The sequence below is a fragment of the Coffea arabica genome, chromosome 8e (assembly GCF_036785885.1).
Source record: "Coffea arabica cultivar ET-39 chromosome 8e, Coffea Arabica ET-39 HiFi, whole genome shotgun sequence".
Lineage (NCBI taxonomy): Eukaryota > Viridiplantae > Streptophyta > Magnoliopsida > Gentianales > Rubiaceae > Coffea > Coffea arabica.
Window position 1 is genome coordinate 25,199,455 of NC_092324.1, and position 72,089 is coordinate 25,271,543.

Below are 72,089 nucleotides of genomic sequence, written 5' to 3' on the forward strand. Positions count from 1 at the left end.
CGTATCCTTTTCATGAATGTTACTATCGCTTTCCATTGTACATGTTTCTTGAATTATTGATACTCCATATTTAATGTTTTGTAAATGTTGTAATTGTTTCTAGACTTATCATTTGATTTATGACATCATTGAAATGAACTATTGTTAAACCGATTTGATTACTGAATTTACCGGTTACTCGTTGAGCTTCTAGCTCACCCCAAAAATATTTTATTCCCCTCCACAGGGCTCAAAGCGAAGGAAGGACTTGTTGTGCTTATTCACATGTCTGGATGGCCTATATCTTGTACAGTTTGGATTTGGAATCATTTTATGTATAGTTGGGAATTGTTTCCGCTTCGCTTATGACATGTAATTTTTGGAGAATTTGATGTATATTGGAGATTTATATTGTAATTTATTTGAGGAATGTAGTGAACGACTGAGTCCCGGCGAGAGCTGGGCAGGCGGCCCGCCGAACCCTCTGGTTCGCCTCAGGGGGAGGTGGGGTCGTCACAGTTGGTATCAGAGTTTAGGTTTCAGATCTCTGTAGTGTATCCTAAGCTTGGAGTTTAGGATGCCGGACTGTGGGTTTGGTTAGCAATATTAGTGATTCTTGCGGGATATCTCGACTTGATTGGTACAAGATGGAATGTCGAGGACAACATTCTTTTAAGGAGGGGAGATTGTGACGCCCCGAAAAGTATGAGTGTGAGAACCCGGAAATTTTCTAATTTTCTAGGGTTTATTTTATTTAATCGCCCGCCTTTTCTACCTTTTCTTTATTAGAAAAATTTCCCAGATAAAGTTTATGAGCAAAGATAGTTTTAAAATGATTTTTCTAGTATCGGTTGGTTTTTGAGAAATTAAAAGCGTATTTTGGACGTGGGACCCGCTAGTGCGGTAAATGCATTATATTTTTGACAACTTGTTGGAATTTTGTATTAAGTGATATTATTTTACAAGGTGTTAAGATATTTGTATTGGAGAGACAAAAAGATAAGTTTTAAACCAAAAGGTGACATGTGTCACCTTCTTATTCAAAGTTGGACTTTGACTAATTTGCATCACCTTTACTAAATCTCAAAAATTGACCAATTTCTCCCCATTTTAAGCTTGTCTTGGCCGAACCTCTTGGAGCAAAAATACAAGAGAAGCCTTTCTTGTCTATTTCTATTTCTTGCTCAATCTTCAAATCCAACCAATAAAACTCCAAATCATTCCATAAAATCTCTTTGCTAAGTGGTCTTGAGGTGTTTTGTGGAGTTGTTTGGAAAGCTAAGGTGGCTAGTTGCTCTATCTCTTGTATTGCTAAGGTGAGTTGTGAAGGACCCCTCTCCTTCCTCTAATGATGTTCAATTCATGATTGGTGGTGGTATAAGATGCACTTTTATGGATTATTTCTTGATTTGTGGTTGAAGTGATGAAGTTTTATTATTTTTGGGGATTTTTCTGTTTTAATATAAGCATGATTGTGTGGCTATCTATGATATTTGGAAATGGTATATAATGACTCTAGGAGGTGGAAAAAGTGATTAATTGCAACCAATTTCTGGTTTGGAAGAAATTTCAGAAAATTAGGGTTCTTGTGGGAGCATTCTGCCCGAATTTTTAGCTCCTAGTTAGAGGCCGAATTGGCCTTGGCTTAAAACATGAAATTTGTAGGGAATGACATTTTTGAGGTGCCTACAAAATTTCAGGTCAATCGGAGTAGTGTAGAATGAGAAAAGTCAAAATTACTATTGCTGTTCTGGTTTTACCCGAATGTAAGAATTGCGCCTGTAATTGGTTGTTTTGGCTGGAATTGCTTCCGAATTGGTTGTTGAGGTCTTCTGATGAAATGTATCCCTGTTTTTTAGCTTTCAGCTGGTTTTGGAATTTCTGGATTTGGACTTGGATAGCCTGATTTATGATGTTACCGCTAGAATGCGTTCTGTGAATCTATTTTTGTGATTCTGGTATAGTATCTTGCATTTTTGACCTGGTTACACTCGAAACTGGGTTGAGTGACCTTCTGTAATATTGTAGCCCTATCTCTTAGATTCGAAACGGTGGGTCTTACATCTTCATCCGACAATCGTAGCGCCTTTGGTACCATTACCGCAAAATGACGTCCAAAACTGTTTTTCTGGTTTTGAGCTTAACTTTCATTTCCGGACTTTTCCCTAGCTTGACTTGTACTAGTACTACTTGGAGCTTGCTGAATGGCTATTGGATGAACTTGTTGTTGTGTGTGTACCTTTGGGTTGGAATGCGAAAAATAATGAAGCCATGATGGCTGGAAAAGTTAACAAATTCAGGGGAAGTGCTGTCCGAACTTTGAAGGGATTTGTTTGCATTGAGTTTGTGAACTAAGACTTGGATTTGAGCAAGACAATGATATATGATGGATGGTTTCTGAGCCGTGGAGGTGAGTGACCCTAAACTATTTCCAAAGTACTTGTGAAATGTTTCTTGCATTATGTACTCGATTGCATATCATGCGTGCTTGCATGTGAGTTCATGACATGATTTGGCTTCAATGAGTTCTGGGAAAGTCTTGTGCTGGACACCAACGTCTCCACTCTGTTTATGGTTCATGTTCATGTTTATCTGGAGCTCAAAAGGGGCTCCCTCTTAATGTTAATGTTAATGTTAAATGATCTATTTGAGCGTTGGGTGTTCAAGTGCTATGATTTCCCTGGCTCACGAGAGCACTAAACGAACATTTGATCTCTGAATCATGACATCATCGAAATGATCGAAATACAACATTGTGAAATATATTTGTTTATTGATTTTACTGGTTACTCGCTGAGCTTCTAGCTCACCCCAAAAATATTTTATTCCCCTCCACAGGGCTCAAGGCGAAGGAAGGACTTGTTGTGCTTATTCACATGTCTGGATGGCCTATATCTTGTACATTTTATGTATAGTTGGGAATTGTTTCCGCTTCGCTTATGACATGTAATTTTTGGAGAATTTGATGTATATTGGAGATTTATATTGTAATATTTGAGGTTTATTCTTGTAATTCATTTGAGGATTGTAGTGAACGACTGAGTCCCGGCGAGAGCTGGGCAGGCGGCCCGCCGAACCCTCTGGTTCGCCTTAGGGGGAGGTGGGGTCGTCACAAGGTAGCTACAGCTATCAATCTTATGACTGACTTATTAGCCTGATTAGTTGACCAGCAAAGTCAAGTGCCTGGTAATCGGCAAAGAGACCTTGAAGTAGGTGAGAATAGGGCTCTAGAACGGTTTCAAAAGTTTTCTCCTCCTAAATTTCTTGGAGGACCAGATCCCGAAATTGTCGAGAATTGGTTTGAAAGAATGGTGGACATATTTGTTGCATGACACTATACTGAGGAAAGACAAGTGACTTTTGTCATTTTCTAGTTGGAAAGCGTGACCTGTTCCTGGTGAAATGTACTAAGGGCAAAATGGGACAGAGAGCAAACTCTATGTGCTTGGGTTAACTTCACTAAGAAATTTAATGAGAAATTTCTTCCACCTTTAAATCAAGAAAAAAGAGAGGATAAATTTATTAGATTGCGCCAAGACATTTCAGGTGTGCCAGAATATGAAACCCAGTTCACCAAACTCTCTAAATTTGCTTCGGAGATAGTGTGTTACTGTGTAGAAACGCATAAGGCGATTTGTATAGGGTTTGAATGTGAAAATTCAAAAAGACTTAGTTGCAACTCAAATTGATACGTTTAAAGATGCTCTTGAGAAAGATCAACGAGTGGAGCAGGCTCGATTTCAAGTTCGGACCTTTCAAAAAAAGAGATGAGATGCATCTAGTAGTACTATGGGGCGAAGTGATCAGAATGTACTGCTTCCTAAGTTTGAAAGAGAAATGGGTAGAGTTCGAATTCCAGGGGCACCGAGAGGAGTTCCATCAAGAGGGGGTCAAAGCGGGAGAGGACAACAGAGGACTGCCTGCACCAGCTCCTCGGGTGAGTTGTGGGTATTGTGGTAAGGCAAACCACACCGAGGATATTTGCTGATGAAAGATGAAGAAATGTCTCTGTTGCGGCATTTCCGAACATCAGATCGCAGCCTGTCCTGTTAAACTCCGTGAAGAAAATGAGAGTTCACAGCCAGAGAAGTCAAACCCTAAGTAACCTACTACTAGTGGGAGTAGACCTAGAGTCTCTGCTAGGGTTTATGTTTTGGACCATCAGCAAGTTCTTGAGTCATTTGAAGTTGTGGAAAGTACGATCCCTGTATTCCACCGCTTAGTTAAGTTTTTAATTGACCCTAGAGCAACCCATTCTTTTATAAATCCTGCCTTCATGTGTGGTATTGATATAAATTTTATTAAATTACCCTATGACTTGAAAGTTAGAGCACCTTCTGGGGATCAAAACCTAATTACCAACATGATTTATAAAAATTGTGAGGTTTGGATAGGAGAACGGAAGTTGGTGGTAAATTTGATAAGTTCAGACTTTAACGAGTATGATGTGATTATAGGAATGGATTAGTTGGTTTGTTATAATGCTCATTTGATTTGCAAGATTAAGGTGGTGGAGTTCTGTATACTAGAAAAGGCAACTCTAAAATTGAATGTGAGAGGTAGACTAGCCTCGTCTGCATTTATTTCGAGAATTCGAGTCAGGAAATTATTGAATAAAGGGGTACAAGGTTATTTAGCTTTTCTAATTAATACTCCTGGAGATAAGGTGAAACTGAAGGATGTGTTAGTGGTAAATAAATTTTTTGATATTTTTCTTGACGAGTAGTCGATACTGGTAGAGAGGAAAATAGAATTTAAGATTGATTTGGTGCCTGGAACCACTCCTATTGCGAAAACACCATACCAAATGGCACCTGTCGAGTTTAAGGAACTAAAACTGCAGTTACAGGATTTGTTAGAGTTTGGGTTTATTCAACAAAGTGAATTATCTTTGGGAGCACCTATTTTATTTGTTAAAAAGAAGGATGGCAGTTTGAGACTTTGTATAGACTATCGCGGTTTAAATGATGTCACTGTGAAAAATAAATATCATTTGCCACATTGATGAATTGTTTGATCAGTTGCAAGGAGCAGTGGTTTTTTCTAAATTGAATTTGAGACAGGGTTATTATTAGTTAAGAATTAAGCAGGAGGATATACCGAAAACTACTTTTAATTCCAGTTATGGACATTTCGAATTTTCAATGATATCTTTTGGTTTAACAAATGTTCCGACTGCATTTATGGATTAGATGCATCGACTCTTTAAATTTTATTTGGACCAATTTATCGTGGTACTGATAGATGATATCTTGGTATATTCTAAGACTCGGGAGGATCAAGAACGGCATTTGAGGATTGTTTTGCAAACTTTGAGAGAACATCAGTTATATGCCAAGTTTAGTAAGTGTGAATTTTGGTTGGAGCAAATTTCTTTTCTAAGGCATGTGATATCTAAAAATGGCATTTCTGTGGATCCAGTGAAAATAGAAGTCGTAATTGAGTGGAAACAGTTAGAAACCCCAATTGAGGTTTGTAGTTTCCTAGTTTAACAGGGTACTACCGTCGGTTCATCAAAGATTTTTTCAAATTAGCATGACCTTTAACCGATCTGACGAAAAAGTATGGTCAATTTGTTTGGAATTCTAAATATGAAAATAGTTTTCAAGAATTAAAGAAACGGTTAATTTCGGCGCCAGCTTTAGCCTTACCAAATGGGAAAGACAATTTCGCTATATATACCGACACCTCAAAAGAAGGATTAGGGCGTGTTTTAATGAAAAATGGAAGTGTAATTACCTATGCCTCTAGGAAATTAAAACCCCATGAGTGGAATTATCCGACTCATGATTTGGAATTGACCGCTGTAGTTTGTACTGTGACGCCCCAAAAGAAATTTCTAGGGTTTATTTTATTTAATCGCCCGCCTTTTCTACATTTTCTTTATTAGAAAAATTCCCCAGATAAAGTTTATGAGCAAAGATAGTTTTAAAATGATTTTTCTAGTATCAGTTAGTTTTTGAGAAATTATAAGCGTATTTTGGACGTGGGACCCGCTAGTGCGGTAAATGCATTATATTTTTGACAACTTGTTGAAATTTTGTATTAAGTGATATTATTTTACAAGGTGTTAAGATATTTGTATTGGAGAGACAAAAAGATAAGTTTTAAACCTAAAGGTGACAAGTGTCACCATAAGATTTAGTCTTGAGTTTGACTACTATTCATAACTTTACCATTTAATTAAAATTGGCCAAAAATCTCTTCATTTTACAAGCTTCTTGGCCGAATTTTCTTGCTCAAAGAAAGAAAGAAATGCTCTCAATTTTCTAGTCTCCAATCTTGCCCAATCTTTCAATTAAACCGTTTAATCTTCCAATTACTCCATAAAACCTCTTAGTTTGGTGGAGTTGAACTTGGTTGTGAAGTTGTTTGGAAAGCTAAGGTGACTAGTTGCTCTCTTTCTTGTGTTGCTAAGGTGAGTTGTGAAGGACCCCTCTCCTTCCTCTAATGATGTTCAATTCATGATTAGTGGTGGTATGAGATGCAATATTATGGATTATTTCTTGATTTGTGGTTGAGGTGATGAAGTTTTATTATTTTTGGGGATTTTTCTGTTTTAATATGAACATGATTGTGTGACTATCTATGATGATTGGAAATGGTATATAATGACTCTAGAAGGTGGAAAAAGTGGTTAATTGCAAACAATTTCTGTTTTGGAAGAAATTTTGGAAAGTTAGGGTTTATGAAGGAACATTCTGCCTGAATTTATAGCTCCTATTTAGAGGCCAAATTGGCCTTGTCTTAAAACATAAAAGTTGTAGGGAATGACATTTTAGAGGTGCCTACAAAATTTCAGGTCAATCGGAGGAGCGTAGCTTGTGAAAAGTCGAAATTACCCTTGCTGTTCTGGTTTTACCCGAATGTAAGAATTGCTTCTGTAATTAGTTGTTTTAGTTGGGATTGCTTCCGAATGGGTTGTTGAGGTCTTCTGATGAAATGTATCCCTGTTTATTAGCTTTCAGCTGGTTTTGGAATTTCTGGATTTGGACTTGGATAACCTGATTTATGATGTTTCCGCTAGAATGCGTTCTGTGAATCTATTTTTGTGATTCTGGTGTAGTATCTTGCATTTTTGACCTGGTTACACTCGAAACTGGGTTGAGTGACCTTCTGTAATATTGTAGCCCTATCTCTTAGCTTCGAAACGGTGGGTCTTGTACCTTCATCCGACAATCCTAGTGCCTTTGGTACCATTACCGCAAAATGACTTCAAAACTGTTTTTCTGGTTTTGAGCTTAACTTTCATTTCCGGACTTTTCCCTAGCTTGACTTGTACTAGTACTACTTGGAGCTTGCTGAATGGCTATTGGATAAACTTGTTGTTGTGTGTGTACCTTTCGGACTGGCTGAGAAAATATAATGAAGCCATGATGGCTGGAAAAGTTAACAAATTTAGTGGAAGTGCTGTCCGAGCTTTGAAAGGACTTGATTACATTGAGTTTGTGATCTAAGATTTGGATTTGAGCAAGGCAATGTTATATGATGGATGATTCCTGAGCCGTGGAGGTAAGTGACCTCAAACTATTTCTAAAGTTATTTATGAACCGTTTCCTGCATTATTTACTTTTGAACTGTTTGCAAAGTTACTTTTGAACCGTTTTCTTGCATTATTTACCTTTAAACTGTTTCCAAAGTTACTTTTGAACTGTTTTCTTGCATATCATGCGTGCTTGCATATGAGTGTTCCTTGTTTGTTGTATTCTTTGACTTATTGGCTTGTTATTATTGATTGATAATGTGTTAAGTGCTTTCAATGATTGTTAAAACGAGTTTTCCAGGCGAGTGTGTACTTTATCGCACTCGACCTAAATACATGTGAAATTTTCATGATTAATGATTAAATACTACTTGCGCATGAATGTAAGTCTTTTGGGCTGAACTGGCCATTGCCCCTTGTTACCGGTCGTCTCGAGCCAGAAGCGGATTCGGTCGGGCGATTAGGGACCTGGGTGAACGTTTGGTATACTCGAATATTACCTTGAAGTCTGGTGGAGCCCGGCCAATGGCTGGGAAGGGGGTGAATGAAATGCATGATCAAATGTGCGGGGATTTCATTTTTAAAAAAATAAATAAATGCTTTTCAAAAGATTGAAGGAAGGAGGAAATGTCAGGAGAACGAGCACGCGCGCGAACATTTGGCTCCTTGTGAGCCCGTATCCTTTTAATGTATGTGTTATTATTGCTTTCCATTGTACATGTTTCTTGAATTATTGATACTCCATATTTAATGTTTTGTAAATGTTGTAATTGTTTCTGGACTTATCATTTGATTTATGACATCATTGAAATGAACTATTGTTAAACCGATTTGATTACTGATTTTACTGGTTACTCGCTGAGCTTCTAACTCACCCCAAAACTATTTTATTCCCCTCCACAGGGCTCAAGGCGGAGGAAGGCTTGTTGTGCTTATTCACGTGATTGGATGGCTTATATCTTGTACAGTTTGGATTTGGAATCATTTTATGTATAGTTGGGAATTGTTTCCGCTTCGCTTATGACATGTAATTTTTGGAGAATTTGATGTATATTAGAGATTTATATTGTAATATTTGTGGTTTATTCTTGTAATTCATTTGAGAATTGTAGTGAACGACTGAGTCCCAGCGAGAGTTGGGCAGGCGGTCCGCCGAACCCTTTGGTTCGCCCTAGGGGGAGGTGGGGCTGTCACATGTACCCTAAAGAAATGGAAACATTACTTATATGGAGTGATTTTTGAAATTTATACCGACCATAAGAACTTGAAATATCTATTTTCTCAGAAGGATCTAAACTTGAAACAGCGTCGATGGGTGGAATTTCTTGAGAATTATGACTGTACAATTAGTTACCACCCGGGAAATGTCAACGTCGTAGCAGATGCTTTAATTCGAAATGTTCAGGTGGCTGGATTAATGATTACGGAATGAAATTTGTTGAAAAAAGTGAGTGAATGGAATCCGTGGTTGGACCAACAGAGAGTAATCTTGGAAAATATCACGGTGTAATTTGATTTGTTGGACCGAATTAAAGAAGCTCAGAAGAATGACCAGATGGTACAAAAATGAGTAGACAAAGTGCAACAAGGGGAAATACCAGACTTTAATGTGAGTTCCGAGGGTATTTTGAAATTTCGTGATCGGGTAGTGGTGCCGCAAGGTGAAGTGCTAAAAAGGGACATTTTGAAAAAGACACATCGATCTAAGTATACAGTATATCTCGGGAGTAGTAAAATATACCAGAATCTGAAAGAACTGTATTAGTGGGATAACATGAAGAAGAAAATTGCTCAGTTTGTCCAAAAATGTTTAGTGTGTCAACAAGTAAAATCTGGACATCAGAAACCCTTAGGTCTTCTGCAACTTCTTGAAATCCCTGAGTGGAAATGGGAACATGTTACCTTGAATTTTGTATCAGGGTTATCCCGCACCCAGAAAGGTTATGACGCCGTCTGCAACTTCTTGAAATCCCTGAGTGGAAATGGGAACATGTTACCTTGAATTTTGTATCAGGGTTATCCCGCACCCAGAAAGGTTATGACGCCGTCTGCAACTTCTTGAAATCCCTGAGTGGAAATGGGAACATGTTACCTTGAATTTTGTATCAGGGTTATCCCGCACCCAGAAAGGTTACGACGCCGTTTGGGTCATAGTTGACAGGTTGACCAAGTCTTCTCATTTTTTACCTATCAATATGAGATACTCCTTGGAAAAATTGGCCCAACTGTACATGGATGAAATAATGAAATTGCATGGGATCCCAGTGAGCATTGTTTCCAACAGAGATCCACGGTTTGTGTTTCGTTTCGGACAACAGTTACAAGAAACCTTGGGGACCAAGTTGAACTTTAGTACCACTTATCGTCCCTAAACTGATGAACAGTCAGAGAGAACCATTCAAACACTTGACGACATGCTAAGGATTTGTATTTTGAATTTTGATGGAAGTTAGGGACAGTATATGGCATTAGTTGAATTTGTATACAATAATAGTTATCACTCCTCCATACACATGGTACCGTACGAAACTCTCTATGGAAGAAAGTGTCGATTACCAATACATTGGGATGAAATAGAGGAAAGAAGGGTTTTAGACCCAATCGTAGTATTATAGATCGAGAATGCCTATGAGAAGGTAAAGGTGATATGTCAGAGGCTTCAGACATCGCAAAGCCAATAGAAGAATTACACAGATAATCAACGAAAGGATTTGGAATTTGAAGTTGGGGATAAAGTATTTTTAAAATTTACACCACTTCGAAGTTTCACAATGGAAAAAGGAAATAAACTTCAACCGAAATACGTGAGACCTTTCAAAATTCTTCAACGAGTAAGAAATGTGACATATCGGTTAGAATTACAATCGAATCTATCCAGGATTCATAACGTATTTCACGTTTCTATGTTAAAGAAGTATCATCCAGAACCCATTCATGTATTGAACCCAGAAGAAATTGATTTTGACGAATATCTGATTTATGAAGAAAGACCGATACAGATCTTAGATCAAAAAGTAGAGAAATTGAGGACTAAACGAATACCTTTGATAAAGGTTTTGTCGAGAAATCATGATATAGAAGAAGTTACTTGGGGAGTGGAAGAGGAAATACGGGCAAAGTATCCTGAGCTATTTAATAATCAAGGTGAGAATTTCGAAAACGAAATTCTTTTAAGCGGGAGAGAGTGTAAGAACCTTCACTTAAAAATATAAATTCTCCTAAATCACTTGCATTGCCCTAAGACTAAATAAATTGTAACATTTCGTTGCATTGCATTGTATTGCCTTTCTACATGAATTGTAACGTCTCCTTGAATTGGTATCATTTTATTTCACTATATGCACTAGAACCAAATCCTTTTAATTATGTTTGAGATCTTATATGAAAGTTTAAGGGTGCTAATTAGACATTTGAAACATTTGGAGGGAAGAAACATTATTTGGCAAAATTTAAAAGAAGGATTGGCCAAGATAGGGCCAAGTGTCAACGTCCCAACCACTCAAACAAATTGACCAAGGAAATTAGCAGAATTTAAACCTTTTGGCTCCATTTTTTTTTGCTTGGCCGACCCTCTTGAGCTCCAAAGAGAGAGAAAAATTTCATTTTTCTTGCTTGAAACCCTAACTTGGACTTTGAAGAAAACCAAAAAGAGAAGAAATCTTAGTTAGTTTGAGTAAACTATCTTCAAGGCTTGCTTGTGATTTAAGCTTGGAACTCTTGCTTTAGTGGACTTTTGGGCGGTTCAAACTTCATTTAAGAGAGGTAATTGATCCTTAAACCCTAGTTTTACTATTTAATATCAAGTGTTTAAAGTATTGATGATAAACTAGAAGTTGGGTTGATGTTGTTTGTGGTTAAATTCTTTGAGCTAAGTAAGTGGAAGTAAGGTTGGATGTATGGCATGCCATGTGTTAGATTCTTTACCTAAACTTTGTTTGTGATTTTCCTTGATGTATTAGCATGTTAATGAACCCTCTTAAAGTTAGAAATAACTCTTGGAATGTTGGTTATGTTAAAAATAATGAAAGGATGAGTTTGGTGGTGAATGTGAACTTGGGACTGTTCTCTTTTCTCCTTGCTGGCCAGCCATGGATTGGAGGTTTTTTCTTGATTTTTGTGACTTATTGAACCTTAGTTAAGCTTAAGAAACTTCACTAAACATTGGTTTAAACTTGTGTGTGAATTGAGGTGAAATGGGGCAAGTAAATTGGGTGATTTTGTCAAAGTCCTGAGCTGATCAGAGTAGGAAAATCAATCAATTTCCCCGGACTTCTGGTATTAATAGGAGCTGAACTAGAGTATGCATTTTATGCCATTGGAAAGCCCTTCGAATCTAGTTTCCAACGCCACCAATGACATGTGATTTTGACTTTTCCATAGTAAGATATAACCATTTTCCTGAAACTGCGTGCGAGCGACTGTTATTGTGAGAACCCGTAATTTTCTCATTTTCTAGGGTTTATTCTCTTTACTGGCATGTTTTTCTACATTTTCGTTATTAAGAAAATTTTCAGATAATTTTTATGAGTTAATATAGTTTTTAGATGATTTTTCTAGTATCGGATAGTTTTTGAAAAGTTAAGAGTATATATCGGACGTGGGACCCGCTAGTGCGAAAAGTTCGGAAAAATTCGGCCAGTTAGGTTAAGTTTTGGATACTGGATTTAATTTATCGGGTGTTATGAGATAATTAGAGGTTATCAAGTGGATTGGTGTGAGAGAGACAAAAGGTTAGGTATGCAATTAAGGAAAGTGACATGTGTCACTTAGAGGTTAATTCTTACTTTTGACTACTATTCACCCTTTTACCATTTGTTTAAAATAACTCAAAAATTGACCAAAAATCACTCAAAATTTGCTTCTTGTGGCCGGCCATCTTCAAGCAACAAGAAAAGAAAAGCTCTCCAATTTCTTTGCTCCAAACTTGCTCAATCTTCAATTTCCACCGTTTAATTTTGGGTTTGCTCCATAAAACCTCTCCACTTAGTGATTGTGAGGTGATTGGTGAAGTTGTTTGGAAGGCTAAGGTGTTGAATTGCTTCCTTTCTTGTCTTATAAGGTGAGTGACTAAGGGACTACTCTTGTCTTTCCAATAATGCTTAATTAGTGACCTATGTGAGTTAAAGTAATGATTTTTGGTGTTATTTCATGATTTTGGTTGAGATTGATGACATTTTCTATTTAATTATGATATTTCTGTTTTAATATGATTGTTATGGTGTGGCTATGTATGATGATTGGAAATGATCTAGAATGAAGCTAGAAGGTGTAAATGGTGGTTAATTGCAGGAAATTTCTGCTTTGGAAAGAAATTTTGAAAGTTAGGGTTTCATTTCCCCTCATTCTGCCTGGCACCGTTCATCATAGTTAGAGGCCGAATTAGCCTTGGGTTAAAACATGAAAGTTGTAGGGAATGATATTTTAGAGTTGCCTACAAAATTTCAGGCCAATCGGAGTAGCGTAGCTTGTGAAAAGACTGAAATACCCCTGCTACCCTGTTTTCACCCGAACTTGAGAATTGCTTCTGTAATGGGTTATTATGGTTGGGAATACTTTGGAATTGGTTGTTGAGGTCTTCTGAATAAATGTAACCTGATGTCTTAGCTTTTGAATGGCTTTGGAATCACTTAATTTGGACTTAGGTAGCCTGACTTACAGTTTATTAACCAGAATGCGGTTTGTTCACCTGTTTTTGCGGTTCTGGTTTAGTATCCTGCATTTTTAGCCTAGTTTCACTATGAACTGGGCTGAGTGACCTTCTATAACATTGTAGCCCTATCTGTTAGCTTCGAAACGGTGTATCTTTTACTTCCATCCGATAATCGTAGTACCAATGGTGCCAAAACCGCAAAATGATGTCAAAAACTATTTTTTTGGATTAGAGCTTAATTCCATTTCCGGATTTCCCTGGTTTACTCTAGTGCTTATACATTCTAGTGGAACCTTATTGTGGTGGTATGTGGATTTGGTTATGACTTGTAATTGAGTCTTATTATGCTTATTTGAATGTTCTAGGACGTGACGGTGGTCCAAGACGCTCTTTGAGCGGAAATTGATGAAATTTCACTTGCTTGCTTGGTGAGTGTACTACTCACTTGTTGTTTACAATGTGGCTTTGGTATATGTGAACTTGATGCCTTGAAAGCTTATTTGCTCCGTTGAAATTGATTAAGTGAGGGTGTACTTGATCGCCCTCACCCATTTGGTATCTCATATGACTGTCTACTGTTTCACTGTAATGATTGAATGATACATGAAATACTGAATTTGGTTCATGAATTTGGTGTCGCTTGGATGAGTATCCAAAGACCATTACTGATACTACTGAACTCAACCCCATTGGTAGTCGATTGGATCGAGCCGGCGAGGGCTTGGTCGTGAAAATTGACGAGCCATGGGGACTGTTATATGGAATCTTGTCTCGAGTATTACCAAATTTCTACTGTTTGGAGTTCGGGCCCGGTAGGGGTATGTTGGGTGGAAGGAATGGAAGTAAAGTGGAGTCTACGGATGGTTACTTTGTAAACATTGACGGAGGGTCAATGAAGTCCGATCAAGTATACGAGCGAGGAAAGTGGCTCTTGAGAGCCATCCGTATCCTTTTACCCATCTTGTTAATGTGTGATCTTGGTTTATTTCTTTCTTGACCGCTTTATGCCTATATAACTTGGTTGCTTGAATGATAGTATACCACTGGGCGTAAGCTCACTCTGTCCCTTTTGTTTTCCTTACAGGAAAATAAATACTTTTGGACTGGATTTGATAGTTGGTTGCCGAATTAAGCTAGATGGACATATCTTTTGTATAGCTCATTGATTGAAACCCTAAATGTACTTTTGGGTCCGTTTTCTCTTTTGATTTGGCAAACCGTACATGTATCAACTTTTGTATGCCACTTTGGATTGTATATGCTTAATTTCAACGTATAAATGTTTGATTGATGTTGGGTGAGAATTCGGACAGATTCGGATTTCAAACAGCGAAACAAATTTTTTTTGTAGCCAGATTCTGACGTGGCAGTTACTGTCCATGACCGGCTCCGATTTCATTTTTTTATTTTGTGATTTTGACTTGTTTACGTGCGTTTGTATGTTCCGGAACGTATTAGATCGCTCTAAACTGAACCGTTAGTCCTGGCGAGAGTTGGGCAGGCAGTCCGCTAACCCCTTTGGTTCGCCTTAGGGGAAGGTGGGGCTGTCACAGTTATACCCGAGAAAACCCTTTTGAACTTGAATGAGATTTTCCTTTTGCTCAACTTTCTTGAACTTGTTAAACTCATTTTCTTATGACATTTTCCTACATTTTTTGTCTAATTTGCATGGTAAATTGAGTCCATTAACGACCCACTTGGTTACCTAATGAACTTATGTTTGGGTTGAAAAATGAATCTAGGATATTAACGACTTTTACTCGTTGCCCTAGGACTGGGAAACGAAGGTGAGGGTAACCACGGGACTTGACAGACAAACTCTACATTTCTTAATAGGTGAGTGTTTCATTGCCTGTTATCTGTCTATGTGAGATATCTGAATATTTGGTTTGTAATTATTTGATCTAAACATTTGATTTGACAAACTTGACGTGAGCGTGTACTTTATCACACTCGACGTCTTTCAATTTTACTGAGGCTCTGTATACTGATAATTTAAGATGTGATTTTCTCTATATTTGACTATACGTCGTTTGGGTGATATCCTATCGACTACTGTGACTGTTTGGGTACCCAATTTCGTAGGTGAGTCGGTTGTATCGACCTAGCAAGGGTTTGGTCGAGAAGGCCGATGAACCCTTGGGACAATTTACTGAAATCCGGAAATTGGTATATTCGAGTATTACCTAATTATACTATTTGAGGTGTTCGGGCCCGATAGGGGGCGACTGGTGAACGGAATTTGGAGAAAATGGTGTTCTTCGGACATTAAATTCTTTACATACAAACGTTGACGGAGAGTCAACGGATTCTCGATACGATCAAATTTAAGTGGATTTGGCTTTTGGAAGCCACCCGTATCCTTAAATTGAATTGTGATTAAATTGTTCCAGTATTATACTATTTTTACTTGTTCATATTACGCCTCTAATTGGTTCTGTGCCTACATGTTTATTTGGAATCTCACTGAAATTTAGCTCACCCTACTCCCTTTTGTTTTCCTTAACAGATCTGTGCTGGGGCTGTTGTCAAGATCCTGTGCAGTCTTAAATCTTATCTTGAACTTGTACTTTGGGTTGTAATCCTTTTATTTACAAGACTTTATCTTTGACTCTCGTAAGTTTGAATTTGTAAGTTTGGCACTTATTATGTAAATTAAGTTTGGGATTGTAAGTTTGACATTTAACTCTATATTCTAAATTTGGGAAGTTGGTATATTTCCCTTATGGGTTGTAACCTTTACTTCAAATATATTTCGTTAGTTTTAATGGGTTGCTGGTTCATTAGTTGACTGAGTCCCGGCGAAAGGTGGGCAGACAGTTCGCTAATCTTTAGGGTTCGCCCTGGGGAGAGGTAGGATTGTCACACTTTCTCTTACTTTCATTATTTTTTTTTTCTCACATTGAGGACAATGTGAAGTTTAAGTGTGGGGGAAGGAAATATTTGAACTTGCATTCTAGTGATATGTGATGATATTTTGTAGATTTAAATGCATAAGAAATGTTTGAATTGTGTTTGAAAAGATTGTCATGTGGATAATTGTCTTGAAATTGAATTTGTTGGTAGGGAGTTTCGTCCATTTATAAGGAAAAACTCTGTCAAAATTTTTCCAAAATCTTTTTCAATATTTCACTATGGCCCAAAAATTTTTCTTGAAATTGGCAGGGAGTTTCGTCCATTTATAAGGGGAAACACTGTCAAAATTTTCTGAAATCTTTTCCAATATTTCACTATGGCCCAAATTTTTTTGCAATTTTTGTCTTTGTTTTAAAAAAGGGCCAATTTGTTCTAACTTTAAGTGCTCAAATTCTTTCACTTGTTGAAACTTTATATGTATTTTGGAAGATTTATTTCTCATTTGACATGGAAATAGTTATTATGCAATTAAGATTTTTGCATTTTAGAAAATATATCCTGTAAAGCAGGGAGAATTATGCCTATAATTTTGCATGTTTAATGAAATTTCTCTTTACCTAATTTTGCAAGTAAGTGATTGATATAAGTCAATAAAAGCTATACTCTTCCTTTGATTATTCTTATATATTTGCTTCGAGGGAATGTCTATTTATTGTCTTTTACTTTAAAAAAAAAAGAAGAAAAAGAAAAAAGAGAATAAGAGTTTTTGGTATACTCCAATGATTCTTGTCCCAAGTAACCGGGGTTGGCATTTACAAATGTCTATTCTCGCGTAAAAAGATGCTTGAATTAAAAGTATGCATAACAAGTTGAATAAGTGAAATGTTGAGTAACTAGGGATTTTCATCTAAAAGTGTCGATTTTCGTGTCAAAAGACATTGTCACTATTTGAATAAAAATTATCATGAATAAGTCCCTCTTAGTTGTGAAATTTGAGAAATAGATGATTTTGGGAAGAGAATAGCTATAAATTGACTATATGATTTGCTTATTTGTGAAATTAAGTTATGGTGAGAGATTAAGTTCAACTTGTTAAAATTAGGGTATAATTATGTTTCCTTTACTTGATATTATGAGTATTTAGTGTAAATTGAACAATTGTATAATGATTGTTTGTCAAATCATGAGGAATTAAATTTGAAAAAAATGCATATAATGTTTCACCTCTTGAATTATTGTAGTTGATTATGTGTGGATTGTTTGAGAACAAGCAATGATTCAAGTGTAGGGCAGTTGATAAGTGACTAAATTGAACTATATTTGAATGATATTTTATGCTATTTTCAGTCACTTTGGCAGTACTATAGGAAGAAAATGGATCATTTTGTCTATAATTAGTGCAAAACGCTCTTAAGTGATTAAATGAGATTTATATCCATTTTTACTTGTATTTTGTCCATAATTTTTTTTATAGGAATTGGAAATAGACTTCATTTGGATGAAAAAGGAAAGTTAATAGTTTTGACACGTTTTCGTATTTTGGCTATAACTTGAGCTACAATGATTAGATTAAGATGATTTTTGAACTATTTTGAAGATAAGAGATAGATCTACAATTCATGTGAAGACATAGAAATCCAGTTTAAAGATTTTCCAGGTCAAAAAGCCGAATTACAGTAGCCAATTTCTATGGTCGAAACTGAAACAAGGCATTGAACAGTCAAGGGTATTTCAGTCATTTATCAGCCTACACAGATCCAAATGAGGTGATTTTGATGTATTGGAACATTAACTCAAAGGGATACAATTTTTATGTTTTGATCAAGAGTTGATTCAGCTCCAATCATCGAGAAAAGTTCAGTTGAAGTTGATGCAAAATTGGAACGACGTTGAAGACTGAACAGAAATTGCGAAGAAAGGCAAGGAAGCAATTCGGCCGGATTATGGCCGAATTCCGGTCAGAAATGGCTGCTCTCCACTTGCACAATTTGTTTCCTCCTCCAATAATTCCCAATTATTGATAGACGTGTGACAACCACTTTTGCAGCTGTAAAAGGAATGTTTGAAGCCTCATTTCTTGAATAAATTCATATATAAATAGCCATGGAGTTGCAAGATTAAAGGGAGCTTGGAGAGTGCAAGAAATACCACAAAAATATAGTTCTTGCATTTTCATAGTGTTAGGTTAGTATAGTATCGGATAGTTTAACTAGTAGTTCATCCTTTTTATTTATTAGCCAGGCAAAAATAAAGAAGGAGATGAAGATGGAGGAGATGAACTCATGTGATAAGAATTACATTTCTTTCCAAACTATTTATCTTTTGTACTTGATTCTAAGTTTAGTTAATATACAAGTTTTGGATTTTATATTTATTATGTGTCTCTAAAGTTTATGCCTTGGGTTTGGTTAAATTTTCTACGATTGTTAGACTTTATTATTTGGTTATTTGATACTATTGTTTTGAGCAAGTTACTTAGCTCTTTAAATTATGATTATCTTGGTACCATTAATTGTGATTATCAAAAGATGTTGTTTCTTCAATGAAAATTGAGATTTAACACTAGTTCAAGAAGTGATAAATTTAGGAAGTTCACTCACGAGAGTAAAATTGCACCCTTGTGGCTTTAATAATTCATTTCATACAATTTCATAGAGGCAATTAACTTATAGCTAATGTAAAAATCACGAGAGTAGGTATGGATTAGTTATAAGTAGAGGTGATTCACTATGAGAGTAGGTTTCACATGCATAAGGAAATTACGCTATAACTAGCTAAGATAATAGTACTCAATGATCCAAAAATAACACTTGCATGAGTAGTTAGAGATACCATAACCTAAGGAGCTTTTATTTGTTATTTTCTTGCATAAGTTAGCATAGTTTTGTTTCTCTTAATTCATTGATCGTCTAAATAATAGAGAAACTTTAGTAGTACTGGTAATTGTCCAATCTTCCTCGTGAGATCGATCTAATATATGCCCTAAACTACTAATTTGACCTATATACTTACAGTAAAACGGATATATTTCGGAATTAAATTTGTACTTATATAAAAAAAACCCATCAAACACCAAATCACAAAATTTAATACTTTATTCAATGACTATTAAGCAACTTATATAAGTACAACATTTTTAAAATTATCAATATTAGAAATTTCTTTTGTTATTAGTTGTACAATGATATAAAAATAATTTAAGAGTAGGAAAAACTAAGTGAATTAAAGAGGTGAAAGTGAATGATGTATACAAAGATAAGCCATGTTGTCTCTAATAATATTTGATATTTTTTGTGTCATTTTATTAAGTAAAAAACAGAGATGGACTGCTTGTATCTTTTCTTGAGTGCAAATATCATTTGTTTTTTCAGTTTGTTTGGTCTGAGTCTTCAAAAATATTTTTGTTTTGTTGAAAGAACAAGAAAAAGAAATGAATGTTTAATATATCAGCCTTTACAACTTGAATAGTTTCATGTCAATCTAATTTGCCTTGCCGGCAAATTGGTTAGTTCTTAATTGACACTAAATACGTGAAGATAAATTTTGTCTGGAATTAGTCCAAAAATTACATTAAAAAATAAAAATAAAAACAAATAGATTTAGTTACTTTGTAATAATCCCTTTATATATAACTTTATAAAGGAGGCATACTACAATTTACACATGAATGACAAAAGCCTTCGAAGTCAACTATTATGGACAGGGGGTTAAACAAATAAGACTTAGGGGGTGTTTGGTTTGAGGGTATGGGATTCAAGATTTGGAATGATATCCATTTTAAGTGTTTGGATAATAGGTTTGGGATTGAAGATTTTGGAATGAATTCTAAAAAGTTAGCAACTCTCCATTCCTGAGTGATTTAGTGGGTTTTGTTAATTCCTATATTTGATTCCAAGATAATTTTTATAAAATATTTTTTTTATCCACTCACCCTTTCACCCTCATCCCGTCATCCTCCCTCTAGTCTTCCCCATCACCTCCCACCACTTGTCTCCTCCTCCATGGCATCTAAAAATTTTTCTTGTTGCCATCACTGAACATCACAAAAACTTCCACCTTCCCCCTCACTAGTATCACTCCTTCCTCACCCTCAAAATTCAAACCCTATGTGAGGACCTCGAAAATATGCCTACAGATATATATACGTATAAAAATAAAGGTGTACTTACGTATTGCCTTTGCATCTTGGACTTGTAAGAAATTCTACTCCTAACCTTATTCGTTTCGTTCTTAAACAAGCAAGGGAAAAATATATATATATATAAATACATAATATAAAATATATGTACTGCACCTGCATTTTTAAACTGTTAATAAACTTCATATTTCTCTTTATTTGATTTTAATTAAGTACGTAAAAGTAGTTTTACGCTACAAACAGCTTAATTGTGCAAAATATTAAAATTATTTGATCCTTGCCATTATAAACTAATACTTTTTGGAGTAAATTATTTTAATGCCTTGAGGATAATTCTTTGAGTTCCGATAGCCAAGTCTAAGCGTTAATAATATTAAGTGTTAGCGGAAATCCTTTACAATTACATTCAGAACATTTAAAATCTCGATAATTGAACCTTCGCAAGAATAAAATACTAGTAGGCTAACAAATTTCATTTGAAGTAAAAATGTTGGAATTAGCTTATGAATGAGAACCCTGAAAAATATATATATATAAACCAGTGCATATTTCATTTGCATTTCTTTTATTCCTTAATAATTTCCAGCATTACTGTCACTTGTTTCCAAATAAGTTCGTAAAAACACCTTTCATGTGACAAATAATATAATTTTCCTAAGTTATGAATTTTCTTGATTTTGCTAGACTAAATTAATACATCTGGAGTTAGAATAATTTATCGCCTTAAAATAAAATGCTAAAATACTTAGTTTTCTTTATGTTGAAAATTAATGCTACCTGAGTAGATTAATTATATAAAATTTCTTGAATTCCAATAATTAATTCTAATCAGTGAATAACGTTAAATACTAATAAGAATGTTCACTTTAAGACAAAGCCAATAAATTTTAGATAAACATGATACAAGTATACTAAACATACTTAAGGCATGAAAATTACGATAATTAAAGTCTTGCAGGATTAGTGTATAATTCGACGTTTAAATCACGTTTGGGGTAAACTTTGAATTTGATTAGAACTAAGGACCCAAGGAGATAATTGGTGAAAATGTGAAAGGACTAAACCACCCTTGAACTACTCCAAAAATCACCATGCAATTCCAAAACCGTAAACCATTCTTTCTTCCTTCTCCAAAACCGCGGCACCATATTTCTACCTCATTCCTATATCACAAACCACCATTCCCATTTTCTCTGCACAAACTCATCCAGACCACAACCACAAACATTTCCTCTCCAGCCTCCACCTCGTGAATATTGACTGAGAGAGAGTGAGAGGCCGAGCTGCACTCTGCAAGCCGAGAGGAAAGGAAAGAAAAGAAAGGAAATCGCGCGAGCTGCAACCTGTCCGTTCTGTCCGTAAGCTAAAGAGGAGAAAGGAGGGAGGCTACGTGAGCTTTATCCCTTGCTGCAACCTCAACCAGCTACAAAACAACCTCAGAACCCAACACCATCACAGCAGCAACCAACCTGCAGCCACAAGCGAGCCGAGAGCCGAGAGGGAGAACAGAATTTTTCTTTTCAGATTTCTTGTGCGTGAGCTAAGTTGTTTCTGAGGTAATTGCTGGGCTATATTAAGTTAACTTTTAGTAGATGAAGCCATATCAGAGCTGCATGTGTTGCTTGTGAAGTCGGTTGATGAAACCAGGACACCAGAAAAATTCTGTTTTGAAAAGAAAATGGTTGACCGAGAATCGATTAAGAAATGCATGATGAAATCTGCTTTGTTGTGGTAATCAGAACCTGAAATTATGATTAGCTAACTTAAACTTGGATGATTAATATGATTAAGGCCTTGCATGTTAACTCTGTGCAGCCGGATGATGAATCAAGAAACATAAGAAATTCTGTTTTTATGAATTGTTGCAGCCGAGAGCTTGTCCTGTATTTTACAGCTTCATTTGATTCAATTTTGTTGTTTTGAGTTTGTAACCATGATTAACTAGTTAATAACATGATAATTGAGCTTTGCATGTAGCTAATTAATGGGTTTAAATCAGAAAAATAAAATGAATTAGAAATCTGCTACACGTGTGTTCGACCGAGGCCAAGCTAAACAGAATTTCTGGATTTGTTTTAGATGAGTATAATTGTTGTTTGAATCTGGATTTGATATGGAAATCTTTACTAGCTAGCTACGTGTTTGCATGTCCTAATGGAGTACTTAAAACTCTGTTTTAACCAAAGAAAATCTTGTTTTAGAACCATTGTTATTGCTGGAAATTTTGAGAAAAAGCCGTGAGGTTTAAACCTGGAAATTTTGGGGTTTGTAATCATGGTTTAAATTCAACTCTTGAACTGGAAATGTTCATTGTTTAGCTAAGTAATTGCATGAGGAAGTTGAGAGTTTAATAGCATGTTTTAACCGAGAAAATAAAATGAAAACAGAAAGTTTCTTCATGCATGATTCATCCGTAGCTTGCTGGACAGATTTCTGGAATTTTTGGGATGTTTAAACCTGTTATTCGAATTCGATTTTGAACCAGAAATGTTAATTAGTTAGCCAAAGGTTCACATGATGAATTTGAGAATCTAAAACCATGTTTTAACCAAGGAAAAGTTGGATTTATAAAACTCTAAGTGCTGGAAAAGTATTGATAGCCGAGGGGATGAACCAGAATTTTCAGTTTGTCTTTGGAAATTTTAATTGGTTTCTGGAAATTTATTTTATTCTTCCCTTGGAATATAATGGATTAGTAATGTAGACACCAAATTTTGAATAATTTTATGTAGCATCTGCTTCATGATTTTCATTTTAGATTGCTTGCATTTTAGTTCGTGTTTTGCACTATTAGTTGTTATGATATTTTAGTTTTATTCATTTTCGCCCTTTTAGTTGACCTATTTCATTTGCCATTTATTCTTGTTTACTTTTAGTTTTAGTTTTTAGTTTCAGCTTTTAAGTTTAAAATTAGCACAGAGTTTTTAGGAAAAAGAAAAGGAAAACATCAAAAATATGTTTTAGTCATTTTGTTTTTATTCAATGCTTTCTTGAAAGGAAAAATGAAAATGAAAAAATCATAAAAAAGGAGAAAAGAGAAAATTAGAGAAAAAGAGGAAAAAGAAGAAGAAAAAAGAAGAAAAAGAAAAAAAAGGGAAAATTTGTTCACAAAAATATGTTTATTTCTTTAAATTCAATCTTTTGGCACTTTAGTTTTTTTTATTAAGTTATTTTGAGAAAAAGAAAATAATGAAAAATTGGAAAATTAAAAATGGCCATTTTTGTTTAGTTTTTTGTTTAAAATTATTTTTGTTTTGTTATTATTATTATTACTTGGTTTGTGTAATTTTGTTATTATTATTATTTATATTTTATCTTATCATTTCTGTAATTAATAAATTAGTTAAAAAAAAAAAAAAAATTTGTTGCCGCAGCATGAAGGCTGCGGACTTGCGCTGTTTGCAAAGAAATCTGGGGACGGCTCCTGAAGCTGCAAAATACAGGAAAAAGGACAGAGGTTCTTAGGGTTGAATGGGGATATAAAAACAAGAGAGAAAGATAGCCGCAAGGGGAGAGTTAGAGGGCAACGGCGCATGAAAATCAAACAGCTAGGCGAAACTGGAGGAGGAGAGGTTTTGGAGAGAGGGGAACGGCTGAAAAATCTGGGGAGAAAATAGGGAGAATTCACGGCAAAAGAAAAGGGAAGAAATAGAAATCAGGGAGGAATCGAAACTGAGAGTTGAGAGAGTTGAAACCAAAAGAGGGTAAAGAAGAACAAAAAGGGGGAAGGAGAGCAGGATAGAGTCGAGGAAGAGGGGAACGGTAGAGAATCTGTCTCCAAGGCTGCGACTTTTTCCAGTGAACGGCCGGAAGATTTGAGCTCCCAGAAATTTGGTTCTTACATCTCAACTTCATAGGCTACAAAGGTAGTCCTTTTCTGGTTTCGTATCTCCAAATAAACTCAGCATTTTGTATGTTTTTCCTTTTCCATTAAGACTTTATACATTTTTAACTTTTGGTCTGCGAGTTCACGTTAAAAAATTGCAGGTTTGGACATGGTTTGATATGATGTTTTATTTTGTTTCGATGTTCTGAGTTTTGATGGTTGAACATGGTTGGAACATAGTTTGGACATGGTCCGTAACTCAGCAGTTTGTTTGTCGAGAAATCAGCTTTGTTTGATAGTCATTGATCATGCCTTTTTGTCTTGGGCTATTTCTTCATGATTGTTCTAATGGTAAAGGTGCCAAAAAGTTAGAATTTCTGGGAAAATTTTTGCATATGGAAGTGTTGGAATGTGAAAACATGATGATTGATTGTTGGGATGTGGTTCGATAATAATAAAGGTTTGTGATTTGGGTTCGAAGATTACAAAAAAAAAAAAACAAAAAAAAACAAAAAAATGATGAAGAGTCTTGCGGCAATCCAAGGCAATTTCTTTGCCAAACAGGCTCATTGCAAACCTGCCGGTTTTCATTAAAACTCTGGTTCATTGGCTTTGTTTTCTGGTTTGTTTGAGTCAATTTTTAGCATGAATGTGAGTTATTTCTGAAGTGCTTTGAATCTGAAGTTTGACTCACAGTTGAACGGCAAACAGATTTTCATTTTGGTTGATAATTTCTGGGTAGCTAAGCTTTCTGAAATGGCTGACTTTCCTCTTTGGTTTAATGCACGTAAGTTATGTGTTTGGTTGGAGTTGAAGATGCAATATACGTGCGTGTTTTGGGAAGGCTTGAAAACCTTAAGTTAGAACCAAATGTTTGCTGAAATTAACCATTGAACCAGTCTTGCGCACATATGCTTTAGATTTTTGGCATGGCTTTCCGTTTAATTTTTGTTGTTCTTGATTGGCTTGTTTGTGTAGTCATTTGCTTAGTGTAAAGTTGCAAACCTGGATTTGAAAGTATTTAATCAAAGCTGTGTGTATTTGGGTTCAATAAGGTTTGAAAAAACGTTTGATTCTTTATTGGAAAACATATGAGCAAGTGGCCGAAATTTCTGTGGCATTCTTATGGCTGTTTTTTTTTTTCATGGCTGTCCAATGAATTTTCGCGCTTAAGCTGCATGTTTAATCTTATATAGAAGGGAAGGAAGGGGAGTTTAGGTGTTGAGTTTGTACATTTGCATCCTTAAAACGCTTGAGCTATGGTCGAATGTTTGCTGAGAATAAGTAAGTCAAAACTGCCGAACTTTCTGTCCTAGAATTTTCTAGCCGTGACACATGAAGTTTCCCTTATTTGTTCCTTTGCTGCATTTTTCATCTAGCCATGAGTTTGCATTTGTAGTTCCCTTGCTGCATTTCTCAGCTTAGCCATGAGCTTGCATTAGTTGTTCCTTTGCTGCACTTTTCATCTAACTGTGAGTTGACACATGTTGTTCCCTGGCTACAATTCTCCAGTTTAGCCATGAACTTTCATCTTGGATTCTTTGCTGCATTTCTCATAAACCCATGAGCTTGGTGAGCTTTATATGTGTGAAGTTCATGTGAATGGAGTTGCGACATAACAACAGAAATTTTGCCGTAGATGGTTTTCTTTCTTTTGCTGCAGTTCATCTCCATAACTTGCTGTTTTCTTAGCTTCTTGCAACAACACATAAGTTGGTTTTGCCCATTTCCTTTTGCTAGCTAAATCCATTGTAGAAAAGGGTAGTGTTTGATTGGTTTTGAAGATGTACGTTTGGCTCTAAATAGTTTGAACAACGTTTAAACATTGCTGGAATTTTGATGAGGTTAGGAACATTGAATCTTCTTGGCATAAAATTTCCTAGCACTTGCATGTTTGTTCCTGCTATGTTTTGGTTTGTTTGGGGGAACCAAGTTGGGTGTTATGTTGTTTGACTCAAGGTGGGGATGTTGCTAGATAAAACTTGTCCAAACTTGGCTTTAGTTTTTGTCAAAATCTGTTTGAAAAAAAAATGCAAATGCAGCAATCTTTGAGTTGGTTTTGTAACAAAAGTGCAGCAGTTTTTTTGATTTTGTAAACTTGCAAGAAATTGCTTTGATTAAGTATTGTTTAAGCATGCTTTAATTGGAGTTAGTTTAATGCTTTGCTAGCTAAAGATTCATAGATGAATTTGCGGATGAGCTAGCTTAGCCTACCAAGATTTTCTTGTTGCTGCCGAAATTTCCTTGTTGTTTGCCGAAAAGTTTCTTGTTTGTTGCAGAAAATTTTGTTCTTTACGTATGCATGCATGCCAATATTTCTAAATGTAACACTTTGCCCCCTCAAGTTTCCCCTTATGCCACTATGACCCAAGTAATTGGAACATTTAATCAATTTGATCCCTCTAAGTTTCTCTTTGTGCCACAATAGCCCAAGCATGTCTTAGTATCTTGTAATTAAGTCCTAAAATCATTGCAACTTCAATCATTGTTTGACTCTCTCTATATTTTTTGGAATCTTTGAGTAGTGTTTGAGTAGTGCTTGCTTGCTTTTGAGTAGTGTTTGCTTTTGGGTCTTTAGTAGATGTTATGTTTGGAGATTGGACGATCATGCCTTTATTTTGGGCTTTAATTAGTTTGTTTGATATTCATTGAGTTGCAATTGATGGAAGATTCATGTTGAGATGGTTTAGGTGATCGTTTGGTCTAATTTGTTTTTTTTTATTTTTTTTTATTTTATTTGATCATTTCTAAGTTGCAAAGTGAGGACGGATTCGATGTTTGATGGATTCCGAGTGTCATATTTATCTTTTATTATTATATTGGTGCATTAATCCTTTCCTTTGAATGGTTTTAGCCCAAATTAGCTTCTTCTTTAGTGACCATAGCCCAAGTTGAGTCTCGTTCACCTTACTAGCATTACACACGGGGGAGGTACAATTTCTTTTTTATCTTTTTTTGTTTCTCCTATGTGCCCTTATGTGTTATGTGAATATACCTGTCTACTTCGCTTTCCTTGCCTCCTTGCATGCATTTACTTGCTTTTACTTTTATTTAAGTTTTATGGGGTATGTGTACACCTCTTGGCTTGTAATAGATAGGGCTCGAAGAGCATTTGGTCCATTTTCCCTTCCCCTTTATGCTTTTATGGGGTATGTGTACACCTCTTGGCTTGTAATAGATAGGGCTCGAAGAGCATTTGGTCCATTTTCCCTTCCCCTTTATGCTTTTATGGGGTATGTGTACACCTCTTGGCTTGTAATAGATAGGGCTCGGAGAGCATCTGGTCCATTTCCCCTTCCCCTTGGTTGCTTGCTTTTGTTGTTACATGTTAAATTGCTTTAGTAGGCTCTTGCATCTAGTCGAGCATGCTAAGTGCTACGTGCTACGTGTTTACGAGCGTTTTGGCATGTCTACTTGCTTTCATAACCATGAATGAATGGAATGGATGAATGTACGTCACCACACTAGCCTAATGCTAGTTGTGGCTCATTTTTATTAGGAATTCATAGAAAGGGCTAGTCCAACGCTAGACCCGATAGGATTTTTCCTTTGTTTTTTTATTAATGCATTGTTTGCCTGTTCACTACATATCACGCATTTTCCTTAGTTTTATCATTTGGCATGATCCTCGACCCCCTTTTCCCCTCACTTTAGGTTTTGCATCCCATACTAGCTATAGGGTTCATTTTGCTTGAGTGTCCCTTTCCGATAAGGGAAACGAGCGAGTGTGGCTACTCGATAGCCTTAGCACGCTAGTTCCGCCTTCTAATCAAAGGGAAAATCAAGTCACGATTTAGGTCTCCCCGTACCCAATATGCATGAATTCCCTAGGCTCATGCATTCTCAATCCACTCTATCATTACACTTTCACTTTTGTCTCATTTGCACACATGCACCTTTTTTATCACCTTCACTTGCACACGAACATTTTTTTTACTTGCACACGAACATTTTTATCTTCACTCGCACACGAGTACTTTCATCTACATTTGCACACCTTCACTCTTATCTTATTACTTTTATCATTTTTCTCATTTCACACAAACTCACACTTTCACATGGCATGCATTCCACTCATTTTTCACGTCATTTAGGTTTAGGTGTGACCTCTCCAAAAGGATCATTATTGGGCTTCACAATTAATGTGATTGGCACCACTCAACCTTTGAAGAGAAATTTCCCCCAATCCCCCTAGGTCTAGGTTTTTGCATTCATATAGACATATCCAATACGTGATACATACCTTGGGTAGAAAATTTAGGAAAAATTGGTTCAAGTCACGCAACTAGCCTTGGCTAGGTCGAAGGGGTGCCTTGGATTTTTATCCTTGCCTTCCCTTTCGTCAAATGTGACCCCCGATCCCTCTTTTGGTTACGTAGACCCAAAAGTTCTTAAAAAGGGTTTATTTACTTTTTTATTCAAAAACAAAAAAATCATTTTTGGGTGACTTGGTACACCCTAACTCTATACCAAGTGGCGACTCCATTTTTGATACAAAAAACCCTTTTGAACTTCACTTGGCCAAATCGTCGCATTCTAAGTCCCATGGCCTTTTACTTTTCATTTTGCACACGTTCACACATTGCACACCACACACCACACAATTCAACTCGAATCGAAAAGTGGGGCGCGACAGTTGGCGACTCCACTGGGGACTTCCTAAGTGGGTCCGAGCATTTGATTTGGCCATTCTTTTCCCTTTTCTACCCTTTTTATGCATAGCGTTTGGATATTAGGATTGCATTTTTCATTTTTAGGACCGTTTTGTCTTATGTACGTAATCAAACCAATCCCTCGACTCATGAATGTATGTTTGAATGAATGTTTACTTATTATCTCGCGCTTGCATTGCATTTGGGGGGGTGTGTGTCACCCTTAGAGCTTCGCGTGGGTTCTTGATCCCTCCCCTCCAAAACGTGCACTATCATACGCGCATACGCTTTACTATTCATCCCCCTTTATTTTTCTTTTAGTGGCTTGTCACGCCACTCCACCCTTTTAGGATTAGGAGACCCACTTGGACGTGTGATCGTGTCACGACGTGCGCGTAGCACGATCCAATGGGTCACTCAATCTTCCGCTTTAAACTTTGGGTTAATAACCTTTAGTTTTTAGTCGAAGGTTGAGGATTTTTATAGATTCACTCAAACATGCAGCCGTAACACGACGTGTGCGTAGCGGTGTTTGGGGAATCGCTCGAGCCACCGACAAAGGGCCTTGGGAGTGATGACCCTTGGCCACGAGTCTGAAGGCTTGGGGACCTGAGCTTATCGAGTTAGATGCATTAGTGAACCCCAACCGTATGCATCCATATAGTTCACCTAGGGTAGAGTCGGCCTTACCCTATTAGAGACACCACTCACGAGGGGAGGGATCCCACCCTTCTCCTTATTTATTTTTCCTGCTTTTTATATCATTTAACTGTCCAACGTGTTATGTGTTAAACTAACTTTCTTTGTTTTTTGCCTTTGCATTCACAAACATTAGGAAATAAGGGGTCTGGCATGACCTTCTTTTAGAGCCTACCCTTATAGATAGCTGTTACATGTTTAACAATTATGGTATATTTTGTTCATAAACTAATAATGCCATACCATTTTAGGCCTACCCTGGCAGATAAAGGGTTCTTTAGGTCACGTCTTATTGCATATTTTACCGCTTTAATAAATGGCATCATGCATAAGCCCTAGAAAGGGAATGCCATTTAGGGGATCCCATTTTTAGGATTAGCCCACCTTGATCCTCCCGTGGGTACATAACCCTTTAAGGGAGTTCACGTTTAAATTTTTGCCAAAACCTGACAAGTGGGACCTGTAGGTAAGGTATTTGACTCCGGTTTTGGTTTATAGATGGAAAGTCCTCGCCGAGTGCAACAGATGTTAGTAGTGCCGCCGGAGGTACAAAGATGGCCCACATTACTCTCACCCAACGAGGTTAACCAAATAGCCGATCGCTTAGGACACATCGGGGATTTCAAGGACATTAAGTCCGATGGATATTTGGTAGAAGCTTTGGTGCATCTATGGGACCCCACTTGTTCTTCTTTTAGAGTTGGAAAAAGGGAGATGACCATAACGATTGAGGAAGTCGCCGGATTTCTCAATTTGCCGATTCAAGGAACTGCCGTGGTATTGCCGCTAGTATCTAACAAAGTTGAATTTTGCCGTTTCACTGGGTTAAAGGAATCAGTACTACAAGGGGCAGACCAAAATATAGAGGCGAAGTTCTTATTTGATCGATTTGCGCTAAGAGATGGTTTTGAGAGGCATCGAGGGGACTTCTCGTTTACTTCCAAGGAAGCGTGGGATCGAAAGAGAGTCTGGGTATACGGTTTAGTCATGACGGGAACCTACTTTTTTCCTAGGAAAGACAAAAAGATAGCCTTCAAGCTCACTAGAATCCTGTATGACTTGTTTCTCGGAATTAATGGTAGGCCGTGTTCCATTATTCCTACCATTTTGGCCGACATCTTCATAGCTTGCACTACCTGTCAGAAAGGGAAAAAGTTCTTTTGTGGTTCAAATTTGATCTTACATATATGGGGAATGGAGCATTTCATGAGGCGACCGGCTATTTCATCGAGTCTACCAATGTTCGCATACAACTGGATAACCACACATCACAAGAGGATTAACAGAGACAGTTTGCCGCGTAATGCAGCTGAGTTTGTGGATTTCTTGAAGAACCTGACCGATCAAAATATTAGATGGGTGTTGGATTGGACCGATTGTACCAAACCTGTTCTTCGCACTCAGGCATCCGAATTCATTCTCCTACTAGGTACTCAAGGGATTACCGCGTACGTCCCAAAAAGGTTTCTCAGACAATTAGGGCGTACTCAAGAAATACCACCCGTGTTTGACATGAGCGAAGTCACCATTATTTTTAACTGGGGAATGTGCCCAAATCAAATCCCTATGAAAGATCGGATTATTGACGCCTGGGTGACGTTGTCTGATGACGTAAGTTTTAGATACATCCCGGAACTCCAGCAAAAGGGGTTGAAGACTCCCCAATACGAAGACTGGGTAACAAAATTTGCTACATCAGGGCAATTAGACGGACCAGTTGAGGAGATCGAAAGGCTGAAGGCCATAATTGAGTTGAAAGACAGGGAGGTTTTGCAGTTAAAGCAATCCGTTGAAGTACACAAGGGAAAAGCAGAGGAAAACAAGAGGCTATATGAAGAGGAGCGAGAAAGGCGACAAGAGATGAAGCGGAAATGTGGGGAATTATATGATCAAGCCGAGCGTGTCAAGAGGCCATATGCTAGAGAAACTAAAGACTCTGTATTAGATAGACTCAAAAACTTTGGTGATCTTGTACGGAATCGTCTTCGTGATATGATGTAAATATTGGCAATTTTCTTTCAATGAAAGCGATTTCTCTTTTGCACTTATTCAGAATTGTTGTCAAAAACAGGTTTGTGTTACGGGTCCCATTTCGAAGGTGTTGCATCATACTAGGCCTACCCTTGGCACAAAAAGGGTCTCCCCAATAGGACATGCATCCGAATTGTTTGGATATTTACTAACTCTTGTTTTTTTTTTCTTTTCTTTTTCTTTATTTTACTTTGGTAAAAAGCTAAACGAGGGCTAAAATCTAAAGGCACTTCCTTTCCAAATTCTCAGGTAGAATTTTAAACATAGCTTCTCGACGAAGCCCCATTATAACGCGATCCCGAAGTAAGGCCCAAAGGAATCGTGTAGACATGAGTACCCAGCAAGAGTCATCGGAAAAGACCGTTGCAACGACCCAGCCGGAGATTGCAAGTCCCGGGGTTCAGTTGACCGAATTGCTCACTAAATTTGGGGAGATGGCATCTGAAATGGCCGCCCAAAAGAAACTGATCGATGAGCTCGTTAGTAGCGGAGTGCAACCCGAGTCTCCGCCCATCAAACAAACACAATCCGAACCATTTGTTATTCCGCCAATTCAAACCACGTTACCATTTGTTATTCCTCCAATTCAAACCACGTTTGAGGGAACTTTCAACCCGCAATATGCTTATACTCAAAATCCTCCTTTCTATCCCCCTTATGGGCAAGGATTCCAGCCTCAGGGTGATCCAAACATGCATGTAAATCCACCGACTTTTTTCCAAACTACCGCAGAGCCCGTTGTGCCGGAGCACGTTTTTCAAAACAAGCCAGAAATGGGAGAGTCATCTGCCCCGGTTGATCTAAAGTTGCTTAAGCGATTGGATCGTTTCGATGAATTCATCCGCAAGAGCCAAGGTTTAAGCAAGCAAGGGGTGCTGGACTACGATGATTTGTGCCTATTTCCAAACGTACAACTGCCGGTGGGGTTCAAGACCCCGAAGTTCAACAAATATGATGGTACCAGCAACCCTAAAACGCACCTGCGCTTGTTTGCTAACAAGTTGGGCAAGCCAGTGGATGACGAGAATTTGCCGTTGAGATTATTTCCAGAAAGCTTAGAAGGGGATGCTCTCGATTGGTACTCCAACCTAAAGCCAGAGGAAGTGAAGACCTGGCTCGATCTGTCCAATGCCTTCATTCGACAATATGAGTATAACTGTGAGCTAGCGCCAACCCGGACTACTCTGGAAGGAACGAAAAGGAAGCCTTCTGAGGACCACAAGACCTATGCTAAGAGGTGGAGAAAGGTAGCTGCTAAGGTCGAGCCACCAATGACCGAGGATGAAATCATACGTACTTTCATAAAGGCCCATGATCCGCCGTACTTCGAAGAGATTTTCCGTATGACCGGATGTTCGTTTGCTGCAATTGTAAATAAACTTGAAGAATTTGACGACTTTGTAAGAGCTGGGAAAATTGTTAATGTATCTGCCCTGAAATCGCAAGTAGAAGCTTTGCAAGGGCGAGGAAGCAGTGAAAAGAAACCACCATTCAAAAAGAAAGAAGGAGATACAACCTTTGTTTGGAACCACAACCTTTCACCCCGACCCCGATGCCAACACAACCCAACCTACCAACAACCTTACCCTTACTACTATTCAAGCCCAAACCATGTATATACTACCAATATCCACCACCCTCGACCTCGCCCAAACTATACTAACCCACCTTCAGCCCCTTTCCAAATTTCCCAACCAAATCCACCCCAAAACCGACTTCGTCCACCATATAACCCAAGATTTCCTCCTCCAAATAGACCTGTTTACAATCATCCTCAACCTCATGAACCTTACAACCGACCCCCAAGCCGTACTTTTACCAATTTAGGTAGGCCTTTAGACCAACTGTACGACCAGTTAAAGGCCTCCGGAAAAATTGGTACAGTACCACCTCCTACCTATCCGTATGGCATGCCCGCTTGGTATAACCCGCAAGCTGTTTGCGCATATCATTCAGGGGCACCTGGGCATGCAACTTTGGATTGTAAGGCGCTAAAGCATAAAGTTCAGGATATGGTTGAGTCTGGAGAAATCGTGATCAGAAAGAGGGAGCCGCAAGGGCCAAACGTAAATCAAAACCCCTTGCCAGAGCACGTTGGGGTTATTATGGACGATGCGGAGTACGAGGAACAAATTAAGAAATTGGCAATAGAAGCTGAAGTGTTTGGGGTCACGGACCGACCGTTTGTCATAGAGTTGCCATTCGAAGAAGATAACAAGCCTTTTGTCTTAGATCTCACGCCAGCGGAGAATGAAGCTTTGGAACCAGTAGTCATCGAATTCCCGAAGCAGGAGCCCGTATTAAGTCTGCAACAAGTGCCGTGGAATTACGATGAGCCTAGCATACAGATCGGGGAAAATTCAACTGCAAAGAAGGAAGTGTCAGTAGTTACTAGATCGGGGAAGACTGTAAATCCATTTGAGACTACTACTCCAATTCAAGCCAATAGTTCTGAGCCACCCCTCAAACCAACAATTACCGAGAAAGAAGCCGTGGATTTCCTTAAACGATTCCAGAGAAGTGAATACAACATAGTGGAAAAGCTAAGCAAATCACCTGCCCAGATAACCATGTTGGACCTACTTTTCTCCTCGGACGTGCATAGGGATGCATTGATCGATGTATTAACAAGAGCTCAAATTCCGAGAGACATTTCTGTTGATAATTTTTCAAACGTGGTGGGGAGTGTATTATTCAAGAAGCAAATTGCTTTTTCTGATGATGAATTGCCGACGGAGGGCATTGGACATAATAAGGCGTTGTACATAACAGTGAGGTGCAACGGAAAAATGCTGCCTAAGGTGTTAATCGATAATGGATCCGCACTGAATATCTGTCCGTGGAGTACCTTAGAGAAACTAGGGTTGCAAGACATCAAGCTGAGGCCTTCAGGGACTATCGTTCGAGGGTTTGATGGAGCTCAAAGGGAGCCGATAGGAGAGGCAGATTTAGTAATCGAGATGGGGCCCGCCCAGTTTCAAATAACTTGCCAAGTCATGAACTTCCCAAGCATTTATAATATTTTACTTGGAAGGCCATGGATTCACAAGTCTGGGGCCGTGCCGTCTTCGTTGCATCAATTACTCAAGTTCGTGGTAAATGACAAGCTAATCACTATCTTTGCTGAAGAGGACTGCCTGGTGATCACCGATTCTGGAGTTAAAGAGGAGGGTAGTCAAAGTGTTACCATGTCCCCTCACAGCACATCCGATATAGTCTCCGTAAGTTGGATAACCACGGAGGAACAAACTCCCTCAAAAGCCAGTGTAATGATGGCCAGAGAAATGATTCGTGGAGGATACAAATTCGACAAGGGTTTGGGGCGTGAACTGCAAGGGATCCTGAAGCCAGTGAAGATAGTAGAAAAGAGAGATACCTTCGGTTTGGGTTTCAGACCAACCGCCAAGGATTTCAAGGAGATGAAAGAGCGTAAAAGAGCAGAAAAGGAGGGCCGGCAAAGGGTTTTCGATATTCCACCACTGTGGTATACTTTTCCCCGGCCAACTGAAATAATCACATCAGAGGGTAATTCAACTGAAGAAATCGAGAATAGTTTGTCCCAATTGTTCGTTGGGGCAATATTTGAAGACAATTTCCCGAGCGAGGCCGAATTTCCTGACATCCCTGAGGGGTCTATTTCTAATTGGACTGCCGAGTTCCTGCCTGTTCAGAAGGAGTTTCGGTAAATCTAGGGGGTTTGTCATTCATATGGATTCATGGAAAAATACTTTTGCATCTGTAAATAGTTAATGAAAGCATCTTTACTTTTGGCTAAAATTTGCATATGTAAATATTGTTTCCGTTTGCTTTCTTTTGTTTTGCTTTCAATCAATGGTTTTATGAAAATGCACAAGTTGTTCTTGACATGTTGTTGTTTATTCGTTTGTTTATATTCATATTGCTTGTTTCATTTGTTTGTTGTATGTTTATTTGCTTATTGCCCCACATTCGTTAATTCTTTCAGATGGCCAAAAATAAAACTGTTTGACCCGTTGGATATTACTATTTTGGAATTCGATAATGGCAATCTCTATATCACTCACGACTTGGAGGTCTGTGAATCCGAGCTTCAAAGCGAGAGTGATAATGAGGAGGTGTTCGATTCTTTTGCAAAGGACTTTGAACAATATGAGGAAAAACCGAAACCGAACCTGGAAGAGACAGAAACAGTAAACATTGGCACTAAAGATGAAGTTAAGGAGGTGCAGATTAGTATTCATTTGAATAAGAGCCAGAAAAAGGAAATGCTTGAGTTCTTGACTATGTTCCAGGATGTATTTGCGTGGTCCTATGATGATATGACTGGTATTTCAACTGACGTGGTAGTGCACCGGTTGCCCACAGACCCTTCTTTTCCACCCGTAAAATAAAAACCCCGAAAATTCAAACCAGATATGAGCCTCAAAATAAAAGAGCAAATTGAAAAACAACTCAAAACCAACATTATCATTGTTTCCTATTACCCAATTTGGCTTTCCAACCCAGTCCCTGTTCCAAAAAAGAGTGGAGAGGTGAGAGTTTGTGTTGACTATAGAGACCTTAACAAAGCCAGTCCTAAAGATGATTTCCCTCTACCAAATATTCACATTCTCTTAGACAATACTGCCGGACATGAGATTGAATCCTTTTGCGATTGTTTTGCTGGCTACCACCAAATTTTGATGGCAGAAGAGGATAGGGAGAAGACTGCTTTCATTACCCCTTGGGGTACCTTTTGCTACCGAGTCATGCCTTTCGGTTTAAAGAATGCTGGAGCAACGTATCAGAGGACCATGACAACCCTATTTCATGATATGATCCACCGGGAGATGGAGGTCTACGTGGATGACATCATAATCAAGTCTAAAAGGACGAAGGACCACTTGGATGATTTGAGGAAGCTGTTTGAAAGGCTGCGGAAATACAGTTTGAAGTTAAATCCTGCGAAATGCGCCTTTGGGGCACCAGCTGGTAAATTGTTGGGTTTCATCGTGAGCAAGAGAGGCATAGAGATAGATCCGGCAAAAATCAAAGCGATTCGAGAAATGCCAGTGCCAAAGACTCAGAAAGACGTGAAAAGCTTCTTAGGAAAGATCAACTTTATTGGGAGGTTCATTGCCCAATTAACGGCCACATGTGAGCCGTTGTTCAAATTATTAAGAAAGAATGTGCCGTTGTACTGGAATGAGGAGTGTCAACAAGCTTTCGATAAGATTAAAGATTATTTGTTGCAGCCTCCGGTCCTGGTGCCACCCAAACCGGGCCGACCGCTGATCATGTACCTATCGGTGCTCGACGGAGCAGTAGGGTGTGTTCTGGGGCAACACGATGACTCTGGAAGGAAGGAGCAAGCCATTTACTATCTAAGCAAAAAGTTCACACAGTACGAGGCTAATTATTCATTCATCGAGAAGAGCTGCTGTGCATTGGCCTGGGCGGCTCAAAAGCTGAGACATTACCTGTTGAGCCATACCACTTATCTTATTTCCCGGTCTGATCCTTTGAAGTATCTTTTGGAGAAGCCGATGTTGACTGGGCGTTTGGCGAAATGGCAGATAATCCTCTCGGAGTTCGATATTGTTTTCACCTCACAGAAAGCTGTCAAGGGGCAAGCTATAGCTGATCATTTGGCGGAAAATCCAAGGGATGATGATTATCAACCACTCCGTACTTATTTCCCTGACGAGAGGGTCCTATTTGTAGGCACTGCAGATGATATAAGTGAGCAGAGCCCTGAATGGAGGCTTTTCTTCGACGGAGCTTCAAATTCTCTAGGAGCTGGAATTGGAGCTGTTCTGGTTTCGCCCGAAGGAAAACACTACCCTGCCGCAGCCAAATTGCAATTTGCTTGCACAAACAACATGGCTGAGTATGAAGCCTGCATTTTTGGTCTCAAAATGGCTTTAGAGATGGAAATCAAGGAGTTGATAGCCTTCAGTGACTCAGATTTGCTCGTGCATCAGACTTTGAAGCAGTGGATAACCAAAGATTCAAAAATTCTGCCCTACCATTGTAGTTTGCTCACTCTGGCCAAGCAATTTCAAAATTTGGAGTTCAGACATCTCCCGCGAGCCCGAAACGCATTTGCCGATGCTTTGGCCACTTTAGCCTCTATGATCCAGTATCCAGATGAATTGAAAATCGAACCAATCCAGATTCAACTTCAAGACAAGCTTGCCCACTGTTGGGTTGCAGACGAGTCCTCTGATAATATGCCTTGGTATAAGGATATTAAGGAATTTCTCAAAACGGGGTCTTACCCTCAGCATGCTAGTTCAAAGGATAAGAGTTTTTTGCGCAGAATGGTTTCAAAATTTTTCTTGAGTGGAGAAGTCTTGTATAAAAGAACCTCAGATTTGAACCTCTTAAGGTGCATTGATGAAGATGAAGCTCAATATATGATGAAAGAAGTGCACAGTGGTGTTTGTGGACCTCACATGAATGGCCATTTGCTAGCAAAGAAAATCATGAGAACCGGATACTTCTGGCTTACTATGGAGCGTGATTGTATAGACTTTGTCCGGAGATGTATAAAATGCCAAATGCACGGTGACATTATACGCGCTCCACCCACTGAGTTGCATAGCATGACCGCCCCGTGGCCCTGTTCAATGTGGGGTATGGACGTGATTGGTACAATCGATCCTCCTGCTTCAAATGGACATCGATTTATATTGGTGGCGATTGAGTATTTTACCAAGTGGGTTGAAGCGGAATCATTCAAACATGTGACGAAGAAGATAGTTGCCAATTTCTTGAGAGATCACATCATCTGTCGCTTTGGGGTACCCGAAACGCTTATCACTGACAATGCCAAAAATCTGAACAATGACATGGTGGATGGACTATGCGAGCAATTCAAGATCAGACACCACAACTCCGCCATTTATAGGCCTCAGATGAATGGAGCCGTAGAAGCCGCGAACAAGAATTTGAAAAAGATTATTCGCAAAATGACTGAAAGGCATCGCGATTGGCATGACAAGTTGCCTTATGCACTAATGGCGTATCGGACTTCTATCCGGACATCGACTGGGGCAACGCCATATTCACTGATGTATGGAATGGAAGCTGTATTACCAGCCGAAGTTGAAATTCCTTCGTTGCGAATCCTCATGGAAGCTAAATTGGAAGAGGCTGATTGGATAAAGCAGCGCCATGAACAATTGACGTCGATCGATGAAAGGCGATTCAACGCTATCTGTCATGGTCAGTGCTATCAGAAGCGTGTGGCCCGGGCTTACAACAAAAAGGTCCATCGGCGGGCATTTGAAGAAGGTGATAAGGTACTGAAGCGGATTTTGTCGATGCAAGATGAAGCTAAAGGCAAATTTGCTCCAAATTGGCAAGGGCCGTTCATTGTCCAAAAGGTATTACCTGGCGGAGCTCTTATCTTGGCAGAAATGGATGGACGAGCATTCCCTCAACCCATCAACTCAGATATGTGCAAAAAGTTTTTCATTTGATCATGCAAATTTTCTTTAGAAATTCATGCAAATGGCGAAATGCAAGTCAGGCCATCTTCTTTTACACTTAAAAGATATTTTATCCCTACTTGTCCCCTTTGAGCCATCAGAATTGACAAAATTTTCGTTTGATAACCCCTGAGAATTGCAAACCCCACACTGGGGCAAAATTTTAATTTTGAAAGAGAGATGAGCAAAAGAAAGAAAAAAGAACCCCACACTGGGGCAAATTTAGTTTTCAAAGAAAAGTGCAAAAGTAAGGAAAATGCAATGAAGAAAATGCAAAGAGTGAAAGTCCGACCAAACTGGGGCAAATTTTTCCCGGTTTCGTTCAAAATCGGAAATGATTTCGAAATAGGGCAATCCCAGTTTATTTTACCCCTGGCATCGAATTTGCTTTCAAGCCTTAACCTTTCTGGAAAAACACCCTACCTGACCTCATTACAAAACCCAAAGTCCTGGCTTCCGTCATTTGTTGCATTTCTATTAGCAAAATTTGATAATCAACTGGCAAGTGATGTCCGTAATGCCTTCGCCAAATCTACGAGGGAAGTGCATTTTACTGATGCCTGAAACCTTTTAACTCATATTTCTGAGTCGATCATGGTCGAGATGTGTTTTTATTCTTTAGGTGAAAACCCGAAAGGGCGCCTTGTAAAAGAAAAAAAAAAAAAAAAAAAAAAAAAAGGAAAAGAAAAAGCAAAAACAAAAAGGGTAGGGGCAACCTTGGTGAAAACCCGAAAGGGCGCCAAGGCGGGTTTTTCACAACAGACGAGCGCGAGAAGGAACAGCTGATGACCTGGTTCGTTTGGGGTTTTTCCTCATGTTTGTGATACTTTTGCCAGTATCGGATTCCGAAGCAAAATATCCAAAGTCTTGAATATGATTTTCGTTGGCTAAAATTGTATTGTTCTTTACAAATATTCTTTTGCAAAATGTATCTTTATGAACCTTTTGGTTGTTCTCAATTATTTGTGTATAACTGCTTATGATTGTCTACATTCTTTTGCATGCTCATCTTTGCCTGACATAGGAAATAATCTTGCATATACATTGATTGTTATAGGATAAATTTTCACGCCATCATTCTTTCACCATTGAATTCAAATGAATGATAAACCCAAAGGTTTGCGCAAAAATAGGGGATTCAATCATCAGTTACAGGGAGTAACATGCAACAAAGCTACCACCTGGATTGGGTAACGTGGTCAATCCGTATTTTATCAGTCTCAGAATTTGCAAAGTCACAAGTTCGACCAAGACGGATGCCGCAGAACAGAGGCAAAAATAGTACGAGACTCATGTTTACACGATTCTCAAGGCAAACCGGATCAAATAATGGTGGCAAATCCATTATTATGTATTCTTTTCTTGCAGGAACACTGCGGTCACAAAATGAAAGCGATCATTCTCTTTTTCAAATCTAAAGCAATGTTATTTGCAAAGTTGGATTATAAGGACCAACACCAGCCATCGCTTCAACTACAGAGATCCAACCTCCCTCTAGGTACCAAAAATTTGAACTACTCTCAGGTAAAAATTCAATTTTTTGTCTCAAACTTCCCCAGTGAAGTCCATTTAATTTATGTTCGGGTCAGTCCCGTTTGAATTTATGTTCGGGTCAGTCCCGTTTCAATTCCTGTTCGGGTCAGTCCCGTTTAAATTCCTGTTCGGGTCAGTCCCGTTTAAATTTTTGTTCGGGTCAGTCCCGTTCGTTCGGGTCAGTCCCGTTTAAATTCTGTTCGGGTCAATCCCGTTTAAATTCCTTTAAATTCTTGTTCGGGTCAGTCCCGTTGAAATTCCTGTTCGGGTCAGTCCCGTTTAAATTCCTGTTCGGGTCAGTCCCGTTTAAATTCCTGTTCGGGTCAGTCCCGTTTAAATTTATGTTCGGGTCAGTCCCGTTTAAATTCTGTTCGGGTCAGTCCCGTTTAAATTCCTGTTCGGGTCAGTCCCGTTTAAATTCCTGTTCGGGTCAGTCCCGTTTAAAATTCCTGTTCGGGTCAGTCCCGTTTTATTTTTCATGTTCGGGTCAATCCCGTTTAAATTCCTGTTCGGGTCAGTCCCGTTTAAATTCTGTTCGGGTCAGTCCCGTTTAAATTCTGGTTCGGGTCAGTCCCGTTTAAATCCCGTTTAAATTCCTGTTCGGGTCAGTCCCGTTCAAATTCTTGTTCGGGTCAGTCCCGTTTAAATTCCTGTTCGGGTCAGTCCCGTTTAAATTCTTGTTCGGGTCAGTCCCGTTCAAATTCTTGTTCGGGTCAGTCCCGTTGAAATTCCTGTTCGGGTCAGTCCCGTTTAATTCCTGTTCGGGTCAGTCCCGTTTAAATTCTGTTCGGGTCAGGTTGTCAGTCCCGTTTAAAGTCCCGTTTAATTCTGTTCGGGTCAGTCCCGTTTTATTTTTCGTGTTCGGGTCAGTCCCGTATTAGAATTTCTGTTCGTTGGAATCTTTTGCAGCCCAATAACACAGGTAAGTATTTGGTGTCTATTTCTTTGTCTCAAGTTTTTTCAAAACTCAGACAAAGAGGGGCAAACTGTAGACACCAAATTTTGAATAATTTTATGTAGCATCTGTTTCATGATTTTCATTTTAGATTGCTTGCATTTTAGTTCGTGTTTTGCACTATTAGTTGTTATGATATTTTAGTTTTATTCATTTTCGCCCTTTTAGTTGACCTATTTCATTTGCCATTTATTCTTGTTTACTTTTAGTTTTAGTTTTTAGTTTCAGCTTTTAAGTTTAAAATTAGCACAGAGTTTTTAGGAAAAAGAAAAGGAAAACATCAAAAATATGTTTTAGTCATTTTGTTTTTATTCAATGCTTTCTTGAAAGGAAAAATGAAAATGAAAAAATCATAAAAAAGGAGAAAAGAGAAAATTAGAGAAAAAGAGGAAAAAGAAGAAAAAAAAAAAGAAGAAAAAGAAAAAAAAAGGGAAAATTTGTTCACAAAAATATGTTTATTTCTTTAAATTCAATCTTTTGGCACTTTAGTTTTTTTTATTAAGTTATTTTGAGAAAAAGAAAATAATGAAAAATTGGAAAATTAAAAATGGCCATTTTTGTTTAGTTTTTTGTTTAAAATTATTTTTGTTTTGTTATTATTATTATTACTTGGTTTGTGTAATTTTGTTATTATTATTATTTATATTTTATCTTATCATTTCTGTAATTAATAAATTAGTTAAAAAAAAAAAAAAAAAAAATTTGTTGCCGCAGCATGAAGGCTGCGGACTTGCGCCGTTTGCAAAGAAATCTGGGGACGGCTCCTGAAGCTGCAAAATACAGGAAAAAGGACAGAGGTTCTTAGGGTTGAATGGGGATATAAAAACAAGAGAGAAAGATAGCCGCAAGGGGAGAGTTAGAGGGCAACGGCGCATGAAAATCAAACAGCTAGGCGAAACTGGAGGAGGAGAGGTTTTGGAGAGAGGGGAACGGCTGAAAAATCTGGGGAGAAAATAGGGAGAATTCACGGCAAAAGAAAAGGGAAGAAATAGAAATCAGGGAGGAATCGAAACTGAGAGTTGAGAGAGTTGAAACCAAAAGAGGGTAAAGAAGAACAAAAAGGGGGAAGGAGAGCAGGATAGAGTCGAGGAAGAGGGGAACGGTAGAGAATCTGTCTCCAAGGCTGCGACTTTTTCCAGTGAACGGCCGGAAGATTTGAGCTCCCAGAAATTTGGTTCTTACATCTCAACTTCATAGGCTACAAAGGTAGTCCTTTTCTGGTTTCGTATCTCCAAATAAACTCAGCATTTTGTATGTTTTTCCTTTTCCATTAAGACTTTATGCATTTTTTAACTTTTGGTCTGCGAGTTCACGTTAAAAAATTGCAGGTTTGGACATGGTTTGATATGATGTTTTATTTTGTTTCGATGTTCTGAGTTTTGATGGTTGAACATGGTTGGAACATAGTTTGGACATGGTCCGTAACTCAGCAGTTTGTTTGTCGAGAAATCAGCTTTGTTTGATAGTCATTGATCATGCCTTTTTGTCTTGGGCTATTTCTTCATGATTGTTCTAATGGTAAAGGTGCCAAAAAGTTAGAATTTCTGGGAAAATTTTTGCATATGGAAGTGTTGGAATGTGAAAACATGATGATTGATTGTTGGGATGTGGTTCGATAATAATAAAGGTTTGTGATTTGGGTTCGAAGATTACAAAAAAAAAAAACAAAAAAAAACAAAAAAATGATGAAGAGTCTTGCGGCAATCCAAGGCAATTTCTTTGCCAAACAGGCTCATTGCAAACCTGCCGGTTTTCATTAAAACTCTGGTTCATTGGCTTTGTTTTCTGGTTTGTTTGAGTCAATTTTTAGCATGAATGTGAGTTATTTCTGAAGTGCTTTGAATCTGAAGTTTGACTCACAGTTGAACGGCAAACAGATTTTCATTTTGGTTGATAATTTCTGGGTAGCTAAGCTTTCTGAAATGGCTGACTTTCCTCTTTGGTTTAATGCACGTAAGTTATGTGTTTGGTTGGAGTTGAAGATGCAATATACGTGCGTGTTTTGGGAAGGCTTGAAAACCTTAAGTTAGAACCAAATGTTTGCTGAAATTAACCATTGAACCAGTCTTGCGCACATATGCTTTAGATTTTTGGCATGGCTTTCCGTTTAATTTTTGTTGTTCTTGATTGGCTTGTTTGTGTAGTCATTTGCTTAGTGTAAAGTTGCAAACCTGGATTTGAAAGTATTTAATCAAAGCTGTGTGTATTTGGGTTCAATAAGGTTTGAAAAAACGTTTGATTCTTTATTGGAAAACATATGAGCAAGTGGCCGAAATTTCTGTGGCATTCTTATGGCTGTTTTTTTTTTCATGGCTGTCCAATGAATTTTCGCGCTTAAGCTGCATGTTTAATCTTATATAGAAGGGAAGGAAGGGGAGTTTAGGTGTTGAGTTTGTACATTTGCATCCTTAAAACGCTTGAGCTATGGTCGAATGTTTGCTGAGAATAAGTAAGTCAAAACTGCCGAACTTTCTGTCCTAGAATTTTCTAGCCGTGACACATGAAGTTTCCCTTATTTGTTCCTTTGCTGCATTTTTCATCTAGCCATGAGTTTGCATTTGTAGTTCCCTTGCTGCATTTCTCAGCTTAGCCATGAGCTTGCATTAGTTGTTCCTTTGCTGCACTTTTCATCTAACTGTGAGTTGACACATGTTGTTCCCTGGCTACAATTCTCCAGTTTAGCCATGAACTTTCATCTTGGATTCTTTGCTGCATTTCTCATAAACCCATGAGCTTGGTGAGCTTTATATGTGTGAAGTTCATGTGAATGGAGTTGCGACATAACAACAGAAATTTTGCCGTAGATGGTTTTCTTTCTTTTGCTGCAGTTCATCTCCATAACTTGCTGTTTTCTTAGCTTCTTGCAACAACACATAAGTTGGTTTTGCCCATTTCCTTTTGCTAGCTAAATCCATTGTAGAAAAGGGTAGTGTTTGATTGGTTTTGAAGATGTACGTTTGGCTCTAAATAGTTTGAACAACGTTTAAACATTGCTGGAATTTTGATGAGGTTAGGAACATTGAATCTTCTTGGCATAAAATTTCCTAGCACTTGCATGTTTGTTCCTGCTATGTTTTGGTTTGTTTGGGGGAACCAAGTTGGGTGTTATGTTGTTTGACTCAAGGTGGGGATGTTGCTAGATAAAACTTGTCCAAACTTGGCTTTAGTTTTTGTCAAAATCTGTTTGAAAAAAAAATGCAAATGCAGCAATCTTTGAGTTGGTTTTGTAACAAAAGTGCAGCAGTTTTTTTGATTTTGTAAACTTGCAAGAAATTGCTTTGATTAAGTATTGTTTAAGCATGCTTTAATTGGAGTTAGTTTAATGCTTTGCTAGCTAAAGATTCATAGATGAATTTGCGGATGAGCTAGCTTAGCCTACCAAGATTTTCTTGTTGCTGCCGAAATTTCCTTGTTGTTTGCCGAAAAGTTTCTTGTTTGTTGCAGAAAATTTTGTTCTTTACGTATGCATGCATGCCAATATTTCTAAATGTAACACTTTGCCCCCTCAAGTTTCCCCTTATGCCACTATGACCCAAGTAATTGGAACATTTAATCAATTTGATCCCTCTAAGTTTCTCTTTGTGCCACAATAGCCCAAGCATGTCTTAGTATCTTGTAATTAAGTCCTAAAATCATTGCAACTTCAATCATTGTTTGACTCTCTCTTTATTTTTTGGAATCTTTGAGTAGTGTTTGAGTAGTGCTTGCTTGCTTTTGAGTAGTGTTTGCTTTTGGGTCTTTAGTAGATGTTATGTTTGGAGATTGGACGATCATGCCTTTATTTTGGGCTTTAATTAGTTTGTTTGATATTCATTGAGTTGCAATTGATGGAAGATTCATGTTGAGATGGTTTAGGTGATCGTTTGGTCTAATTTGTTTTTTTTTATTTTTTTTTATTTTATTTGATCATTTCTAAGTTGCAAAGTGAGGACGGATTCGATGTTTGATGGATTCCGAGTGTCATATTTATCTTTTATTATTATATTGGTGCATTAATCCTTTCCTTTGAATGGTTTTAGCCCAAATTAGCTTCTTCTTTAGTGACCATAGCCCAAGTTGAGTCTCGTTCACCTTACTAGCATTACACACGGGGGAGGTACAATTTCTTTTTTATCTTTTTTTGTTTCTCCTATGTGCCCTTATGTGTTATGTGAATATGCCTGTCTACTTCGCTTTCCTTGCCTCCTTGCATGCATTTACTTGCTTTTACTTTTATTTAAGTTTTATGGGGTATGTGTACACCTCTTGGCTTGTAATAGATAGGGCTCGAAGAGCATTTGGTCCATTTTCCCTTCCCCTTTATGCTTTTATGGGGTATGTGTACACCTCTTGGCTTGTAATAGATAGGGCTCGAAGAGCATTTGGTCCATTTTCCCTTCCCCTTTATGCTTTTATGGGGTATGTGTACACCTCTTGGCTTGTAATAGATAGGGCTCGGAGAGCATCTGGTCCATTTCCCCTTCCCCTTGGTTGCTTGCTTTTGTTGTTACATGTTAAATTGCTTTAGTAGGCTCTTGCATCTAGTCGAGCATGCTAAGTGCTACGTGCTACGTGTTTACGAGCGTTTTGGCATGTCTACTTGCTTTCATAACCATGAATGAATGGAATGGATGAATGTACGTCACCACACTAGCCTAATGCTAGTTGTGGCTCATTTTTATTAGGAATTCATAGAAAGGGCTAGTCCAACGCTAGACCCGATAGGATTTTTCCTTTGTTTTTTTATTAATGCATTGTTTGCCTGTTCACTACATATCACGCATTTTCCTTAGTTTTATCATTTGGCATGATCCTCGACCCCCTTTTCCCCTCACTTTAGGTTTTGCATCCCATACTAGCTATAGGGTTCATTTTGCTTGAGTGTCCCTTTCCGATAAGGGAAACGAGCGAGTGTGGCTACTCGATAGCCTTAGCACGCTAGTTCCGCCTTCTAATCAAAGGGAAAATCAAGTCACGATTTAGGTCTCCCCGTACCCAATATGCATGAATTCCCTAGGCTCATGCATTCTCAATCCACTCTATCATTACACTTTCACTTTTGTCTCATTTGCACACATGCACCTTTTTTATCACCTTCACTTGCACACGAACATTTTTTTTACTTGCACACGAACATTTTTATCTTCACTCGCACACGAGTACTTTCATCTACATTTGCACACCTTCACTCTTATCTTATTACTTTTATCATTTTTCTCATTTCACACAAACTCACACTTTCACATGGCATGCATTCCACTCATTTTTCACGTCATTTAGGTTTAGGTGTGACCTCTCCAAAAGGATCATTATTGGGCTTCACAATTAATGTGATTGGCACCACTCAACCTTTGAAGAGAAATTTCCCCCAATCCCCCTAGGTCTAGGTTTTTGCATTCATATAGACATATCCAATACGTGATACATACCTTGGGTAGAAAATTTAGGAAAAATTGGTTCAAGTCACGCAACTAGCCTTGGCTAGGTCGAAGGGGTGCCTTGGATTTTTATCCTTGCCTTCCCTTTCGTCAAATGTGACCCCCGATCCCTCTTTTGGTTACGTAGACCCAAAAGTTCTTAAAAAGGGTTTATTTACTTTTTTATTCAAAAACAAAAAAATCATTTTTGGGTGACTTGGTACACCCTAACTCTATACCAAGTGGCGACTCCATTTTTTATACAAAAAACCCTTTTGAACTTCACTTGGCCAAATCGTCGCATTCTAAGTCCCATGGCCTTTTACTTTTCATTTTTGCACACGTTCACACATTGCACACCACACACCACACAATTCAACTCGAATCGAAAAGTGGGGCGCGACAAGAAATGAATGGATGGTTTGAATAAAAACCTTATGGTGTTAAAAGAGAAAAATGAGTTTTTCACAAGTGAAAAATGAGATTTCAGATTTTCGGATTTTACTGACCAGTCTCAGTAAAATGCTTATATCTTGGTGTAGGAAAATCCGATTAAGGTGCCGTCAGTGGCATTTGAAACTAGATTCATGGGCCTTTGTTCTGTAGAAATTTCATATTTTTCCTCCATATGTACTGCTGTCCGTGACTCCTCAAAGTAGACTGTCCTGCTTGAATGTCCTGTTTCTTTATGAAACTGAATTTTTGACTTGGATCGAACATTTAGCTTATTTGTGGTTTGAATTCTTGATTGAATTGTGGTTGGAAGTGATTGATGTTGTCAAGGGCTAATGATTGATGAAGCCCTTGGCCATTTGAATGGTTTTATAAATATTAAAGAGTGATGAACTTTGATTGCTGGAATTTCTTGAAGGCCTTACCTTCATTTTTGTTTTAGTTAAGATGTGATATGAGCTTGCCAAAACCAAGTGCTAATGATTGACGAAGCCTTGGTTATTCGTTTTATTCTTGATCAGAATTGAATCTGTTGAAACCTAGGGCTAATGATTGACGAAGCCCTAGTGAGATTTCTATTCGAAATGTGAGTTGGTTATATTGACAAATCTGAAATATTATGTGCTTGTAAATCGAAATTGTAAGGAATCCGTTTTGGTCTTGTGCACTTGAGGAAGTTTTAAGCAAGCTATTTAAATATATCTTCACTCTAGTATGGTTCGATAAAACTTAGCACTGTATGTTAAAGTTAGAAATTTCGTATAGGGATTTTCTAAACCTTGCCAACTCGATATCTCTCCTTTAAGCGTAAACTAGCCTTATTACTTTTAGAAAATGATTTCACTAGTTTTAAAACCCTAAGTCTTGATCTATTTCCTTTTCTTTCCTTAAAATTGTCCCTGGCTAATTGTCTAGAGGAAAATTTCCAAAATACAAGATTTTAGTGGCTTTAACTAAAAATAGCTGAAAACTTCCTCGGCAAGAAAACTTATTCTAAATAAAATAGTACTAGCCGTACTCGTATAGAGAAAAATATTTTTAAGGAAAGCCATATAAAACATTTCCTACTTTTACTAAATTTCAATCCTAAGTGGATGGTCGAATTGTTTCAAGAAAATAATACTAGTTACCCTTTTCTAAGGAAAAATATCTCAAGGAAAACTATAAGAAACATTTCTACTACTTTTGTCAAGTTTCAACCTAAGTAGATTCTTGAATTTACTATGGGAAAGTAAACTAGTAATATATTAGATAAACCTCGATGTGTATAAGCTTGAAAACTGAATAGAAACTTATAGTTTCAAAATTTGGTATTCTAGGATATTGCGAGGACGTGGAGTTCGATTCCCAACTTGATATCTGAACTTCACTCTTGGTGAGTGTCCCTGCTTGTTCTATTCCTACGTGATTAAAGTGCTTTCTTGAATTAAAATGTGATACTTGCAAAACTAGTTTTTGATCCATCGAAGTGAGCAGTGTGTACTTTATCGCACTAGCCGTTCGAGTGGTGACTTGCGTGAATCATTTTTTTTTATGAATCTAAATGTAGTTGCGTCGCTGGGTGAATCCCTCGACTTCTGAATCCAACTACCATAACATCTGAATCCATGAATCTAAATGTAGTTGCGTCGCTGGGTGAATCCCTCGACTTCTGAATCCAACTACAATAACGTCGTTGGGTGAATTTCTCGACTAATTTTCTACGGGTATATCTCGAGTATACTGCGTCCTTAGTCGATGTTCGGACCCGGGACAGGGGTATGAATGGTGACGGGTTAGGAAACAAAATAAGAGAATCTACATGGATCATAAGTAGTGAGAGTTGACGGAGGGTCAACTACGATGGTTTCTGATCAAGCGAGGAGTTTGGCTCCTGAGAGCCCCTGTATCCTACCTTGTGTTGTTATCCGCTTTCCTACTTGGTTACCTTAATCAATATTGCTTCTTGCTATTTGTTTTATTTAATTGCATGTTTTGGGGCACCACTGAGCTTTAGCTCACCCCACGTTTATTTGTTTTCCTTGACAGGTTCTGGAAACTGAAAGCCTTGAACTTACTTATGTTTCTTTTCTTTTGGATGTAATGGATATTACGGCTATTGTGTGGGTTGTATTATGCTTCAACTTGAATTATGTACTTTTGTTTTAGATTGCCACTTGAAACTAGAAAAGTGTAAAACCTAATTTCGATATCTGGTTTGTATGAATTTTATTTGTATATCCGAATTGTACGACCCTATTCCCTGGTTGTAACGCATGGGATGTTTAGGAGCCGTTGACTGGCTGTTTTAAATTACTGCTATCTCTGAAGTTAATGTGGTTTAGTGATTGACTTTTTTTTTGGAGGGAAGCGATATTGTAATAGTTTAGGTTATTCTTCGGAAGGATTCGGGTTAGTGTGCGTGCGTGAGTCCTGGCGAGAGTTGGGCAGACGGCCCGCCAACCCTCTGGTTCGCCTTAGGGGGAAGTGTGGTCGCCACACCCTAGACCTCGGAAATTTCATCCATCATAACAAGCTCTTGCATAACCTCACCTCTGAGTTTGAATCAGTACCAAAAAGAACTTCTCCTGCCACTAGCACGCGTCCCCCCTTTCCTCGTTAACCTGGCCGAGCAGACACGAGTTCCTTTTCATTCGATTGAGTTCCGAGCCTGGAGTTTGAGTTCCATCTGCCGGGCGTTGCATTTCTTCATGCTGGTTTTCTGTTTTAATTAAGGGTACTCAGACCTTGATCAGTCAGTTGCCCGAGTGGTGCCCAGAACCGCTTTCAGCAGCTGGTAAGCTGTTGCCTTGAAAAAAAAATCAAGAGTCTTGTGGAGGATAATTTCACACTTGTCTCACTAAATTAGCGACCTTCGCTGCTTTTCCATGTTGTCTAACTCAGAGAATAAGGTGCTCAAAACGAGATAGCAGATATGTTATCTCGTCCTCCAGTTGCGGACCTTATACTGTGAGTACTGCTTTAGCAAAGACAACGGGAAGATCAGTCCCAGGGCCAAAGTTCAAAAAATCTGTTTGCAAGCTTTTGGATTAAGTTCTGAATTTGGATTGTATCAATTGACAAGAAAAAAGAAAAGGTGGCGTTGCTTCATCATATGAGTTATGTCTGAAAGTAGGGGAGAAAAGAACAAAAATGAAAAAAAAAAAAGAAAGAAAGTCTTGATTGGGGATGGTCTGACGATTGCCAGCGGTTGCTGCTAAAGGCTCCGTATGATTGAACCCAACAAAGAAAAAGATAGTGCAAAAATGCAATAATAATTTTGATACCCATTCCTGTGAGGACTCGCAAAATTCTTCATATTTTATTCAAAATTCCCTTTTATTTTGAATAAATTACTTTATAATAGCTTTACCACTCATTTACTCCCTCAATAGTTGCAATAAATCATCGAATCAAGAGTTTTACCTTTAGTTTCGTAGTTGGCGTAAATTAGAGTTTTTGCGTATTTCGGTAGTGTGATTAGTTGGTGAGGTGTGTGTATTAAATTCGGTGGTTAAGAGTGAATTTTAGATAAGAGAAAGTGTATGATTAGAAGTGATAATAATAAGTTTTTTAATCATAAGTGAAAACCCTAGTACGGGCGAATTAATGAAAAAACGGTTTGAACTGACGTGCACCGTTTGCTACCGATTGAGTGTACCACTTGAACACCACTTTATTACCTTAATCTCCTTGCTATTATTTCTGAAATATCAGCCCTTCATTAGCCTTAAAGTGGCCGAAAATTTTGACCAAGAAAAGAGGGGAAAAAGAAAAAAATTGAGCTTTAATCTTGCGACGACACTTGGCGGCAATCCATCCAACTTTGACCAAACCAATTCCTATCTTCTTATCTTTCTTTTAGTTTCATTTCTTCTTCATTTCTGACTTGTTGGCCGAGCTTCAAGAGAGAAAAGCAAACAAGAGAGAAACTAGCAACTTCCACCTTGAATCAAGCTTGTTTGAGCGGAATCGACGAAACTAAACCGATTAACCTTTCCTTTTGGTGCTTGGAAGACTTGGGGTGCTGAAAGTTTGGGGAGAAAGTGGTTTGTTTCTCACTTACAAGGGGCTTTGGGAAGGTATCATGCTTGAACTTGCTTTACTTTTGGTAATTTTGCTAAAGTTGGGGATAGAAGTTCTTAATATTGGATTTTGATGGTTGAATTCCTAGTTGTGATGATATAGTGGAATGTTTAGCTAGGGTTTGCAATTTTCAGCTTGATTATCATTTTTTACCTAGTAATTTATGGTATTGAGCTAGGAAATGAATGTGGTGAAGTGTTTGGATATGAATTTCTAGAGTAAAAGTTCAATTTCAGCAATCATAGTGATTCTGCCCTGTTTTTGGAACCGAACTGACCTGCATATTCGTCCATGATAAAGGCCGAATCAGGTCTTGCTCAAAACATGAAAGTTGTAGGAAATTGAGTTAAGTAGCTATCTGTAGAATTTCAGCTCAATCGGAGAACTGTATCATATGAAATGACTAAAATAACCCTGACTGCCCAAATGCCTGTTTAACGGACAGCTTTCTGTTTTCTCTGAGATTTCACATTTTGACCTTGAAAATGCAAGAATTGGGTGCATGTCTTTATATGAAATTTAGGTTTCTGTCTTAGCTTCGAAACGCCATAAAATTTTCCCCAATCCGATAAGCGTAGCTTCAGTTGTGACTAAAATGCCGAGAGATGTCAAACTTGCTGCTTAGCTATTTGTCTTTAAAACTAGTTTCTAGCTTCTAGCTTTGATTTGGATGGTTGCATTGCTCGAATTGACTTATATTTGGATGACATTGAGCTGAGTTGAAGAGCTATTGTGTTAAGCTTATTTATGTATGGAATTGGGCTGAGTTGAGGAAAATAATGAAGTCATAAATGGCTAGAAAATAGCGAAATACAAAGGGCATGCCGCCCAAATTTTCACTCGAGGGTTTGGTGTGTGTACTCGCGACTTGAGCGAAAATTTGAGGTCGAATTGAACTTTGATTGGCTAAGGTATTCGAGTCTTCTTTCGTAGAGGTATATAAACTGAAATTTAACCGAAACTCGTACCCTTGGAAAAGTGAAAGTAGCGACCACTCGGAATATGTTTTCCTCGTCCTTTAGCTCATTTTTCGAACTTAAACGTTTTAACCGCTTCCTTACCAAAACTAAAAGAGCGAACATGAGTTTTCTAGGGTCTGATAAGTAATATGAATATTACCCAAATGAGTTTCAGTTATTTGATTTTCGTTAAACGAAACGCTTAAGTTTCGAACCCTAATTGATTTCAAGCTCTTAAACGATGTTTTATCGCAGATTTGGACTCCAAATAAGAAGCAATACCTGAACGTGATCCTAAGAAACACTAAATCTTTGGTGAGTGCTTCCAATTACCTGATTGAACTTGACACTTGTTTTCAATACTTGACCAATGTGATCGAATGATATTTGATTGGTATGGTCGGGCAAGGGTGTACTTTATCGCACTTACCCTAATGTGATATATTCTTGTTCATTGGCTGCCATTGACTTGATATACATGTATATGATTCATATCTTGTCTGGAATTCCAGAAACCCTGTGGTTAGTTAATCGAGTCGAACCGGTAAGGGCTTGGTCGATTAGATAGCGAACCTTGAGTCTTTAGTTTTGTTGAGTGGAGTGTTATCTCCTCGACTAATCGGTATACTCAAGTATTACCACCAGTGTTTATCTTGGAATTCGGGCCCGGTAAGGGGTTTGGTTGGTGGACGGAGATTGGAGTTAAGTGGTGTACTACTGGACTGATTACCTTACTTGAAAGTTGACGGAGTGTCAACTACTACTTGATCAAGCTATGGTAGAGTTAGTTTGCAAAAACAACTGTATCTTTTTACTTGAAATGTGAATACCTAATATTTGGCCATCCGAAGTGTTATTTTTCATTTTCTTGACTTGTTATGCTCACTACTTTGCCACTTTGATACTTTCACTTTTAATTAATGGTCAATTTGCTATTTGGAACCTCACTGAGTTTTAGCTCACTTTATTAGTTTTGTTTTCCTTACAGGGGGTATGAGCAAGGCGTGAGACTGGTACAGGCTAGCGTAGTCTAGTTTTTGGAAATTTTGTAATTATACTCGCACTAGTTGCTCGATTAGGGTTGAATGTATTTAGAACTCCAATCTTTTGATGTATTTGGGATTGTATGGAAGTTTGAGACAGAAATGAATGTATTTGTATGTTCCAAACTTGAAAACTGTTGTTCCATTTACGTTCGAGGTCATGAATTATTTTATCCGAAATAAGTGACCGAGTCCTGACGAGAGTTGGGCAGGCGGTCCGCTAAACTCTGGGGTACGCCTTAGAGGGAGGTGGGGTCGTCACAATTCCACTAAAAATTATACCAAGCAGTAGTGATTTCAATGATACCAGGAACTTATACCCATACTGATTTTTTAGAATTCATTCCGTATCCAATTCCAATTCCAATTCCGGAGCATGAACCAAGCATCCCCTTTGTCAAAGCAAGAGATTCAATGAAAATTTGAGAAAGAATTGGTCCCGTTCTAATCCCATTCAACGTCACTTCTTTTTATGTTTGAAGCTGTATAAAATTCGCCCTAATCTGTATAAATTTTGAGGTTGGACTTGGGACTGGTAAAATTCTTGTTTTCCAAGTTATTACATACTATTAGTCTTGTATTTTTGTGGAAAAAGAAAGAAGAAAAGAAAAGAGGTCGAAAAAATAACATATAACACTCCCATCCTCTAATAAAGGAGTGGGGGTGTTATACGTAATTTTATTACTTAACAGTAAGTGGATGCGGTGCGACAGCCCAACCAACCCCCTGATTGAGAATAGATAAGATGCCGGCTTAACTCTCATCGGGGCTCTAAATTTGAGTAATTAATTTAAAGTCAAACATATATTTATAATTATTTTGTAACAAACAATGATAGTACAGTCATTTCTAAAAGTTTATCCATCAAATAAAAGTCTTGTAATCATTATAAAAACATAAATAGCAACAATTAATAGCCACCAAGCTAGCTTCACGAACTTCAATCTCATCCTCTAGTCAAGCTTCCTGTGCATCTGAAAATTTTGAAATCTGTAGTAAGCTTTTAGTGAGAAATCATTTTATTTATTTATTTATAAGCCTTCAAAAGTTTTAATTACTACTAATATTATTTAAATATTAGAAAAAATTATTTTCATGAAATAAGCAACAAATATCAATGATTTAACAGAAGTAACAAAATTTAACAATATTCACATGACATTGATCAAGATCCGAAATAAGGAATAGATGTCACCGAACATTTAAAACCATCCTTATAAACCCTTGGTATAATTGCGTGCATGACTTTGAAACTACCGCATCACACCAATAGTCAATAAGGCATGGAAACGCAGGATACCTAGTATATCACCAAATTATCCACATTCGAACAAGACCAACCCTCCTAATCTTTCTTGAAGGGGCATGTCAGAGTGGTCTTAAGATAATCGTCAGCCCAATACTTTCCCAACTATCACTAATCGTCAGTCCAATACTTTCCCAACCATCATTAAGTTAACAGATGATATGCGCCCAAAACCACCTTGATAAAATCGAGTTCACACCCTTTCTGCAGAAAATTAATATTTCTTGGGTTCACAATGTTACATAATTCAATTTCTCAAGTACAATATGCGATGAACAAATAATGCTTAGGACTCTATTTATTTATTTGTTTATTTTATAACTTCCAAGTTTTCTTTTTTTTTTTTAAGGTATGAAATTTTGAACCTATCACGCCCACTTTACTATCTAACCCAACTCTACCCCCATTATAACTTCCAAGTTATTTTCCATGAAAGAAAACCGTTTAGCTTTCCAAGCAATTATTCATTTTATAACATTGTATGATAGCGGGTTATTCAACGCTACATCCAATACTAAGAGTCATGCAAATTGACTTCTAGTTTCTTGGTATATCAATTAATTTCTTAATACTAAATTCTATGAAAGGAACCATACTAACGTACACTTATTTTTTTGGTCAAAAATTCTTATAATTGTTGAACTTTTTTGTTACCATAATATGGATTGAGTATTAAGTAAATGAATGGATAAGTTTGAATTAATGAATCATGTGCTTAGGTAGGAATTAGCTATAAAGGAAATTAGGTAAGATTTAATAATTAATTAGTAGTATGATGAGTATTGATTATGTACTAAAACTAAAGATCAGATAAGCATGAACATATCTTCTTAAGTTTCTTTTGTAATTGATATGTAAGACATTAAGATGGTCTTAATTTCAATATAATGGTTTCTAGAGGAGTTAACTAACTTATTAATGCCTAAGTTGTCTATAAAAAATATAGATAAAGTTGTGGAGCTTTTGTAACACAATAGCTACTCATTGTATGTGAAGCTGAGAAGTTTTGTGACATTTGTATTAATGATTAAGTAAATGAAAAGTTTATAATCTTTATGAAGGGATAGGAATTAATGAAGGAGGTAGAGACAAAGATCTAAGGGGTTATCAAATTTTTATGACTCTCACTGATGGAAGTGGGAGAAATAACCACTATATAAGTGTGGCTAAATGACTAAGAGCTTATAAGAGATAAGGAAAGAAAGGTTCATAGAAGAATAAGAGAATTCAATAGAGGCAGATAATAATGAATAGACATCTGCTTCCGCAGAAGAAATCAAGTCCAGAATTTGACTGTGAGTTCTCCTTTCAAAAACTTATTTGAAGTTCATGTTTTGACAATGAATTTTATTACTATATTTGCCAAATTATGTTTCAAAACTGGAAATAGTTATTTGTTAAAATTTCAGATCTTGTAATATGTGATAGGGATTTTGATAATTTTTAGTTATTAGTTTCTCATAATTCATGGATTATTGTGCAAATCATTTTAGTTTGAATTTTCAAAGATTTATGAAAATATGAATTTTTGTGAATTTTTGTATTTGTGAAGGGGGAAAAATGCACTTTTCACCCTCAAAGTTTCACTCAAAACACATTTCATCCTCAAAGTTCCGTAATTTTGGCCAATTAAGGACAATTGACGGGAATTTGCAAATTTATTGTTAGAACCAACTTTAAACCCTACAAAAAAAGGGTAAAATCGAATGGAGCCATTTTTTAATGGAACAATAATTTACAATGGACGAAAACCAACATTCTTCTCTTTTTTCCCTCTGCCTTCTTCCCTCTGCCTTTCTGCAACCCCAAAATTTTTTGTGCAGCTTCAGCCCAAGACTGCATCTCCTGATGCGCATCACACAAATGCAGTAACGACATTATATGAAGATTTGGAACAGGAGCAAAGGCCAATGCAAGTTTGTAAAAGCCCTCTGCTGCTGCATATCGATCCACAGTCATAACAGATGCCTAAAAGATTTTTTGATTAATACCATATATTAATCAAAATCCATCATGCATATTATATGTGGTAGGATTGATCATAACATCAAATATACCAGAAGCGCATGTTCCAAGCTAGCATCAAGAGCCAAAAGAAGGCTGTCAGCAAGATATTTGACCTCAGTCCAAGACCAATGGTTCTCTGATGAATTTTGAGGAACAGAGACAAGTGAATTATCTGGAAGACCACAATCATTTAACAAGTTAGGACTCTTAGATTCATCTACCATTTCCCTCAACGATATTCTAAGAGCGCTTCACCACTTTCTTCAAGTGTTCCATCAGATTTCATCTGAGTCACTTGAACTTTAGACATCAATTCAGAAAGAGTAATAGTTAGCATGACCCTTAGCCTAGCTGTTTGCGTGAAGTAGGAGAAAGAGCTATGCAACATGAAAAAGCTAAACTTTACTCAACATGTCAAGAAGCATATTTACTGCTGGAGCCATATAACCATCCTAAGTAAATCAGTAACTATACCCGGACAAGTATTTGTAGGCCAATAACAGCTCTTTTCCTGATATTGCCATTCCGATGCAAGACGAAGAAGATGAAAAGAAACTTGCTTCAAGAATCGATCATTTTCCCTTGCCATTAGTGTTGCTCCATGGAGTTCAAAGACACTGTTGAACACAGGGAACAGAGCTTTCCAGAATGCCAGGGGTTGATTACGAGAGAAGACATTCATAAATATAGAAGTCAGGCAGTCAAGTTTCCCATAATCAGTTGCGATGCTGTGGGATGCAGCAGTTCTTGAAAATTTCTCAGCTATTTCTAGAACTTGAAGACTGACGGCCGCAATAAGGTTTTCTTCCCAAAGTTCCTAAAAGAATGGAGAAGAATGGAGCTTTTCTCTTTTGCTATTTTTCAAATTTTCATCTGATTCAAAATGTGGCTCCATTCGGTTTAACCCGTTTTTTGTTGGTATAAAGTTGGATCTGACGGAGCGTGCTTCTCACGTGCAAAGTTCCGTCCAAATTAAATAATTGTCGTTCATTTCCCATCAATTGTCCTTAATTGGCCAAAATTATGGAACTTTGAGGATGAAATGTGTTTTGGGTGAAACTTTGAAGATGAAATTGGTCAACAACCCAAACTTTGAGGATGAAAAGTACATTTTTCCCCTGTGAAGGGTTTAGTAAACCTGGTTTGTGAACCGGAATGTTAATCTTGTAACTTGTGCATAATGCTCTGTTTTGTATATATTCTTGTGGACCAAAAATAAACTTTAGGGAAGGTTGTGAACCTGGTTATGCCGGGGAGTTTTGGATCCTTAATGTGTTGACTTATGAAAGTCGGGAAGCAATGGGCTGACAACAAATAATAAGTGGCCATGACCTTCGTCCGGCGAGATAAAGAGGTTTAATCTTGTGGTATAATTAAATTTTCTAGGGATATTTCGGATATCCCATTCTGTAACCGATTGCCATGTAGAAAAAATTTGATGTGTGATGGAAGTATCAAGTCACGTGCACAATCTATGGAATTGTGTGGATTTTTATTTGAATCGATCAAATTTTCATAAAATCCATTTATTGATAATTATGTGCAACTTGAAAATATTTTACTACTCGGTCTTTAGTCCTAGTGAAGATATTTGAAAATTTTGATAATTTTTAAAAATATTTGACAAATAAATTCTTGAATCTCTATCACAATTTTATATAATAAATTTTATAGTGATTACTTAAATTTCATTTGCGCACATAATGGGTCTCATTGGGTTTTAACTCATCAAATTTTGGGAAAAAAATGTTTTCAGAAGTGGAGACTCAACTACAGGTACTATCAAGAAGATGAACATATGAAAAATTGATCAGCAACGAAAGTTCGGGATTGGATACACATGAATTTGAATGGAGATTTAGTTTTATTATATGGTTAAATTTAGAATAGTCTAAGTGATTTTATGTAAGTCTTTTTTTTTGTATTATTGGAAAGTTGATTTTAATAAGGATTTTAAGATTTTTTTTCAAATATGTAAATTTATGGTTTTAGTTTTTTACCAGGCAAACGGTGGATCCACCTATTTTTAATCAGTTCGGGTTGGGTCATAATAATGGAAACATATCTACTTTACGCTATAGTTTAAGAAATTTTTCAGGAAGGTTCATAATTTCAGAGAAATTGAGGGACAACTTTTAACTTTCATTTTCTTGTCTTCTTCGTCAACGCACTTCTCAAACAATTACTACTACTGCTACATCTTTCCTCCATAACCAACGCAACCACCACAAAGGCTGTGGTCTCTCTCTCTCTCTCTCTCTCTTTCTCTCAGACACACACACACATGCACACTCTCTCTCACACTAGAATTACTCTCTCCTATTTCATCATCTTCTTATTTCTCCCTACCTTTTTTTTCTATTTCTTCTTATCTTGCTAAGTTCATATTACGGTAATGTTAAAATGACTTCTAGTAGCTATCATGTCTAGGTTCTTTTAGTATTTGATATTGTAAATGTTGACAAAATAAACCAAGTTTAGAAGTATTTGTTTATTTATTTCCTAGTTTTATTGGAATAAGATTTTTAGTAGTTATGTTATTTAGGAATATGTGTTTTATTTGGTAATTGTTTATGTAAGTGGTTTCTTATCCAACAAGTCGTCATAAAAAAGATATTAGTTTAGAGCATTTTCTTAAAACAGTCTAGAAGAGTCTGTAAGGTTATTTATTTCCTCTCTCCTACATATATATTTTGAGTGATTGTTTTATTCCTTTAATTATGTAACCTACAAGCAATAATCATTATTAGAGCCCTAAAATTTGGGTTAAACAATTGGTATCACAAGCCAGACTACAAGGAGGATAGTCTTAGGTGTTTCTGTTGTTAGAGTTAGGGCACAAGGTTTGTTAAGAAGCATTCAATTGATTGAATTAGACCACAAGATTGGTTTTGAAGTGTGTAGTTGAAGAATAATTCGAGCATAAGATTGGTCTAAAAATCATTAGAGTTTTTGCAGGTATTATGATAGAGATTAGAGAAAAATCCTGTCACATTTGTTGACTGCTGCAAGTTGTCACATTGAAAGATTTGATTGATTAATCAATTAGGGAGGCCAAAAAAAAAATTGATAGAAATGAGAGAAAAATTAATTTAGGTACTTAAATTATTTTCAATTGTCATGGAGAGGGGATTTGTCAATGGTAAAAAGTTTAAAATTTTGCACACATTGACGTATGACGAAAGATTAGAATGAGAGGAAATAATGGAGAAATATCTCAAAAGATATAACTTGGATGAAATTATTAAAATAAATTCTTTCTATGATTTGTTAAAAGAAAATAAGAAAAAGAAGGCTAAATTGTTTTTCAAAGTTATGCAGAAATCCATAATTGGAAAATATTATAAGAGAGTCTTTATTGATTTCAATCACCTTAGTGGTTTTGATCATATCTCTGCCATATGTTGAAAGAACTTGATTATGAGTCTGATCATAAGTCAAATTTTGGTTTGATGTGGGAAATTAATTTGGAAAAAGATCTATTTGTTGACAATAGAGATATCTCTGAAATTTTTTATGAAGTTGAAAGTTTTGATTTGCATATCTTGTTTGAAGAAATTAGAAATGATGAATTTAAGAAAGAAAAGAATTTGTTGATTTGATGAAGGAAGAAGAAAATTCTGATTTGGTTTGTGAAGAAAAAACAATTGATGTTAAAAAATTTGTTGGCTTGGATTCTCTTCAAGGGAATAAAAAAAATATTTTTTTTGAAGTTAGAATTGATTTGATTAACAAGGATTTCATTGAACTTAGAATTTTTTTTGTTAGAGGAAACTTAATTCATGGTTTGTAATTTTTGGAGGACTGTGGTAGTAGCTATTCTAAATTATTTGGTGATGATAATTTTGGCAAGAAAGTAATATATGATTTTGTATTCTTGGGCACTTATGTTGGTGATTTTGGTGATGAATGAGTTTGTATGATTGAGTACTTTGATCGAGATGATATTGTTGAGAAATTATTTGCAAAATATAAAGTGCATCCACTATCACAAAGTAAAGATGAAAATTAATTTCAAGGTGTTGCATATCGTCTTTACGACTACAAAGTTTTCAATAACATTGGTTGCTCGAGACAGAGTTGAACCTGTCTCAACAGAGAGTTTGGTCTAATAGAGACAATATTGGCAAAATAAAAGTAGTTTAGAAGTATTTATTTATTTATTTACTAGTTTTATTGGGGTCAAGTTTTAGTAGTTGTGTTAATTAGGAATATGTATTTTATTTGGTAATTGTTGAGGTAAGTGGTTTCTTACCTAACAAATCTAGTATGTTATTATAGAACATTAGTTTAGAGGTTGTTTTTTTCAAGAGAGTCCAAAAGAGTGTGTAAAATTGCATTAGGGTGTGACTTTCTTCCACTATTTTGAGATTTCAGTAATAATATGAGTTATTTTTTTATTCTTTCCTACATAAATATTTTAAGTGATTATTTTATTCTTTTAATTTTGTAACTCTGCAAGCAATAATTATTATTAGAACCCTAAAATATGGGTTCTACAGTAAACTACGTTTGGATGTTTTAAAAGCAAAGTTCATAAAAGAAGTGGCAAACCCAGTAACATTATATCAACCCAACTCATCCATTTCTTTCATTTGCTCTCCAGACTGGCCTACTATTTTGTTGTTAAAGAACCGCCTCTTTAATGTTTGTTTTTAGACCTCCAAACACTAAAATGGAACATATAAAATCTGCATGTAATCTAGTAGACAGAAATACTAAGGGTCCGTTTGATTCACAGACTGGTTGAGATGGGATTACTCATCCTCGGATTACTAATCCTGGGTTGAGTTATCCTCGAATAAATAATCCAAATTATCTAGTATTTGGTGGTTCTAGCTTGGATGGGATATGTTGGGAAATAATCCTATCCTATGTTTAGTTGGAGATTGGATGAGATAGAATTACTATTTTAATGACCAAAACATCCCTTAATTTGTAGATTCTTTTTAATAAAATAATTTAAAATTTTATAAAATATTAATACAAATTTAATGTTTATAAGTTTTATTAAAATAGAGTAGTTTAAAACTTTAGAATTATAAAGTAAGCCAAGGGTTTTGATATATAAAAATTCGCATTCATTCAAACTTTGCCCATTCGGGCCCTTAAAAATAGATTTTGACCAAGGTTTTGATCCTAAATTTGAAATTCAATTAAATAATGGGCTGAGTTTTGGCTAAATTAGGGTTAAATCGATTAAAACCTAACTTATTTAAGAGATTTAAATGAGCCGAACTCAAACTAATATAGAAAATTTTTCTTTGGATCAAGTTTGAACTTATTGAAGTCCTCATTCACAAAGCCCAATTGATAAGATTATATATTTATATAAAATTTTGTTTAGAAAATAAGCTTAGTAAGGGTAATTTAGTCCAAAGGCAATATAGTCCTTCTATTCTGATGTTAGTATGGCAAGTTAATCAAAAAAGTTAAATCAATTAATTGGGGTAAGTCAATTCTTAAAATAATGAATAGGGGCAAATTAGTCAAAAAATTTTAATATAATTAGTAGGGGCTAATTAGTTTGTTTATTATGATATTATTATATGAGAGTTTGGTTATATAATAGCCAATATGAATTTGAATCATTCATAAGGGCAAATTATTCCAAATATTGTTATGCTGGTAGTCTGGGCAAATTAGTCAGAAAACTTTAAAATTAATTAGTGGAGGCAAATTAGCTCATTCATATTATATTATCATGTGGGAGTAGGGTTATATAATAATAAGAACATAAATTTATATTTTTTGTACGGATAAATTAGTTTAAAATTCTATCATCCTATTTGCTAGTCATTCCAAGATGACTAATCCCTCCTCCCCTATGGGATTATATTATCTTATGAATAGGGGATTAATTCGATTACGTAGGATGTGTCATTCCATGTATAAAATGCAATCAAACATAGGATGATATGGGATGATTAATTCAATTCTGTATCATCCCATAAACCAAACGTACCCTAAGTTCATGCTTTATATTAGACTTCATTGTTTGCATGAAACAAAGCTTAAGTGTAGCTGCGTTGCTAAATCGGCAAACAAAAGTACATGTATATATATTAGAAAGAAGTTTAAGTTTCTCACAGTTGGAACTTCAGAATTGAACTGGAAGGCTTGAACTAAATTTGTTAAGTTGCTCTGCCTCTATTCCAGAGCTCCCTGGGTCTGCTCTGTCGTGTGCCTTCAGGTTCAAAGTTGGTAATTATATACTAGGGGGAGTTGACCTCGAGTAGTGTACTACTTGATTTTGACTTGAATTAAAAAACTTGGAGTCGAACTCGAGTTTGAGCTTGTTGAATTCTTGAAATTTAAACTCGAGTTTGACCTCGATTTTATTTTGTATTACTAAAACTCGACCTTGAGTTCATGCTTATCGAGTCTAATTGAGACTAATCGAGTATAATTGAGTTTAAGAAATATAAATTTATATTTTATATAATTTTAAACAAGGGACAAAGTAGATATTTCATACTAATAAATAGAAAAAATTAAAAATATATATCTGAAACTCGATTGAGATCGACGAGTTTTCAAGTTTCACATACTAAGTTTGAACTTGAGTTTGACCGAGCAAACTTATGAACTACTAGATTCAACTGCCTCATTTACACCCCTATTATAGACACAATTGTACCTAAGTGGACAAGAGTTGATTCTTACACAGTAAAGAAAATTTTAACTGGTCATCATGGTTTTTCGCCCAAGTTCCCACTGCTATAGTTTTTCCTATTTCAATAAGAAAGAATGATGACCAACAGTTTCTACAGGTTTATGTTTGTGGTTCGGTTTCTACTTCATAATGCATACAACCTGACTGATATATATATATATATATATATATATATATATATATAATGTTTAGTTTAGTCATTAATTTTATTATTATTATTATTATTATTATTATTATTATTATTATTATTTTATTTTAATCAATGGTATTTAGCGAAAGAAGCTAATCATGAATCTAGTTAATTAAACTTTTTTAACTCTAATTATTCCTTTTATTGTTGTGGACTAATTTTGGGACCTCGCGCGTGGCATATAAAGAAACCTGTAGAACTCATATACCATATATAAGGATGAGTTTTGATCAAACTCATGTTTTAGTTTCAACTGCTTCATCTAGGTTCTTTGCCCTATGGTTGTTTGAATAAGCCTTATCCTCAACTATTTCTGATTGTATAAAAAGCAATTTCGGAAAATTAAAATAAAAAATTACCAAAATAGATGTTGCTAATTTTTGGCTTTTTAGTCTCAAAATAATTCAAAATCAGAATATGAAAAGCAAATGAAAACACAGCAAAATAATTTTTCCAAACTTAGAATCTTTTTTTTTTTTTTGATAGCCCCAAACTTAGAATCTAAACTTGGGTCTTCAAAATGATCAGTTGAGAATAAGGTCTATATAAGAATGGGTTTTGTCAAACAGATAGTTAAATCTCAATTGCTTCATCTGGGTTCTTAGCATTTTGAACTTCTGGCTTAGATATACATTTAGCATTAGGTACAACTAATACAAGCTCAGAGTTTTGGTAAAATTATTTCTTTGTCCTCTGGTTGTTTCAATGTATTTTTTATTTGACAGCCGAGCTCTGTGACAGTCATGACAAGGAGCAATGTTCCTCCATCACGTTGTCAGTTTAAATGAACAACTTTACAACTTTACATCTGTTACGAATATGCCTTGTTCTTACGTTACATTTCTTTTAGTTTACGGTTTTTCCCTTATTAGTACAAGTATATTTTCTCCCAGCTATGCTCAATCGATGGGTCCACTTTAAGTTAGTTTTCTCAGTTTTTCTTTTGTGAACTAGTTTTAACAATTTTTTCCGGTTAGCATTTCTGGTCTTCTTATTCTGCGTTCTTTGTTTGATTTATCTGGTCTTTGCTTTATTAGTGAACTTACAGTTGAATTTGATAAGTACAAGTTTTGAATTTTGATAACTCTAATATTTGTCAAATATGTTGTTGCAAATATGATGAATATGACATTTTATATTTTGAATAAGGTATGTCTTGTATGTACTAATTTATGATATTCTAAAATTAAGTTGCCCTAATTATTTATGGAGTCGTTTGTTATATTCTATAACTGTTGCTTATGTGTTAAAAATTATTTATCAATTGCTCTATAATCAATTGGATGGAAATATTTTAGTTATTATGATTCTGTTAATCTCAGAAACACTGATGTGTAATTAGTTTTTTTTTTTTTTTCCAATTTGTGGATTACATGATATTTTTTGTGGCAATGTTACACGTGTACTATTGGATATCAGTCATTACTCCCACTTCTGTTTTTTCCTCCTTTTCTGTCAACGGTTACTCTCACTTCTGTTTGATTGGCATTAATGTAGAAGTTTGAATTGCTACACACGTTTACCCTCTGGTTAGTGGTAAAAATTGTTGCTCAAATATTGTAAATCACAGAGGTAAAAGAACACATGTTAAAAGATTTCATTAAAATTCCACTATACTAACACACTCATTGAATTTGCCACATTGTTATTTTATCATGTTTTCTTGGTGATATTGGGTCTTGATTCATTTATACTGATTTTCATATTTTTATTGATGTAATTCTGATCAAATGTAGGGACTGAGTTATCATCTTTTGTCTAAAAGATGCTTGAGTTGTTAAATTGAAACCTCTCGAAATTCTTGTATCTTATTTATAATTAATTCCCTTCAACATTCACCTATATTCAAACGATTGGCCTTTCTTTTTCTTCGGTTTTCTCTCTTGCTTTGATTTCTATACATATATAAAAAGCAGTTTGCAGCTGACTTTTGGAAAAATTTCATATGGAAGAGGAAAAGTGTAATACAAATGCTTAAGCACAAAGTACAACATGGTCATGCGTGCTTCGTTACGTTGTTTCCATAATGCCCTTTAAAATGTGGGTGTGATAGACTGTTGGAAACTTGTCGGGTAGTTTATCCGATTGCAAACTAAAGGAAACCTTGAGATAAGGAATTCCACTTCCGTAAAGGATGGGGCTGATTGAAATCAGTAATTGAGGCATGTTTGAGACGGTGTTAATGTGTGAGAGCTATTAAGTATTATTATCTTATCCAACTTACTCTATTGTCCATAAAGTTGCTTTCAAAGTCATTTCAAAAGGTTGGTTTCTAAGATATTTCACGCTAATTAATTATGTAGGATTTGTTAAGACACCTTTTCTGCTTATTGATAAATCATAAATACTTTCCTACAGTTACGACCAATGTTTTTAAACTCGGACCGGTCAGTGAACCGGAGAGGTGGCCGGTTCGCGGTTCGACCGGTCCGACCGGTCCAACCGGCCGGTTCAAAGGTTCACTGTTTTTTTTTTTTTTTTTTGTGTTAAGTACTAAGCAGGTTTCATTCTACACTTGAACTTTACCAACATAACTTAATTTAAGTTATGATAATAATAAATTTTCTAAAAGTTATACACAAAACATGGAATGATAAATATAATTAAAATATCATAATTCACCACAAGTTTTCATAAATTCATTATAAACATAAATAGATACAATCCAAATGTGCACCAATTATCACAAATAAAAACACAAAAAATAAATTAATTAAATATTGAAATTCTTTTACAACCCTTAAAAAAATCCATAAAAGAGTTCAAGTTAAGACAAACTATTTGAATAGCAAACTTTTATCAGTGGCATGATAAGCAACCACACCACCTTCACAATTTCATCAACTTAAGCTGAAAAAGTTAAAATTTTATTATAAAAATATAAATCTAATTGCTCAAACTAAAAAAAACTAAAAATTTTTGAAAAACAAATATACAGTTAAACACATAAAAAATTAATTGCTACTAAACATTACTAATTAACATGTTATATTAAATTCAATGATCCTATACCATTAATTATTTTAAATTCAATTATCAATAGCTTCGATTATATGCCAACTACCATATTTTTGACCAACCCAATGTTATTATTTGCAATTCCTACCCAATTCTTACACGGATGTGCACTACTTTTGCAAAAATTTCATCCTTAATTAATCGAATAAAAATAAAACAAAAATGAGGGAAACATATGAAAATTGAGGGGAAAAAGAAGAAAATGCAAAAAATCAACTAAAGATAATAATATAGAAAACAACCTTGAAAAGAAAAAAATTAAACTTACTAAAATGTTGGAAAACAAGAAAAGTTGAGATTTTCAACTTGTTTACAATCTGCTAAAGATAATAACCAGATAATAATGGTGAAGACTTGAGAAAATCTTGTTGTGGATATTTGGGTTAAAAATGGTTAAGAAGAAAAAATTGAAAAAAAAAATAAGAGAAGAACTTGATGTTTTAATATATTTTTTAGTCAAGTAGAATTCTCAACAAACTTAAGTACAGTCTAGCAGTAAGATTGTCATATTTAAACTTGGAGACCCAGGTTCGAATCTTAGCTACACCATTCTTGATATTTTGTTGAAGAATTTAAAAAACCGCCGGTTCACGGTTCTTAACGGTTCGCACGGTTCGTCCGGTTCGTCCGGGTTTCAACGGTTCTCCATGAACTTCCGACTTTAGCATTAGACCGGACCGGTGACATGGCCGGTTCGCGGTCCAACCGGTCGAACCGGCCGGTCCGGTCCGGTTCTGAAAACATTGGTTACGACTACTGATTGCAGTTATTAAATTTGCATTAATCTTGTAACAACGTCATAGGTTATTAAATTTGTACTAATCTCATCCTGTCTCTCACATTTAGTTGTTTATACTCCTTCTCCGCTAGCTACCAATCCTTAATGCTTTGGATTTTGGTTTTTCTTTCAAACTACAAATAATAAGAAATAATCGTTCAAGTAATCTCGTATTTTTCTTTAATCCAAAAATGTCTGGTTGTTGTCTCTGTTTCTTTTACATGTTGAAATTCTCCATATCTTCGGTTTGATATTTTTTCTTCCCTTTTCACTGATTTTAATGCATGATTTGTTTGACATATTTACTTATTGATAGCAGGTAATGCCAGCATCTCAAAGGAATTGCAGTTGGAAAATTGGATTACTTGGTTTTAGCAATATGTATGAATCAAAACTAAATTGGCTCGGGATGATTTTTGTGCTCAAATTGACGCTCCTTCTCATCAAAGGTGAATTTCTAGTCCAAGGAAAGAAATAGTGAAAGAACAAACAAATATTAGTAATAAAAGCGTTTTTTTTTCTATGATAATACTAATAGAGTTACTGGAAATTATTTTTCTGGTAGGAAGATTATATTTTATCTAGGTGTATTTGAGTATTGATATTGCAAAAGATCCTAGTAGGAAGATAATTGATGCTTTAGGGTTGGGTGGATTAAAAGCACTCTAAGATTAGTTTCACCAGTTCCAAGTCAATAAATACAATTAAAGGACAGAGAGTGTTGATCAACTAGTACTCGGAATCATTAGCAAATTAAAGGATGATGGTTTTTTTGTTGTTCTGAAGGTTGTAAATAAGAGCAATAGGGAATTGGTCTCTTTAGATTTATTGATAATACACAAATTCCTATTTATTACTACTCATGATGAGTGGATTATCTCCTTTAATTTTCTTTTGCTTTGTTGCACTTTCTTCTCAATTAAATGTTACAAATTGTTAAGTATTACTTCAATAGCTCTTTCACGGGTGGATTACCGCCTTGTATACTCTTTTGTTTCTTTTTTGTTTCGCTTTCTTCCACTTTCTTCTAAGAAATTTGTTAATTACTACCTCAATAACCCTTTCACCACATAGGTGCTAACCACACAAGTACTAACTCCTGCGCATCGCTCGGAATCTCTGTGACGCCCCGAAAAGTATGAGTGTGAGAACCCGAAAATTTTCTAATTTTCTAGGGTTTATTTTATTTAATCGCCCGCCTTTTCTACATTTTCTTTATTAGAAAAATTCCCCAGATAAAGTTTATGAGCAAAGATAGTTTTAAAATGATTTTTCTAGTATCGGTTAGTTTTTGAGAAATTAAAAGCGTATTTTGGACGTGGGACCCGCTAGTGCGGTAAATGCATTATATTTTTGACAACTTGTTGGAATTTTGTATTAAGTGATATTATTTTACAAAGTGTTAAGATATTTGTATTGGAGAGACAAAAAGATAAGTTTTAAATCAAAAAGAGGACATGTGTCACCTTCTTATTCAAAGTTGGACTTTGACTAATTTGCATCACCTTTACTAAACCTCAAAAATTGACCAATTTCTCTCCATTTTAAGCTTGTCTTGGCCGAACCTCTTGGAGCAAAAATACAAGAAGAAAGCCTTCAACTCCAACTCCATTTCTTGCTCAATCTTGTGAATCAACCGTTAAACTTTCGAATTCCTCCACAAAAGTCACTTGTTTAGGAAGATTGAAGGTAGTGGTGGAGTGATTAGAGAAGGCAAAGGACTAAGCTATCAACTTTCTTGATATTTCAAGGTTCATGTCTAGCAATCCTTTCTTTGTTCTTGATTATGCAAAATTAGTGACTTGTGATGGCTAAAGAGATGGTTTGATGGATTATATCTTGAGTTGTGGTTGACTTGATGAAGTTTTATAATTTTTGGGAATTTTTCTGTTTTAATATGAACATGATTGTGTGGCTATATATGATGATTGGAAATGGTATATAATGATTCTAGAAGGTGGAAAAAGTGGTGAATTGCAATCAGTTTCTGTTTTGGAAGAAATTTCAGAAAATTAGGTTTTGTGAAGGAACATTCTGCCCGAATTTTTATCTCCTAGTTAGAGGCTGAATTGGCCTTAGCTTAAAACATGAAAGTTGTAGGTAATGACATTTTAGAGGTGCCAACAAAATTTCAGGTCAATCGGAGTAGTGTAGAATGAGATAAGTCGAAATTACTATTGCTGTTGTGGTTTTACCCGAATGTAAGAATTGCGCCTGTAATTGGTTGTTTTGGCTGGAATTGCTTCCGAATTGGTTGTTGAGGCCTTCTGATGAACTTTATCCCTGTTTCTTATCTTGCAGCTGGTTTTGGAATTTCTTGATTTGGACTTGGAGAGCCTGAGTTATGATGTTTCCTCTAGAATGCGTTCTGTGAATCTATTTTTGTGATTCTGGTATGGTATCTTGCATTTTTGACCTGGTTACACTCGAAACTGGGTTGAGTGACCTTCTGCAATATTGTAGCCCTATCTCTTAGCTTCGAAATGGTGTATCTTGTACCTTCATCCGACAGTCGTAGTGCCTTTGGTGCCATACCGTAAAAGGATGTCAAAAGCTATTTTTCTGGTTTTGAGCTTAACTTTCATTTCCGAACTTTTCCCTAGCTTGACTTGTACTAGTACTACTTGGAGCTTGCTGAATGGCTATTGGATGAACTTGTTGTTGTGTGTGTACCTTTGGGACTGGCTGAGGAAATAATGAAGCCATGATGGTTGGAAAAGTTAGCAAATTTAGGGGAAGTGCTGTCCGAACTTTTAAAGGACTTGTTTGCATTGAGTTTGTGACCTAAGACTTGGGTTTGAGCAAGGCAATGATACATGATGGATGGTTTCTGAGCCGTGGAGGTGAGTGACCCTAAACTATTTCCGAAGTACTTGTGAAATATTTCTTGCATTATTTATTCGATTGCATATCATGCGTGCTTGCATGTGGATTCATGACATGATTTGGTTTCAATGAGTTCTGAGAAAGTCTTGTGCTGGACACCAACGTCTCCACCTCTGTTCATGGTTCATGTTCATGTTTATCTGGAGCTCAAAAAGGGGCTCCCTCTCAATGTTAATGTTAAATGATCTATTTGAGCGTTGGGTGTTCAAGTGCAATGATTTCACTAGCTCACGAGAGCAATAAACGTACATTTGATCTCTGAATCATGACATCATCAAAATGATCGAAATGCAACATTGTGAAATATATTTGTTTAATGATTTTACTGGTTACTTGCTGAGCTTCTAGCTCACCCCAAAAATATTTTATTCCCCTCCACAGGGCTCAAGGCGAAGGAAGGACTTGTAGTACTTGTTCACGTATCTGGATGGCCTATATCTTGTACAGTTTGGATTTGGAATCAGTTTATGTGTAGTTTGGGGAATTATTTCCGCTTCGCTTTTGATATGTATTTATTGGAGAATTTGATGTAATATTTGAGTTTTATCTTGTAATCTGTTTGAGGAATGTAGTGAACGACTGAGTCCCGACGAGAGTTGGGCAGGCGGCCCGCCGAACCCTCTGGTTCGCCTTAGGGGGAGGTGGGGCTGTCACAATCTCCCCCTAGTATGGCAAAAATATATGTGTGCTATCAAAATTCTTCACTTTGACATGTTTGGTCATTGGCTTCTCTTTTGGTTGAGGTGAGCTCTTTTAGTCGTTTTAATTTCTAGCACTCTGTTTCTTTATTTTATTTTTTTGGCATCTTTTATCACTTCATGTTTTGCCAATTTTATTTCTACATTTGTAAGAAAGGATCCGAATCCTTATACACCATTTTAGTTCTTCCTTCACTTTTGTTGGATTTTGTAATTGAGAACTACCTGCCCGCTTTCGTTGTATGTCATGCTTTGCCACAGGTATCACTCTTTTGATTTTTCGAAGAATTTCCCTATTTTTTTCCTTTTTGACATATTTTTTAATTTAATTCAACAAAAGTTCTTGTGATCATGAATTTGATGTCTCCTAACTTACTTAGATGATCAATATGTTCAACTTATTTTTTTGTTGTTTTTCTTTAGCAATAATGTTTTGCTTTTGCACATTCGTTTGTTATTATGTTTTTCCCAGATATGTTTCTGACTTTAGTTTTTTCTAATCTTCTAAACTTCCTTTCCTAGTTTTTGTGCTGCTTTAATTGTTTGACAGTTTGTTACTTGATTTGAGTTATCCTCAATTTCATTGCAAGATAACATAGCAAACTAAATTGCAAAGTGATACCAACTGAGAATGTCAATTGGTCCAACAAACTGACTGATATCATTGGTATGATATAATTATAGTTCTTTTAACGGTGTTGTAACCTCTACTGTACTTATCAACCACTTGAGTTTTTTTTCTGCAGTCTTTAATCCTTAGATTAGATGCAATCTTGTAAGGACTGATTGGCCTCAACTGATTTCATATCTCATTTGCCATACCAAGACTTCCAAATGCAAGAATATGGAGTAATTTCACATCTATCATATCACAACCCAAAACTGCCAGCCGATGATTTTCTTAGTAATCTTCAATCTCCACAAGAATAGAAAGCCAAAACGGCCGTGAGAATAATTGATGAGACCCATACCAAACAATCAATCTCAAACTTGACCTGGTTTGTAGTAGCATCATCGAGCAAATCTAGTCACTCCCCTTCTTCAACCAAAAGCAAACAAACTTTTTAATTAAAGCAACCTATGACATTATCCAAACCAATCAAACCAATTAGAAAAACCAGAGTAAAAACACACACACTGAACTGATGGCAGTATGGCACCAATTGGTTAGCTTTTTCCAATTGGAAGTTTGTGGTTGATTGTTTGGTATGAGTCTCAGCAATTATTCTCATGGCAATTTTGGCTTGTTATTCTTGTGGAAATTGAAGATTACTAAGATAACTATTGGCTGGCAGTTTGGGTTGCGATATGATAAATGTGAATTGCTTCATATACTTGCATTTGGAAGTTTTGGTTTG

At 36.5% G+C, this 72,089-nt stretch overlaps 1 protein-coding gene across 1 annotated transcript; it reads left to right on the forward strand.

Moving 5' to 3' along the window:
* Positions 1–31,643: 31,643 nt before the first annotated feature.
* LOC140012696 (uncharacterized) lies at positions 31,644–35,000 on the forward strand. Its single transcript, XM_072060979.1, has 4 exons — positions 31,644–31,793; positions 31,989–32,607; positions 33,142–34,265; positions 34,365–35,000. Exons 1-4 carry the CDS (start codon positions 31,644–31,646, stop codon positions 34,998–35,000), a joined length of 2,529 nt encoding a protein of 842 aa, XP_071917080.1.
* Positions 35,001–72,089: the final 37,089 nt, after the last annotated feature.

Excerpts from the sequence above, each read along its gene's own strand:
- LOC140012696 (XM_072060979.1), top strand. The coding sequence starts at position 31,644 with ATGAGTACCCAGCAAGAGTCATCGGAAAAGACCGTTGCAACGACCCAG. Across the intron at positions 31,794-31,988 it reads AGAAACTGATCGATGAGCTC|CCTCAGGGTGATCCAAACAT; the intron begins GTTAGTAGCGGA and ends CAAGGATTCCAG. Across the intron at positions 32,608-33,141 it reads GACCGAGGATGAAATCATAC|GTAGGCCTTTAGACCAACTG; the intron begins GTACTTTCATAA and ends TTACCAATTTAG.